General features: G+C 45.7%; 3 protein-coding genes across 4 annotated transcripts; all 3 read right to left on the bottom strand.

The window, feature by feature from the left end:
- Positions 1 to 7,436: 7,436 nt before the first annotated feature.
- Positions 7,437 to 21,661, bottom strand: CDC25A (cell division cycle 25A). Of its 2 annotated transcripts, XM_014067651.2 has the most exons (15): positions 21,449 to 21,661; positions 20,389 to 20,471; positions 19,808 to 19,859; positions 18,883 to 18,919; positions 17,982 to 18,083; positions 16,422 to 16,541; positions 16,036 to 16,170; positions 14,326 to 14,403; positions 13,339 to 13,485; positions 11,366 to 11,440; positions 11,174 to 11,236; positions 10,547 to 10,645; positions 9,261 to 9,391; positions 8,476 to 8,587; positions 7,437 to 7,973 (listed from the first exon to the last, which is right to left on the bottom strand). In XM_014067651.2, the coding sequence occupies exons 1-15, from the start codon at positions 21,547 to 21,549 to the stop codon at positions 7,833 to 7,835; spliced, it is 1,476 nt and encodes a 491-aa protein (XP_013923126.2). In that variant the 5' UTR covers positions 21,550 to 21,661; the 3' UTR covers positions 7,437 to 7,832. The 2 variants fall into 2 exon arrangements, with proteins under 2 accessions (XP_013923126.2, XP_013923134.2); XM_014067659.2 differs by lacking the exon at positions 13,339 to 13,485.
- A 2,638-nt stretch (positions 21,662 to 24,299) lies between these two features.
- Positions 24,300 to 35,510, bottom strand: BPNT2 (3'(2'), 5'-bisphosphate nucleotidase 2). The gene is made up of 5 exons (XM_087712366.1): positions 35,064 to 35,510; positions 32,782 to 32,941; positions 30,755 to 30,850; positions 26,469 to 26,630; positions 24,300 to 25,124 (listed from the first exon to the last, which is right to left on the bottom strand). The coding sequence occupies exons 1-5, from the start codon at positions 35,427 to 35,429 to the stop codon at positions 24,853 to 24,855; spliced, it is 1,056 nt and encodes a 351-aa protein (XP_087568492.1). The 5' UTR covers positions 35,430 to 35,510; the 3' UTR covers positions 24,300 to 24,852.
- A 6,944-nt stretch (positions 35,511 to 42,454) lies between these two features.
- Positions 42,455 to 47,184, bottom strand: GALNT4 (polypeptide N-acetylgalactosaminyltransferase 4). The gene has a single exon (XM_014075526.2). The coding sequence runs from the start codon at positions 47,135 to 47,137 to the stop codon at positions 45,413 to 45,415; it is 1,725 nt and encodes a 574-aa protein (XP_013931001.2). The 5' UTR covers positions 47,138 to 47,184; the 3' UTR covers positions 42,455 to 45,412.
- Between the last annotated feature and the right edge of the window lie 19,942 nt (positions 47,185 to 67,126).

Raw genomic sequence — 67,126 nt, 5'->3', positions numbered from 1 at the left:
TCTGGGAGTGGAAGTCCTCCCCTCTTAAAGCATCCTGGATGGGGGATTCTGGGAGTGGAAGTCCTCCCCTCTTAAAGCCTTCTGGCTGGGGGATTCTGGGAGTGGAAGTCCTCCCCTCTTAAAGCCTTCTGGATGGGGGATTCTGGGAGTGGAAGTCCTCCCCTCTTAAAGCATGCTGGATGGGGGATTCTGGGAGTGGAAGTCCTCCCCTCTTAAAGCATCCTGGATGGGGGATTCTGGGAGTGGAAGTCCTCCCCTCTTAAAGCCTTCTGGCTGGGGGATTCTGGGAGGGGAAGTCCTCCCCTCTTAAAGCATGATGGCTGGGGGATTCTGGGAGTGGAAGTCCTCCCCTCTTAAAGCATCCTGGATGGGGGATTCTGGGAGTGGAAGTCCTCCCCTCTTAAAGCATCCTGGCTGGAGGATTCTGGGAGTGGAAGTCCTCCCCTCTTAAAGCATCCTGGATGGGGGATTCTGGGAGTGGAAGTCCTCCCCTCTTAAAGCCTTCTGGCTGGGGGATTCTGGGAGTGGAAGTCCTCCCCTCTTAAAGCATCCTGGCTGGGGGATTCTGGGAGTGGAAGCCCTACCCTCTTAAAGCATCCTGGATGGGGGATTCTGGGAGTGGAAGTCCTCCCCTCTTAAAGCATTCTGGATGGGGGATTCTGGGAGTGGAAGTCCTCCCCTCTTAAAGCATGCTGGCTGGAGGATTCTGGGAGTGGAAGTCCTCCCCTCTTAAAGCATGCTGGATGGGGGATTCTGGGAGTTGAAGTCCTCCCCTCTTAAAGCATGCTGGATGGGGGATTCTGGGAGTTGAAGTCCTTCCCTCTTAAAGCATCCTGGCTGGGGGATTCTGGGAGTTGGAGTCCATCCCTCTTAAAGCATTCTGGATGGGGGATTCTGGGGAGTGGAAGTCCTTCCCTCTTAAAGCATCCTGGCTGGGGGATTCTGGGAATTGAAGTCCTCCCCTCTTAAAGCATCCTGGATGGGGGATTCTGGGGAGTGGAAGTCCTTCCCTCTTAAAGCATCCTGGCTGGGGGATTCTGGGAGTTGGAGTCCTCCCCTCTTAAAGCATCCTGGATGGGGGATTCTGGGGAGTGGAAGTCCTCCCCTCTTAAAGCATGATGGATGGGGGATTCTGGGAGTGGAAGTCCTTCCCTCTTAAAGCATCCTGGCTGGGGGATTCTGGGAATTGAAGTCCTCCCCTCTTAAAGCATCCTGGATGGGGGATTCTGGGGAGTGGAAGTCCTTCCCTCTTAAAGCATCCTGGCTGGGGGATTCTGGGAGTTGGAGTCCTCCCCTCTTAAAGCATCCTGGATGGGGGATTCTAGGAGTGGAAGTCCTCCCCTCTTAAAGCATGATGGATGGGGGATTCTGGGAGTGGAAGTCCTTCCCTCTTAAAGCATCCTGGCTGGGGGATTCTGGGAGTGGAAGTCCTCCCCTCTTAAAGCATCCTGGCTGGGGGATTCTGGGAGTGGAAGTCCTCCCCTCTTAAAGCATTCTGGATGGGGGATTCTGGGAGTGGAAGTCCTCTCCATGAATGACCTGGTTAATATAGATGGGATCGATTTAGCTTCCTCGCATAGCCTTCCATTGCAAAGTTCCACAAAGCCCTATGCTATTTTTGCTGCCATAATCTAGCAACCTGCTGGCCCTTGTAAAAGGTTAAGAAGGGCTTAAAAGGTCTCCGGGATTTAGAATGAAACCATCTTAGTGAGTTAATTGTGAGGAGACAGCAATTGTCCCCTCATTTTTGGAAACCTGGTTTGTTAACTCCATTGAGATTCCTTGGAGAGAAGTCCTGGCAACTTTCGCAGGATATCAGCTAGGAATTTATCCTAGATCACGAGGATCCAAGCATCTTCTTAGGATGCTCCTAAATCCAGCAGATCTGGTAATATGAGCAGGGGGTTGGACTGGATGGCCTCTGAGGTCCCTTCCAGCTCTATGCTTCTATTGTATTCTGTTCTATTCTCGTTTATATTCTGTTCCCTTTTCTGCTTGGTTCTATTCCCTATTCTATTTTCTATTTTATGGAGTTGTGTTTTCTATTTTGTTCTGTTTTCTAATCTAGTTTAATTTGTTCTTTTTTATTTTCTACTCTATATTCTGTTCTACATTATTCAATTCTCTATTATTCTGTTCTGTTCTATTTTCTATTCTATCTCTTTTCTATTCTTTCTGTTCTTTTCTATTATCTGTTCTCCTGTTTTTAGTTCAATTCTGTCCTGTTTTATTCTATTAACTTTTCTGTTCTGTTCTATATTTTATTTTTCTTTATTCTCTGTTCTGTTCCGTTCCGTTCTCAATTCTGTTCTATTCACTTTTCTGTTCTGCTTTATATTATATTTCATTTCTTCTGTTATCTATTGCATTCTATTCTGTTCCCTGTTCCAGTGATGACTAATCTTTTTGGCATCGTAGGCCAAAGATGCAGGTGCACAAAAGCACACCCACATGCCCGCATTCATAATGTAATGTGCGGGTGACACGCACACACACCCCGCGTGCCCTGACCAGAGGTGGGTTGCTCATGGTTCGGCCCGGATCAGGCGAACCGGTAGTAGTAGCGGCAGGAGGCTCCACCCACCTGTGCAGATGCTTCTGCACATGCGCAGATGTGTAGCGCGTGAGAGAGAAAACATGCAGGAACGCATCCGAACCAGTAGTAAATAAATTGATAACCCACCTCTGGCCCTGACCCCACGCATGCGTGCATGACACCACCCCGTGCCCCACCTCCCACGCATGCACACACGACCCCCACACACACATGCGTGCGCAATCCCTCTGTGCTCACCCGTCCCCCCCCGACCTCACCCACTTTTTGCTTCCAGGTTCGTTCAGGAGGTTCACATGCGCCCCATAAACAGTTGCCAAACATCTGAATTTAGATCATGTGACCATAGATAGGCTGCAGCAGTCATAAATGTGAAAAATGGTCCCTTTTATCAGCACCGTCGGAAAGTTGCAAAATGGGATCATGTGACCTCGGAGCACTGTGACTGTCATAAGTATGAGTCAACGGCGAAGCACCTGAATCCCATGATCAGCTGAATGATGCAGCCATTGGTCGTAAGTCCTATTTTTCAGTACTGTCGTTAAGGTCGCAAAAAGGGGCACAGGATACCGCGATGGTCATAAATATGAATCAATGGCCAATTCTCTGAATTTTGATCCCATGATACGGGGATGCTACAGTGGTCGTAATTGTGAAAAACGCTCCCAATTCCCTTGTAACTTCCAGCGGTTACTAAATGAATTGTTGTAAATCAAGGACTCCCCGCACTTTATAAAAACAATAATCATCTTTAAGGGTTTTCCTTCTGGTGATTCCTTGGACCGTTTTTCTGGAGAAAAAAATATTGTACAATAATTCCTTTTTAAAAAAAAATAATTCCAGCCTTGGATATTACAAGGGGAACAATTTAAAGAGGGAAGAAGCCAATTTTTTTACCGTCAGAAATCCAGTTTTTGTTTATTTTCAACTTCATTTTTCGAACCCCAGGGGCTATTAATTAACAACGGGCCTGCTTAATGTTTTTATAAATAGCTTTGCTATCATTTCTTTTTTCCTGTTTTCCGGTCGCTCTGGGAAGTCCACACGCCCAGGACGCCCGTGCCAAGAAGAGAAACCGAAAGAGGAACGATTCATAGTAGAAAAATTCCAAATATGTCTACTGAAATAATGAGCGAAACATAAAAGGGACATAAAAGGCTTAGCACAGTATATTAATCCATAATCCATAAACAGAGGCGCAAGGGACCTTGGAGGTCATCTACCCCAACCCCCTGCTTGAGGAGACTCTTACCGAATAACAAGAGTTGGAAGGGGCCTTCGGAGGTCATCTAGTCCAACCCCCGCCTCAAGCAAGAGACCCTTCCAAAAATAAGAGGGGGAAGGGAACTTGAAGGTCATCTAGTCCAATCCACTGCTCGAGCAGGACTCTTCAGGAATGACAGGAAAGTACCTTGGAGGTCATCTAATCCACCCCCACCCCACCAGCAGAATAAGATTACTATAAGGGCGAGAGGTTTGCTTCGGGAGAACAGCATAGGGAGGCGCATGGGCTGTGCGCCAGCCAGCCACTTGGGCAAGGCCCCCCGGCAATAATTCTTGGCATAATTCAGAGGGAAGCAGGAAAGGAGGCCCGAGTCTGGCGCCTTTGGTCCCCGGCCCTCCTCCACGCCTCCCAGCTGGAATTGCAGAGCAGGTCTGGCAGGTCAATGGCTCTTTCCAGGGCTGCCTTCCAACACAACCCTCAGATTGTGCAGGCTCTGTGTGTGTGTGTGTTTGTGTGTCAGTGTTTTTGCACCTGTCTTATTTTATCTCATTAGTTATACTCTATTTTGCTATAACTTTATACTATTTTGTTCTTTTTATTATGCTATTTTATTTGATGTATTCTTTATGTTTTATTCTAGTTCATTTCATGCTACTCTTATTTTTTATTCTATTCAGTTTATATTTTTTATTCTATTCCAGTTTATATTTTTTATTCTATTCCAGTTTATATTTTGTTATATTCTTTACTTTATTCTAGTTTATATTTTATTCTATTTTTATAATATGGAATAGAAATATTTAAGATGGAAAGGAGGCCTCCTGTTTAATGAAACCTGTATTTTGAATTTTTCACGATCAGAGCCTTCCTTCGTGACGGACTCACATTTATGACGGTTGTACCACCTTGGGGCCATGTGATCTCCTTTTGCGACCTTCCGATGAACAAGTCAAACCTGATTCACTTAACGTCTGGGTGACTTAAAAGTACTGCACTTCACTTAAAAGGTGAGAAAACTTGTAAAACTTGTGAGCAAACTCACTTAAAATACCTAATTTTTTGTGGCCGAGTCACACGGTAAATCGGGCTTCTCCCATTCACTCTGCTGGATAAAAATCACAAAACAGCCTGTGGCCACAACCGTCATAAATACTTTCAGTAAGTTGCCAAGGATCTGAATTTTTGATCCTGTCAGCACCTGGATGCTGCGACGGTCGTTAAGTGTGTGGAAGAGAGTCACGTTCCTACCATTGTCATAACCTTCAATGGCCACTAAATAATATGTTGTAACTCAAGGGTTACTTGAATTAAAAGTCCGTTTCAATTCCACTTTGAAACAAGACTTACAATAGTTAATTCTAATACAGGAAGTCCTCGAATTACAACCACAATCGAGCCCAACCACGAAAGGGAGTCAATTGCTAAGTGAATTTTCTTCTTTTTCATGACCTTTCTTGCCATAGTTGTTAAGTGAATCCCTGGCAGTTAACCTAGCAAGTCGTTAAAACGAATCAGACCTCCCCGTTGATTTGGCCAGTCAGAAAAATTGCTAAAAGGGGATTGGGCAACGGTCATAAATAAGAGTCAGTAGCCAAGGGTCTGAATTTTGATCACCTGACCAAGGGGAGAGGCCCCAGCGGTCGTTAAGTGTGATTCTGTCACTTTTTTCACTGACACCGTAATGTTGAACGGTCACTAAATGAGGACTGCCTGTACAATACTGTGCATTTGAACATCCTGGGAGTATAAAGTTGTGGATGGGAAGTTTTGAAAATGTGATCAATTCTGGGACAAGGGGATTTTTCTGCAGGAAAAGCGAAGAAAAGAAATGGGTGATTACAAAATTCAAAGTATAAATAAAAATAAATCACATGAAATGAAATAAACGAAATTAAATAAAATGTAAAAAATAGAAAAAAAATAATGAAATGGAATAAAACTTATGTAATTAAATAATTACATAAAATTTAAAATAAAAGGAATGGAATAAATAAAATAATGGAATAAAATGAAATAAAATTTAAAAATTGAATAAAATAAACTTGAAAAGAAATGGAATAAAAAAGTTTAGGTAATAAAGTATATAAAATTTTAAATAAAGGAATGGAATGGAATGATAAAAAAAATAGAATTAGAAAAATTAAAATGAAGTAAAGGAATGCAATAAAATGAACAGAATAAAATGGAATGGGATGAAATAAAATGAAACAAAATTTAAAACAAAATAATGACATAAAATTTAATATAAAACTAACGGAATAAAACGAAACAAAATGGAATACAATAATAAAATAAAATAGAAAAAAAAATAAAGACACGCACATCAAAAATCGTGGGCAATTTATTTGCACAAGAAAATTTCATTTTTTCCTCACCCTTTTCGTCCTTCCCCAACCTTCCTCACCCTCCCTTATTTACAAGACCTTAAAAACTCACTATTTTCCCTCGGTCAGCAGGTGGGGCTGTGCAAAACAGGTCAGAGCCGGCTGAAAATGGCGAAGGACTACATAAACCATACGCACCCCCCCCCCCCCGAGCCCAGGGTTTGGGCCGTTCCAGGGAATGTTTTTTACACAGGAAGCGATGAGCGAGGCTACCTTGAGATCCACAAATGGTCAGTAGACTCAGCTGCTGGCTCTCCAGCGTCCCCAAAACAAACCAGCATTGCTGGCTTAAATAAACCGAGGTAGCGTGTTTTTCTTTTCCTGGGTCTGATGCAGACCTCGAATGCCAAAAGCAGAAAAATGGAAGCTTACACAATGTTACACTTCCTGGAAAAGTTCCTTCACCCGCACCAGCTATTAAGGATTTTTAATACTGACATGGACGCCCAGTTTGCGTAACGCTAAGCCATTATTTAAAACTCCCAGAGCGGGCAGGAGACAAAGACCTGAGTGTGGTTTCTCTGAAATCAGAGGTTGAAGTCAGTTTCTCATTCATTGAAAAAGAATAATCTCGGTTTAAGGTAAACTTGGGATGTGTGCGGACATCTCAAGCCAAGTTTGCTTAACCAGAGTTTGTGACAAACTAAGGTTAACTTGGGGGTTGTCTGAATTAGAGTAGCAACTTCTGGTTTAGCGTTACACAAAAGATGGACACACCCAAAAGCAAGATTTCCAAACTGGTGTTCTGCTTTTCTTAATTAAACAGAGTTTGTGACAAACTAGGGTTAACTTGCACGGGGATCCTAGATTAGCTTAACTGCAATCTGTCTGAATTGTGACTAGAGACTTCTGGTTTAGCATTACACAAAACAGAAGCTAGATTTCCAGGCTAGAATCCTGCTTGGCTTAACCAGTTTATGACAAACTAAACTTAGCTTGTATGTTATATTCACATTGCTTCCAAATTAGCTTAATGATAGTTGGGGCTTGTCTGAATTGTGGTTTAGAGAAGCAACCTCCGGTTTAACATTACATAAAACATGGACAAATACCACCACCACCCACCCAAAAAAAAAGAGCAAGATTCGGCAAGCTAGCATGCCGGCTTATGCTTCCAATGTCGGTTTATGCCAAGGCTTCTTTCGAAATTGTTCAATTACCACTGGAGGGTTTTTTTCCTCTCTTCTTCCTAAGTTGCTTTTTTGGATCCTGGATTAGGAATCTGAACTGTGATTGGAGCTTGTCTGAATGGTGGCTAAGTGACGATTGTGTGTATGTATGTATGTATGTATGTATGTATGTATGTATGTATGTATGTATGTATGTATGTATATATATAATCTCATACATACATATATTCATATATATCTATTGCTTCATCTGACAGCATTTATATATATTAATATAGTTTCATCTGATATATATATATATACACATATATATACATTTGTGTGTGTTTGTGTGTGTGTGTGTGTGTAGGCCCTTTCTACTTTCCCACCTGTGCTATTGAAACACAGGAAAAACCATCCAGGATTCGCGGCTAGAGTGCCTCCCTGTCACACCTGGGACGGCAGTCCTTGTGGCCTCCGTCGGGTCGCGCAGGACGGACCCAACCTCCCCCCCCCCCCGCTTCAAAAAATGTGTCCGTTTCAGACCCCGCCGGCCCCCTTCAGAGCTTCTTCAAGCGGCTGTAGTGTTCGCGTTTGCTCTTCTCGCCCGCCCAGGTCCGGCTCCGGGTGCGAAAGGTGCGCAGGTCCTCCTTGAAGTCCTTGTGGTGCATGGGGCGGTAGCTCTGGGGCTCACAGTAGCTCTAGACGGGAAGGAGAGCGAGAGAGAGGGATTTCGCAGCTGCGTCAAAGCGAACAAGCACAAACAAACCATCGTGGGGTTTTCCCTCCCCTGACGCTGAGGTGGGGCGGTGTAAAGTCACAGCCGATAGAAGAGAAATTATGTGATTGGGGGTTGAGCTAGTGGGATCCTTGGTGCTCTCTGAGCTGGGGGGGGGGATTTTCTTGCAGACGTCTCGTGACCCAGCTAGGGAACTTCATCAGTGTTGGCAGGGAATGGGGTTTGTGGAGATGAGGGTCTCCTGCATGAACAGGGGGCTGGACTAGAAGACCTCCTGTGTCCCTTCAAAGTCTGTGGTTCCCTTCTGAATTGGTGTTGGCAGACCTGGCACTCGCACTCACTCACCCATGTCCAACCAGTGCCACAGCTGGCCTTCCACTGGTTTTTCCCAACCTCAAATGGCCACCTCAGGAATGGTTCGAAGGCCCTCAAGTGTGTGTGTGTGTGTGTGTTGTGGCATTTACCTTGCATTTGAGGAAGAAGTCCTTGTAGCCACCTTTGAGGATGTAGAGCTCTGGGTAGTGCAGGGCAGGATACTGGTTGTCCAGCCGGTCCCTTTCTCTGACAAATCGGCACCTGGGAGGAGGAGGAGGAAGAAGAGGAGGAAGAAAGGAGGAGGGTAAAAGAAGTAGTAGAGGAGGAAGAGATGAGAAGATGGCAAAAAGGTAGAGAAGGGAAGGAGAAAATGATGGAAGAATAGGAGGAATAGGAGGGAGAAACAAAAGGAGGCACAGGAGGAGGAAGAGGAAAACAAGGAGGAAAGGAGTAGAAGAGAAAGAGGAAAAGAGAAGGAAGAAGAGGAAGAATTTGGAGGAAGACAAGGAAGAGGGGGGAGGAGGAAGATGAGGATTTGGTCCCAGGAAGAAGAGGAAGAAGAGGGTTTTGGTCATTAAATGAACTGCTGTATTTACAAAATGTATACAGTCCTCAACTCCCAATTAGCCACCAGCTAATTGGAGAAAAAAAAGAAAAACGTGGAAATTAACACCCCCCTCCCCCAAAATGGGAGGTTCCTCGGTGCTCCGTAGAGCTCGGTCACTTCCTTGCAGACGTCTCATCACCATACTAGGTAACGGCATCAGGCCAGATTGGGAAATCGAGTTGAGGAATGGGAGCAGGAGGGAACGGACCGAATTAAAGACGCAGGAGCCAAATGAATACAGAGAGACCCACCCTTTCCCTTGGCGCATCCAAAGCCCCAAACCAGCAAGTCCAGAAAGCTGGGGAGCATGGTCTTCGAGATACTTACATTCGGGGGGCCCGCTCGGAGGAGAACTCGCAGTGGAACACGACAATGATGCGCTTGTTGCTGGAGGACACCAGGGGTTTTTTCAGCAGAAATTCTTCCACGTCTTGCTCCATTGGAAGGTTGATGGCGCCCTGGAGTGGACAATGAGTAAACCTCGATGAAACCTTGAATAAACCTCAAGTAGAGAGTTGCCTCAAGCACACAAGTCTCTTGGTTTTGCTTCACAACTACACAATCCTCGATGCAAGAGATCCCAGCAACATTGGTTGTGCATTCAACTGTGATGCCGTCCACCTCTCCCACAATTTATCAAACAAGCTTCAAATATCAAAAATTACACAGCTGAAAATAGGCTCGCGGGTGGTCCTCAACTTACGGCAGCAACAGAAGCCGATGTTTCTGTTGCTGAGTGAGACAGTGGAGTGAGTTTGGTCCCATTTTACAACCCTTCAACTACTGAATCCCTGCAGTTGTTTAGTTAGCACAGTTGTTAAGTGAATCTGGCTTCCATATTGAATTTGCTTGTCAGAAGATCGCAAAAGGGGATCGCGGGACACTGGGATACTTGCAAGATCGTCATAAACACGAGTCAAGCTGCCAGTTGTTCAAATTGGGATCGCCCGACTGTGGGGACGTTGTAACGGTCGTTAAGTGGGACACCAGGATACTTGGAAGGGACCATGGAGGTCCTCTAGTCCAACCCCCGTTCAACCCCCTGCCCTAGCAGGAGATCCTTACACAATCATAGAAGGACACAGTTGGAAGGGACCTTGAAGGTCATCTAGTTCAACTCCTTGTTCAAGTAGGAGACCCTTGCAGAATCATACAATCAGAATTGGAAGGGACCTCAAAGGTCATCCAGTCCAACCCCATGCTCAAGCAGGAGGCCCTCTACCATTTCAGGCAGATGGCTCTCCAGTCTTTTCCCAAAAAATCTCCAGTGGTGGAGCATCTGCAAGCCCTTCCAACAGTCTTCCCTGAACCGTCTTGCTCAGCGAACTAAATTAGGGCTCCGTCATGGACATAAATTGAGGACTTGCCTGGATTACTATGGCCAATGACTTCGTTTGGGGCAAAGTAACCAAGCTGGACATTCAAGTCCGTCTTTCTGGGACTTGATGGGCAGAGCAGAACATTTCCATTTCTGCTCTTTTTGGAACAACACAACTTTTACGGATACGGCAACACTTTTGTCACAGCAACCGCTGGATCACAAGAGACATCCCTCCCCCGCCCACTTTGTAAGAGAGGCTGATCCTTGATGAGGGTCCATCTCCCCTCCATACCTTGATGTGACCCCCGTCGTACTCGTAGGGAAACCTGCAATCGATGATCACGCACTGCGTGATGAAGAGGGAGAAGTTGCCGTTCAGGATGGCGACAATCTGAAAAAAGAAAAGAAAAAAAAGACTAAATAAATAAATAAATAAGGATGAGAATTAAGTTTGAGCACTTTGACAAATTGAATTAAACTTAGAACGAAAGAGCTAGAAGGGACCTTGGAGGTCATCTAGTCCAACCCCCTGCCCTAGGCCCTTCCAGACAGGTGTGCTGTCCAGTCTCTTCTTGAAAGCCTCCAGTGATGGGAGCACCCAGAAGTTGTGGTGGCAAGCTGTTCCACGGGTTTGTTGTTCTCACTGTCAAGAAAATTCTCCTTATTTCTAGGTTGAATCTCTCCTTGATCAATTTACTTGTCTGGATGCTTTGGAAAATGGGCTGCCCCCCTCTTCTTTGAGTGACAGCCCCTCAGATATCCAAACACTGCCATCATGCAATTAATTTAAGAAATTCAAGTAATTAGGGAAAATGAATGCAGATGGATATGGGAAATTTCCACTTCTTTTTACGTCCCAGAAAGCTTTCCGTTCCCATCAGAAAAACAGATTCCTGGACTCCCAAGGGAGGTCACGCACCATTTCTGGATTGATGTACTTCAAATCCTGATGTTTGCCATCAACGGTGTGGAAGAGGTAACTCTGCAGAGACATGACAAAAAATGTTGCTTGCAGACAGACAGACAGACAGACATATCACCTGGCGCAGGCTGCGAAGAGAAGCCAGTGATTAACTCGGAGAAGTTGAGGGATTAGAGGAGGAGGAATTACCTTTGAAAAGTCTCCAATGAGGTCCCTCTGGTCCTGATCCAACACGTTGCCTATCTCCAAAGAGGAAGAGGGACTCTACCAGAGGGAAAAATAAGAATAAATAAGAAAATATAATATAAAATATAATAACAATATTAATAATATAAATAACAACAATGAAGTCTGGATAGTAGATGTGGCCGTGCCTGGAGACAGCAGAATAGAAGAAGAACTGGAGAAGATAACAAAACACAAAGACCTACAAATAAAAATAGGACAACTATGTCGAAAGCAAGCAAAGGTAGCACCAATGGTCATAGGAGTCCCAAAACACCTGGAGCACCAGCTGGACACCATGAGTGGCATTGACAAATTTGTCATCAGTCAATTGCAGAAGGCAGCTTCATTTGTAACTGCTTCTAACATGCCACGATATCTGTAATACCATCAAACATTCAGATTTGCCTCTCCCAGGTCCTTGGTAAGGACTCGATAGATAGACAAAACTGCCAAACCCAGATTGAACATCTGGCCATGTGATTAATAATAAGGCTGAAAGCAGAGATCATTTTTAATTGCATTTTATATTATTAAATGTAAGTGCTTTGGAGCGTTATCCATTCACCTTGGGGGGAAAAAAACAAGAGACTGGCAAGAGGAAAAAATAAAAAATTAACTCAAACTAGTTTGGACTCTGGAAGAAGTTAACTGACAACTCCGTCAAACATCCCTGAGAAGGCTATCTTGGCCATTTGGGATCTCCAAAATGTCTTTACAGATTATACACACACACCCCGCCCTTCTACAGCCAGAAGAATAAAAGAAAAATCTGCTCGGGATAAAGGATGTTAAAATGAGCCAGGAAGGAAGGATAAGGAAAAGGCCGGAAGGAAAGAGGTTTCAAGTCTGTCTTGAGCAAGGAATGAAGCACAGGAGGGACCTTGGGTGAGGCTGTCTGTCTGGCTATCCATTTACATCTGTCTATACCTACCTATCTCTACCTATCCATCCATCCCGCTATCTATCTATCTATCTGTCTGTCTTGTCTCTTTCTCTTCCTACCTATCTAGGGACCTTGGGGGTCTTCTAGTCCATCCTCCTGGTCAGACAATAGACCCTTATAGAATCACAGAATAAGAGTTAGAAGTCATCTAGTCCAACCCCCTGCTCCAGCAGGAGAGCCTACAATACAAATTTGAAAGGGACCTTGGAGGTCTTCTAGCCCAACCTCCTGCTCGAGCAGGAATCCCCTATGGCCTGTAGCTATGTTGGTGAACCTATGGCACGTGTGCCCAAAGTGACACGCAGAGCCATGTTGCCTGGCATGGGCGGCGTTGTGCGTTCCCCTTCTGGGTTTGTTGCGCGCATGGCAGCCAGCTGGCCTTTGTGCATGCGGCACTGCTGGAAACTGGGAGAGCTGGCCTTCCCTTTTCCTGCGTGAGCATGGGCGCCTGGCCTGCTGGTCGTCGTACGTAGCTGACACTCGTTGCTGAAAAGGTTCACCCTCACTGGCCCACAGCACGTCCGACAAATGGTTGTCCAATTTCTTCTTTAAAACTTTCTAAAAGGTTTTTAACCTTTTAAACTTCCACCAACTGATTGTTCTCTCTCTCAGTTCTAGGTTGCTTCTCCCTCCCATTAATTTCCATCTGTTGCTTCTTCTTCTCCTGCCTCCCTTTGGAGAATAGCTATTGACTCCCTCTTCCTTGGGGCAGCCCCACAAAAATTGGAAGAGGTTACCATGCCTCCCCTAGTCCTTCTCTTCATAAAACCAGACACCCCCAATTCCTGCAAATGACCTTTTTGTTTTCACACACACACACACACACACACACACACACACACACCAAAGCCCCCTAGTCATCTCTGTTTCTCTTCTCTGGCTGATGCCCCCCCAAATAGACCTTCCCTACAAAGGCTTCTAAGATACGACAAAGCGGGCGTTTTGCAAGAGCGACCGTCCCTGCATCCAGCCCTCCGGCTAATCTACCAACCGTGGCTTCTTCGTCATCTTCCATGTGTGTGTTTCTCCTCCGTTTGCCGAAAGGTGGGACACTCTCTTCTACAGCCTTCTCCGTTCTTTTCACTGTGGCCGTCTTAGCCAGGTTGCGAATGGTGTTGCTCAGTTTTTGCTGCTGGCTCTGGGTGGAAGCCAAAGCGGGGCGGGGGAGCGAGGGGAGGGGGAGGGGAGGTATTACAGATGAGCAGAAGGGACCCAGTTGGCCTTTTATGCCCTATAAGGGATGATGGACACTGTCCCAAGACCAATAATGACCCCAAAATTCAAAAGTGGGGGCTGGTGGGCCGGGGAGAGAAGGGAGAGCAGAGGTCACCTTTTGCAAATACTCAGGATCTCAGTCCCCACAATTAAGATTTAATTGTGGGTACATAAACACACAACACAAAAAGGGAAGATTTGATTACGGATATCAACACACACAGACACACACAGACACACAAAGGGGGAGGTTTAAACAGGGGCTGACAAAAGTTTGAACCCTGCAAAGGAACACAACCAGGACACCCCACACATTGCACCCAACAGAAAACTAGGGGCTTCCCTTCAAACCTCTGCCCATCATCTGAGTGGCAATGTCTTTTCTATTGGCATTAAAGCCTCCTCTTAACTGCCCCAGGCAGAGCAAAAGCAAGCAGAATAAGAGAGCTGGAAGTCACCTGGGAGGTCATCTAGTCCATCCTCCTGATCGAGCAGGAGACCCTTACAGAAGCATAGAATAACAAGGTTGGAAGGGACTTGGGAAGCCATCTAGTCCAAGCCCCCGCTTAAACAGATCATTATGGAATGACAGAATAACAGAGTAGGATGGGACCTGAGAGGTCATGTAGTCCAACCCTCTGCCCAACCAGCACAGCCTTAACAGAAATACCTTAGAATCTGGAGGGAGGGAGAAAAGAGGGGGGTGTTTGCTTTAAAGCAAGCTTCAAAATCCAACTTTCAAGTTCCAAAACCCCAAACTTACATGCAGGTCCTCGCTCTTAGCGACCATCAGAGGAGCGGTCCAAAGGCACGACATATCAGAAGCCGTCTCGTCTTCACTCTGGGGAGAGGAAAAAAAAAGGGGGGGGACATTTATATATTATGAAGCTCCTTAGTTGTTTTTTTCTTGCTGGGAATTCTGAAGGTTTCCAGGTTGGTTTAAAAAAACATCCCAGAAATGGCTTTAGAATTGCAGTTCTATGCAGGTAGTCCTCGACTTACGATGACCATTGAATCCAAAATCTAGGTTGCTAAGGGAGATGGTTGTTGAGTTTTGCCCCATTTCACCAGCTTTCTTGTCACTGTCATTAAGTGAATCTCTGTGGTTCAGTGAAACTGGTTTACCTGTTTGATGACGGATGATCACAAAAGTCAGCTTCCAGACTCTTGAATGGACGTGATCTGATGATGCCACAGTCGTTAAGTGTGAAAAAGGGTCCTATGTCCCTTTTTTTTCACTGCCATTGTTAATTTTGAACGGTCACTAAATGAACCATTGTAATTTGAAAAGTTCCTATTTGCAAAACGGATCCATTTTTATCTGCTGGCAAAGACATTCAAGTTGTGGCAAAAAAATTTTTGGAAACAATGTCAATTAACAAGACAAGTAGGCCTCGACTCCCGACCACAATCGAGCCCAACTTTTCTGTGGCTAAGTGAAACATTTGTCAAGTGAGTCTTGCCCCATTTTACGACCTTCCTTGCCATCGTTAAGTGAATTGTTGCAGTTGTTAGCTTGTTAAGTGAATACGGCTTCCCCATTTGACTAATACTGGTTAGAAGGTCGCCAAAGTGGATTGCCTGACTCCCCAGGACATAGTGACAATCATAAATATGAGACAGTTGCCAAAGGTCTTGATTTGGGTGACATGTCCATGTGACGGTTGTTAAGTGGGAAGAATGAGTCATCCGTTCCTTTTTTTCAATGCCATTGTAACGAATGATCACTAAATGAACTGTATTTATTACATGTAGAGGAAGAGGAAGGAAGATCAGAGGAAGAAGAGGAGGAGGATGTGGATTTGGTCCCAGAAGGAAGAGTAGGAGGAAGAGGGTTCGGTCAGTAAACGGCCTGTTGTAAGTCGAGGACCACTTGTATTTATGAAATGTATCTCTCATCTCACAATTAACAAATGGCATAAAAACAAGGAGAAACCAACATGAAAATTAACAAAAAACCTGCTCTGCAGTTTGGGTGTTTAGATGTCTCATCACCAAACTAGATAATGAAGTCAGGACACATTGGGAAATTGAGTCAAGGAGGAACAGGGGGAGGAGAGGATGGAACGAATTAAAGGCGGCAAAGACATTCAGGTTGCGAAAAACTTACATTTTTGGAAACAATATATCAATAAGAAATATTTGTCTCTTTTGGGAGCGGTGGATAAGTCCCAGCATCGCAAGATGACATTAACAGAAAGAGCCAAACCATTTTCCCATTGCAAGAATTCCAGGGGAACACTCTGGCGATGGAAACTTTTTGTCAAAAGTGACTTCACAGCTATGACAAAGCTTTTTTTCTTAAGTCTCCAAAATTTTGCTCTGGAATTCCTGCTACGTTAAAACGTTGGGCTCTTGTTATTTTTAAAAATAAACATTATCTTTGCAAAACTGCAAGGAAGCCAATTATTCTGAACTCTCCCTTAGCTAGCCACATTGTAATTACCAAGAATTAAACTAGCAGGGCACTTACAGTGTTATCCGGACCATCCATCATCTCTAAAAAGCCATCGTCGTTTTCCGTTTCTGTGATTTGTTGGGACAGCAGGCGTGGGAATAAAGGGGTCGCCATTCCGGTATCATTTTCAATATTTTGACTGCTGGAGACCTAAAGCAAAGGATACTTTCTTTAAAAAATATCCACATATTTATTGTTTATACACATTTAACTGAGATTAAGATTCCAGAAATAAAGACCATTACAGATGGTGAGACATTAATCCCAAGTCTCCTTTTTTTCAGTCCCACTGTAACTTTGAATGGCCATTAAATGACCGGTTGTAAGTCAAGAACAACCTGTAGTTACATATCTCCACCACAACACTAATGGCTGAAGTGCCCATTCTTTCTGGGACATACCTTAAGTACTGTGTTCGAGTCCTCCCTCGCTTCGGAAGGGTCTTTTTCGTCGTCTGGAGAAGAAAGGTGCAGAGAGCCACGAGAGGCAGGGACGGTTGGTTTCTTGAACTCAAAGTGCTCCTTGTGAGAGAAAAAAGGGGACAAAGCACCAATTGTTTTTTTAATGATCCACTTGTGCGCAACAGACAAGGATTTTTTTTCTTATTTATCTCCTTTGATTTGGATGGCAAAATAAAATACAGTTCAAGTTAGGTGTGATAAATGGTTTCGTGAGTGCCATGAAAGACACTTGACAGACTTGAACACAGGGCCCTAACAAAATGAAATTGAAGGGTGGAAAAAAAAAGTAGGGAATGGAATAGAGAGAATGGAATGGAATAGCATAGGACAGGATATTGGAATATAGAATAGAATAGCTTTATTGTCACTTTGAATGTACACTAATTGGCAAACATTTAAAATGAAATTTAGTTGCATACAGCTCTTAAAGGGTCACCACCTCCAATTTTACATTACATAAACATGACAAAGATAAAATAAATAAATACAAAATTATGTATATACCTACATATATTACATGACACAGAGAAAAAGTTAGGATGCACAAGGTTCCACATTTAGGAAAGAAAAACCAAATGCACAGAGATGGGATAGGTGGTACCTGACTCAAAAGGAGGAACTGGGAAAGGGATTTTGGAGTCCTAGTAGGCCAATCACTTAAATAGGAGCCAGCTGTGTGCTGCAGCCAATGAAACAACCAACGGCAGTTCTAGGCTGCATTAACAGAGGGATAGAATCAAAATCACTTGAAGCGCCAATACCACTTTATAATGCCTTGGTAAGACCAAACTTAGAATATTACATCTAGTTTGGTCATTATGATATAAAAAAGATATGGAGACTCTAGAAAGAATGCAGAGAAGAGCAACAAAGAGGATCAGGTGGCTGGAGGCTGAAATATATGGCTGCTGGAATTGTGTTTGCCTAGTTTATTGAAAAGAAGGGCTAGGAGTGACATGATTAGCAATGTTTCAATATTTGAGGAGCTGCCCCAAAGAAGAGGGGAACAACCTATTCTCCAAAGCACCTGAAGGCAGGGGAAGAAGCAATGGGTGGAAACTCATCAAGTAGAGAAGCCACTTAGAACTAAGGAGAAAATTTCCTGACAGTGAGAATAAGTAACCATTGGAACAACTTGCTTCCAGAAGTTGTGAATGCTCCAACACTGGAGGCTTTTAAAAAGGAACTGGACAACCATTTGTCCAGTCTGAAGTAGTGTAGCATTTCCTGCCTGACCAGGGGGGGTTGGACTAGAAGACCTCCAAGGTCCCAACTCTTTTATTCTATCCTCAAAACGGTTCTGAACTGTAAGTCCAACCTGCCAAATTTTAACAGCAAAACTGGTCAGTTCTCAGCAGTGCTTTTCACCGTGAGGAAAGAGTTCTGCTTTTTTGTCACCCAGACAAAAATCCTAAACTAAAAGCCTTGGGGAACAAGTCAACAATCTGGTGCTGAAGATGTGGCTCTCTTTGTCAGAAATCTCTGGAAAACCAAACTCACATTCTCTTTGTTCTCTTCAGGAGGGAGAGGTTGGAAGACGTTACAATCCAGTTGAACCGAGTGGTTCCTCTTCAGCGCAGGGCTGCAACCCAGAAGGCCGTGCTAAATAAAAAATAAAAAAAAAATTGTTTTTTGAGAAAAACAATCCCAGAGTCACGCAGGGGAAGCATAGTTTTTATCGCACACAAACAAAAGACAAATTAAATTGAATGCACTGTATATGATGTGTCGGTGCGGAGATTCGTAGACAAGCGCATGTAACCTTGACTTGAAGCAATGGAGGTGGGATTTAAGAGAGGTGGCACAGTACTTAAGAATGCAGTACTGAAGGCTGCTTCAGCTGATTTCTAGCTGCAGTTCAGCAGTTCAAATCCCACCAGGCTCAAGGTTGACTTAGCCTTCCTTCTTTCCAAGGTGGGTAAAATGAGGACCCAGATTGTTGGGGAACAAGAGGCTGACTCTGTAAACTGCTTAAAGGGCTGTAAAAGCACAATGAAGAGGTATGTATATCTAAGAAGTGCTATTGCTATTTAAAACCAATCAGAGAAATTAATGTTTGAAATTAAAAACAAAAAAGCAGTATATTGCAAATCTGAAATGGTGTGAGGTCTCCAGTCTGAGCAGGGGGTTGGACTACATGACTTCCAATGTCCCTTTCACCTTTGTTATTCTGAACCAACTCAATATTTTTCAGGAACTCTCCATGCCCCCTATTATGCAAAAACCCCTTTTGTGCCCAAATTCCAAGCATTCTAGACCCTGAGAGGCAGATAAAGGGATTTTCCTAAGCCTTATCTACAATACCTGTAATCTCACAGAAGTCTGAGTAATTCAAAATGGCATTTAGAAAAGAGAGAAGTAGTACTGACACAGGAGACCATGGTTCCTCAGCTGAACTTACCGGGAGGGAATGCATTCTTCTCATGGGCAGCCGAAAGCTGCAAGAGAATGCAAAAGACGTGACCTTCAAATAAAGCTAAATCCAACCTCAAAGCCTAACTGCATTGACCAAAAAAATGGGTTAACAATTCTAATCTTTCACTGCCTAATCCAATCAGCAAAACAAGCCTGAAGCTCTCCCAAATCAGAAAGGTGTTCTATTACACCTTGATCTGACCCACAGTATTTGTCATGATAAATATGCAAAACATTTCCTGCTCCAGGCTGATAACAGCTCATTTGTAAAGCCTTATCCTAGCGCATATCTTCCACAAACCACCCAATTCTGCTGAAGGCTTCCTTGTGCATAATAAACCCTTCAGCAAATGTAAAAGAGGCAGGTTTTTAAGGCCACAATTATTTTTTCCCTTTGATGGCAAAATTCCTTGCCTTCATATCCAAGGGACCGTCCAGCAATAAAACTCAAAATTGACCTAAAGGGGAAAAAAATCAAGCTAGAAATAGGGAGGGGTCTTTTTGAGAGCAAGGGTGATCAAGACCTGTGGAACAGCTTGCCAGCAAAAGTTGTGCAGCGTTCCATCCCTGGAGGCTTTGAAGGAGGAGGAGAGAAGGGTTTCTTGCCTGAGCAGGCACTAGAAGACCTCCAAAGTCCCTTTCACCTCTGCTATTCTGTTAACTTATCCTCTTTATTATGGGGAAAGGGCAGGAGGAGGAAAGCCTAACAGGGCCTGGGGGATATCAGTAATAGCAGAATTCCTTTTAAAAGCCACATTCCAGAGTGGATCTCTGAGATATCCTGAGTGACTAAGACTCAGAGCAATGTATTCAAAGCAGATTTTCTACTTAACAAAGGCTCCTTAGCCTCTTCCCTGCTGACCCCAGGTAGTTTTAAGCTAATACAGCACATTAGCATCTTTATCACCTACCTTTCTTCAAGGTCGTTCATGCCAAGCAGGACAGGAGAATCCATGCAGCAACCTGCAGGAGATACATTTTTTTCCCCTCTTGTTTGCATATTACAGCTATTGCACATCTTATATATTGAGGAAAGCAGAATAAATTAACAGCACAGTTTATATCTTCCTTGCATTTTAAAACTATTTGAGGCAAGCAGAATACATTAACAGAACCGGTTAGGTATGCAGGATTAGAAAATCCTAAACCCCTCCACCCTTTCTTTTAACTTAAAAGGCTACGGTTTGAGTATATGGTGCTAGGGAAGAAGATATCTTCCTCCATTACATTTTAGCTGAGGAACACAAGATGGCTTCCTTCTAAGGTCAAATTTGATGATGCGGTTTGAGCTTCATTCATAATTCTAGTGTCAAACCAGTTAAAAATCCTAAATAGAAATGATCCTTTGCTCCATTTGTAGAGAAAGGTACTGGGGAATCCATCCGATCAGGATAAGACTAGGCTCAGAGACCATCATCCACAGCCCATTCTTTTGAAGCAGGGACAGGCCGGAAAACACTCTGCCTTGGGGCCTCAGCACGCAGCCGCAAACCTGAATCGGTAGAATCGGAAGACGACGTCCTCTTCATATTGGCGTTCTTGACTTCCAACATCTGCACGTAGCACTCAGTTGAGCTGCACAAATGCAAAGATGGAGCTGTGATCTCCTGCCTTGTAATAAATAAAATTAAATGGAAATGGGGTGGGGGGGGAATGCTCCTACACAATCAAACAGGGAACGTTCCCCCCCTTCCACCCCCCAAAAAAACCCCACAGAGATCTTATCACTGACAAGAGTGGTTTGGACCGTCTTATGGTGGATTTGCAATATTGGTTTGCAAAGGGTTGAAAATAAGCGACTTTGGTTTAGGATTTCAGGCAACAGTCTGCAAAGCAAGTGTGTGTGTGTGTGTGTGTGTCTGTGTGTACATGCCACACAAAAATATGTATATACTCCGACATATCTACATACTCATGTATATATGCATATGCCTACATACTCATGTCCACAACCCACATATACACACTTATATACACAAATCCACATGTACACAACCTATGCACCCATTTATCCACATATACACACATTCATCGCCACAAATATACATGTATACATACACATATACGCTTGTACACGCACATATAGACATCTCAAGCACACACATACATATTATGCACATATGCGCAAACGTATAAATAATGCGAAATGTCGTTCCCTTCGTCTTCTTTCCTCCGCAACAACAATCCTTATTTATACGTTTGTGTATATGTGCCGAAGGGGGGTGGGATCTGCCTTTCATCCGACCCAACCAAACCTGGCCTACACGCATCGGCCATTTCGGAGGTCGGCCAAAACAGTCCAGCGTGGGGGCTCGACTAGATGCCCTCGACGTTCATCCGCCATTCCACGATAGGGCCATGGGAAATGAGTTGAGGGGGGAAATGTTGGTTCACGGCCTCCTAGGACTACATATCCCAGTCCCGCCGGAGGCTAAGGATGAGGGGAATGCGAATTCCACTACACACACACACCCGCACTCACACAGCGGAAGACGGTTCAAGGCTCCCACCGGTCTCCTCAGGCCAAGAATCGCTCCGCTCAGTCGGCTTACCCTGCAGCGTTGAGGCTTCTCCGGCGGGTGAGGGGACCCTCGGCGTCGCCGAGGAGCAGGCGGCGGCGATGAGAGTGATGGCGGCGGGCGGCGGGCTCCATGAGGTAATTGTCCCTTTCCGGCCACCGTCGACAAAACGAACCGTGTCGCGATAAAACCCGAGTGAGGTGAAGACACCCCCTCCGCGCGCAGCGCCCCTTCTTACCGCTTCGCGCCGGGCCCCGCCCACCAACCGAGCCCGTCCTCCTCCCGCCAAAAGTAGCGCCCGCCAATGGGAAAGCGGCGCCCGCCAATGGGAAAGCGGCCCGCCTATTACGTTAGACGAGGATGCGAGCCAATCAGCTGGAGGATCTTCAGGAAGGGGAACCAACCAGAGACTGAGAAAGACGCTTCCCCTTGTTGCACGACACTCCAGGGAGGAGCTTGGTTGAAAAGGGGAAGAACCGTTCCGGCCAGCCAATAGGAGAGGAGAGGCTATAGATAGGCATATTGAAAAGGGCGTATACAAGACGAGAGAGAGAGAAGCTAGGGAAGGGAGCTGTTTCGGAGAGCCATTGGAAGAGTTGAAACCACGCCCCCTCCCCGAGGCTATAGAGATAGGCAAATTAGAGAGGCTCATCCTGTGAACCCGACTGCAAGCAGGTGATAAGGTTGCGACAGGCAATATGAGATGCGAGTCCATGTTTCCCCCCCACCAGAGATTATAGAGATAGGAAAAAAGTAGAAAGACCCGCTCTTCCGGTTAGGAGTTTTTTAAGGGGAAGCATCTATGTAAGCCTGATATGTGCAGATAGTTTTAGATGTTTATTATTCATATAAGCAAACACACATATATAGTCCTCGACTTATGACTGGAAGTAAGCCCCCAATTTCTGATGCCGAGTGAAAGATTCTTTAAGGGAGGTTTGCCCCGTTTTACAACCATTGTTAAATGATTTGCTGCCATTGATAATCAAATGGTCGTTAAATGAATCTGGCTTGCTGATTGACTTTGCCCGCTGGAAGGTCCAAAACGCTCATCATGTGACCCCCCCCATTGCCGAGTGTTTGAATTTTGATCACGTGACCACAGGATTGCTGCGACTGTCATTAAGTGTGAAAAAAGTCCTCAGTCCATTTTTTTTCCAGTGAAGGTGTAACTTGGAATGGTCACTAAGTGGATTATTGTAATTCAAGAACCTGGCTGGGCCAATCAGCACAAGGGTCTTGGGAGTTGGATGCAATCCTGGAAGATGGTGGGTGGCTTCACTTTTAACCTTCTAAATTTCTTAACTTTTTTTTGTAAAATTGAGATAATTAAAAAAATAAAATTTTAATTTTATATATTTCATATATTTTTTTAAAAAGTAAAATTTAAAAAAAAAGGTAAGTTTTAATTGGTACATTTTAAGTTGCTTTAAACTCTGGTATTTAACCTGGACTTTCATCGATGTATTTACATTTCTTGGGTGTTTAAATTCCTTGTGTGCCTATCACACTTGGCCAATCACCAATAAAGAATACAAGGGGTCCTCGACTTATGACCACAAGAGAGCCCAAATCTTCTGTGGCTGATTGAGACATTTGTTGAGTGACAGTTGTTGATCTTTCTTGCCACAATACTGCCTTTAAGTCACACGGTCGTTAAGTGAATCCGGCTTCCTCTGTTGACTTTTGCTTGTCAGGTCGCAAAGAGAGACTCACAACCCTTGGGGATACGGCAACCATCATAACTACGAGTCCAATGGCGAGCATCTGAATTTTGATCACCATCAGGATATCTACAACGGTCATAACTGTGGAAAACGATTCTAAGTCCCTTTTTCAGGGCCCTCCTAACTTTGGTCACTAAGTGATTGGTCCTAAATTGAGAAATTGAAGATAATTTTATAGGTGCTAATCAAGATTTATGGCCTAGCTCATGCCAATACTATACTGTCACATATATATGGTCTTTTGTTTATATATTTTAAAATATGTTATGAGGATAGGTATAGGTAGATTTGTATGTGTGTACATAATGCAAAGGATCATATCTGTGAGTGTGTGTGTGTGTGTGTATCTTTGCTTCTATCAATATTATGTGTATTTATATATAATTATGTATACCTGCTATATATACATATATACACATATATCCTATTTTTCGGAATATAAAATGCACTCCCCCCCCCCCTTAAAAAGGGTGGAAATTTGGTTAAGTCTTGTACTGGGAATGTAGCTTTTTCAGACCTGAGGTGCTAACTCGTTGGGGAAAAAAAGCTTCATTTTCGGGTTCATTCCAGCTGGGAGAAGCTAACTAAACTAACTAAGATTTGAAGACTGACAGTTCCTGTGGCTAAGTGATTTCTATTCTTTTGGGGATAATCCCTTTAAGGATAATCCCTTTATGGCTGAGTTTTCTCAATGGCAGGCAAGACTGGGCTGGTTTGTTAATTCAGCTTTGTTACATTTTACTAAATGTGAAGTGCTTTTGGCTGAACGCCCAGTCATATTAAGCTTAATTTAATTTAAGGGGGTGTTGGCAAAAAAGTTCATTTTATTATACTATTGGGTTTGTTTGCTTTTCTGGTGTTATGGGAACAGGCATAATCCCCCCCCCCCATTTTGCTCCCCAAAAACTAATGTGTCTTATACTCTGAAAAATACTGTACATATATATCTCAAAGGATCATATATATATTTGTATATATGATCCTTTGCTTATATTTATCTATCTATCTATAGTATATTTAACCAAATGATTTATTTGTTTCACACACACACATGCACACACGCACACACACAGGATCCTTTGCATAAAGAGCTGAACGATCAAAGGCGTGCCTTACATCAGAAGCTCGGGGGGGAAAAAACCTTTCTGGACCACACATGGATTTATCACGGCAATAATATTCAGTAGTTGGGAACCGCAGAGGGCACACCGTTCTTCTCAATGACACATGGGCGAACAAAACAATGTTCTCATAGTAAAAATAATTAAAACCCAGAGAGAGGGAGAGAGGCTGGGGGGAGTAGCCCTCCGCCACATGACGCTGGTTTGCATTTTCAAGTACACTTAAAAGCCGGGTTCCTTCTTGTCATTACTTCAGTTAGGACCCTCCGTCAGGAGGAAATCATATCATATCCCGAAAAAAAAGAAGAAATAATATCCAAGTGCTTCCAGACGTTACAAAGAAATCCAGAGATTTCATTTCAGACAAAGAAGCCATCTCTTGATTTCTCGGTAGCGTTCGGCCAAGAGAATTGTCTCAAAATTTAAAAATGAAAAGGGATAGACTCCGAAGCCCATCCCTCCTACGCTTCGATCATCTTCTCCAAACGCCATGGCAAGATTCCGGTCCTGAAGAAGCCCCCTCACTTTCCATCCTCCTCTTTCACCGGATTCATTTTAACTAGCTCGCACAGGGTTTTATCCCCACCTTTCAATTCCGTGATGTTTTGACAAGGACAGGGAGTTTTTCAACCAGGGCTTGGTGGTTCATCCGGACGCTGGCAATGAGTCCCCCTTCGTTACCGTCCGAGCCCGTGTAGGTGATCTCCTCCCCAGCTAAGGTGGTCATGCGGCCACCGAGGGCCCTCAGCACGGCGTTGCCGGCACAAATGTCCCATTTTTTTATGTAGGTGACGTGGATGTAGACGTCGGCTTTCTCCTGGTGTGCTTCGGACACATCGAGGAGAGATAAAACTTTGTATCCTTGGGGGGGGGGGGGGGGGAGAGAGATATAAAAATAAAAAAAATATTTAAAACTGGAAAGATGGTAGATTTTTGGAGTTTTAGCAATATACAGTTAATTCTCCCCTTACGACAATTCACTTAGTGATGGTTCAAACAGGCCGCATCACTGAAAAAAAAGGACTTAAGACCCTTTTTCACACGACCCTTTTTCACACTTTTGACCATTTCTCACACTTATGACCGTCGCGGTATTCCCAGGGTCATTCGAGTTACATTCAGACACTTTGCACCTGATGCATATTTACGACGGCGGCAGTATCCCAGGGGTCACACGATCCCCTTTTATGATCTTTGGACAGCCAAAGTCATTGGGGAAAAGCCAGATTCGCTTAACGACCGTGCCGCTAACTTTAACAACTGCAGTGATTTGCTTAACAATGGTGGCCGGAAAGGTCGTAGCATAGAGCAAAACTCACTTCATCATTTGAATCATCACAGTTGTTAAGTCAGCACAGCCAAATTGAGTCCTAAATTAATGTAGCTAAGTGAGACATTTGTTAAGGGAATTGTGCCCCATTTTAGCACTTTTCAGTCGTTCAGTGAGTAATCTGGTTGCTAAGTGAATCTAGGCTTCCCCAATGACTTTGCTTATCCCTCTGAATCTTAACCAGGTGAACCCTGGGGATGCTGCGATGGTCGTTAAGTGTGAAAAAGGGCCATCGTAACATTTGACGGTCACTAAACCAAACGGTTGTAAGTTCAGGAGTGCCTGTATCCCGGGATATCCTGGCACCCCCTAGTGGCAAACAGAAGGCGTGATGGACTTAATTCATCTCTCTCAAACTTCAGGAGCTATACAGACAGTTCTCAACATACAACCGCAATTGCACCCAAAATTTCCACTGCTAAGTGAGACATTGCCTGAATGAGTTCTGCTCCATTTGACGGCCCTTCTGGCCCTAGTTGGTAAATGAATCACCGCAGTTATTCCCTAAGTCACATGGTTGTTAAGATAACCTGGTTTCCTCCTTCTCAGAATATCGTTAAGAGGGGACCATGTGACCCAGAGACCGTCACAAACACAGGTTGGTTGCCATGTGTATGAATTTTGATCACATGACCGCAGGGAGGCTGCAATGGTCATCAGTAAGAATAACAGTCCAGTCACTTTTACCAGGGACGTCGTAACTTTCAATGGTCACTAACCGAACTGTTGCAATTTGAGGAACTAATCATAGTCTTTACCGGGCAAACATTTCCAGAGAGAGATTGGGAGTTTTTCCGAAAGTCTCACAAATTTTCTGCCTGCTCACAGACTTGCCACCCGAAATCTGAAGAAAAGAAAAATCTGAATTCACTCACCAGCTCCACCGGCTTTAATGATGGCGGTTTGGTTGCCGAAGCTCTGCCATGCCACCTGCTTAACTTGCCCTTCATGAGATCGCGACACAATGATGGTCGGCGTCCGCTCATTGTAGGAAGAGCGCGGCTGAACGTTGGACCCGCCATTCACCATCGCCCAAGCTGGGGAAAAAAACAGCAAATCACCAGTTGAGGATGTTGATTATCATAGCTTTCAAATGAGGTATATATCTATATCTATCTACATCTACCAATCAATCTATACAACTGTAAATCTATCTATATCATCTAAATATCTATATCTAAATCTCTCTCATCTAACTACCATATCAATATCTCTGTATTATCTAAATATCTCTATATTCAATATTCCTCTATCTATCTATCTATCTATCTATCTATCTATCTATCTATCTATCTATCTATCTATCTATCTATCTATCTATCTATCTACCTATATAATCCTTCATTCATCATCCATCATCCATCCATCCATCCATCCATCCATCATTATCTATCTATCTATCTATCTATCTATCTATCTATCTACCTACCTACCTACCTACCTACCTACCTACCTACCTACCTACCTACCTACCTACCTATCTACATCCATCTCTCTCTCTCTCCATCCATATCTATCTATCTATCTATCTATCTATCTATCTATCTATCTATCTATCTATCTATCTATCTATCTAATCCTTCATTCATCATCCATCATCCATCCATCCATCCATCCATCATTATCTATCTATCTATCTATCTATCTATCTATCTATCTATCTATCTACCTACCTACCTACCTACCTACCTACCTATCTACATCCATCTCTCTCTCTCTCCATCCATATCTATCTATCTATCTATCTATCTATCTATCTATCTATCTATCTATCTATCTATCTATCTAATCCTTCATTCATCATCCATCATCCATCCATCCATCCATCCATCCATCATTATCTATCTATCTATCTATCTATCTATCTACCTACCTACCTACCTACCTACCTACCTACCTACCTACCTACCAACCAACCAACCAACCAACCAACCAACCAACCAACCAACCAACCAACCAACCAACCAACCAACCATATTTATATCTCTATATCTCTATTATCTCAATATCTATCTGTATCTATATACCGTATTTTTCAGAGTATAAGATGCACATTCCCTCCCCCCAACAAAGGGTGAAAATTTGGGTGCATCTTATACACAGATTGTAGCCCTGTACAACCACAAGCCCTCATCCTTTGGCCTCTATCTCCCAGAAATTTACCTCCTTGCAGCAAACTGAGAAAATGGGGCTTACAGAGCAACAATAGGCGATGGCAGTGATGGCGAACCTGTGGCATGTGGAGCCATATTTGGTGGCTGATTTTTCGCCCTTCCAGAGGGCCGTGGAAGGCAGTTTTCGCCTCCGGAGCCTGAGGAGGGCAAAAAACTGCCCTAAGAGGCCAACTGGAAGTTTGTTCCCGAACTTCCGGTTAGGCCATTGGAGCCATTTTTCACCTTCCCCAGGATTCAGGAAAGCCTCCAGAGGCTGGGGAGTGGGAAAAAAGGCCCCAACGGCCCAACCAGAAGTTCGGAAATGATCTGTTTCTGGCTTCCAAGGGGCCTCCAGGGGGCTGGGGGAGTCTGTCTTTGCCATCCCCAGGCTCCAGAGGCTTTATTGAAGCCTGGGGGGCGGGGGAGCAGAAAATGATCCATTTCCGGGCTTTTCGCCCTCACCAGGCTTCAGGAAAGCCTCTTCAGCCTGGGGAGGGGTATTATTGCGGGAATGTGGGAGGGGGGGGCAGGTGCGCAGGCGCAGGTGGGCGGGGAGAATTGAGTAAGCATGTGCGTTATAGCATGCACGGATGCAATTTTGGCACACCGTAAGAAAAAGGTTCACCATCCCTGGGCTATGGCAATCCCTGCAGCCTTAAACAGCTGATCATTGGGAGGCCCATGCTTAAACTGAAATTGAAAGTGAAACTTGCTGTTTGCTGCAAGGAGGCAAATTGCTGGGAGGCAGAGGCAGAAACAAGGTGAGTCTTATACTTCGGAGCATCTTGTACTCCGAAAAATACATGTGTGTGTGTGTATATGTGTACATGTGTTTGTTTGTGTATGGGTGTGTGTATAAAAATCTATCCACCTTATCTATATATCCAATTTCGTTGTATTTAAGTACAATGACAATAAAGATTATACTTATACTTACTTATATCTATATCACATCTACCCACCATATCTCTATATATTATCAAAATATCTATAACTATATCTATCTATAAATCTATATCTAAATCCATCTTGTCTGTCTGTCTGTCTATAAAACCACCCAGCTCAGAGAGCACCAAAAACCACAATGTCATTCTCCTTCTCCTCCTTCCCCCTTCTTACTCTCCTCCCCCTCCTCCACTTCACAAACCCCTCTCCCTTCTAACACTGATAGTGTTACCTAGTTAGGTTATGAAATCTCTGCAACGAAAAAGAACTAAGCTCAGTGACAACAAAAGACCACAGTCCTCCTCTTCCTTTTCCTCCAACCTTCTCATCTCCATGAATCCCCACTTCTAGCACTGGTGATATTCCCTAGTCGGGTCATGAAACGTCTGCAAGAAAACCACCCAGCTCAGAGAGCACCAAGGACCCCACAATCCTCATCCTCCTCTTCTTCCTTTTCCCCCCTCCTCCACCACATCCTCCTCCTTGCAAAATTCACTTCCTTGTAGCACATATTACTTAATCGGGTTACGAAACAGTCTTCCTTGTCCTCCCCTCCTCCTCCTCTCTGCAAACCCACCCTTTCTACCACTGAATATGTTACCTAGTTGGGTCATGAAACACCTGTATCAAGTACAGAGACCACCAAGGATCCTACAGATTTCCTTGTTTGTTCTTTCCTTCCTTCCTTCCTTCCTTCCTTCCTTCCTTCCTTCCTTCCTTCCTTCCTTCCTTCCTTCCCCCCCTTCTTCCTCCTCCTCCCCCAAACTTCATTCCCTTCTAGCACTGATGGTGTTCTCTAGCTGGGTCGTGAAATGTTTGCAAGAAAGCTACCCAGCTCAGGGAGCAAAAACCAGCTCACAGTCTTCCTCCCCCCACTCTGCTCTGCAAACCCCATTCCCTTCTAGCATGAAGGATGTTATCCCTTTGGATCCCAAAACATCTGCCAAGAAAAACCAGCAAGGACCCCCATAGTTCAATCCTAAGGTATACATCTTCTCTTTTGTTACTTAACTAATGGTCTGCACAATATCCAACCGTCTTTAATAAGGCAGAGTCTGGATTATACCCCACTGATTTTTAAGACTCTTTAGAGTAGGGGTCCAGACATCTTGCCAAGGTTCAGAAACCCTGGTTTCGTGCCCCATAACCCCATATAACAATTGAAAAAAACCTTGTTGCGTTGAAACAAAGAAGCCACTTACCATCCCAAGGTGCTTTTTCAGGAGGCCCCTGGACTGTCTTTTATTTTTTTCTTCGAGGACATTTTGTTTCTCATGCAAGAAGCTTCTTCAGTTCTGACAGGATGAGAAAGTGAAACGTCCTCAAATAAAAAACTCTTAAGAAAGGTCCAGTGGCCTCCCGAAAAAAGCACCTTTGGGACAACCATGACCGAGAATCTCTACAGACCTTTAGCTATACAATTTGGGATGAAGACCCTTTGAATGGTGTGGTAGTAGGAATGGGTTTCCCGAGGGGGAAAAATTGCAGACTACAGAAACCATTTGCACTACTCAGGTGACCCTGAGGACACAGAGAAGCCTCCAGGTAGCCTTAGTGACCCTCTAAAACTAGGTTGTCAAACACAAGGCCCGAGGGCTGGATCTGGCCTGTGGGGCTGTCCTGGAAAATGTAAGGGGCTGGCCTGCTTCGGCCCAGTCATACCAATGCGAAGAAGAAACATCAGGCCAGCAGTTTGGGAAATGACATCAAGCTGGCCACGCCCACCCACTCAGCCATGCTCAGTGAGTGATGTCAAGATGGCCATGCCCACCCAGTTGGCCACACCCACCGAATTCGGCACGCCCGCCGTCCTCGTCTCCCAAGGTCAACCACAGCCCTGATGTGGTCCTCTGTGAAATTGAGTTTGACACCCTTGCTCTAAAAGATGCAAATGACCAGCTGTCTGCAAAGAGTATAAATCCTTCCAATGTCCTTTCAGAGCTGAAGAAGCTTCTCAGATGGGAAGCAAAAGGTCTTCCAAAAGAAAAATCCCAAGAAAGTCCAGTTGCCTCCTGAAAAAAGCATCCATGACCGAGAATCTCTACAGCTGGTAAACCACTTACCGGTATATTCAGAAAATGGCTTATGAATGACACCGATGACTGGCTTCCCGTCCACCGCCGCGCACACCATCGTGGTGACATACTGGGAAAGATTCTCTGGGAAATGGGAAAAACACCCACGCATCATGTCCGTGTGAAAATGAAGCAAACATAAACATTTCAGGCAGTCCTCAATTTACTGTGATTCACTTAGTGACCGCTCAAAGTTGCCACGGATCTGATAAAAAGCGATTCAGGACCGGTTTTTCACCCTTATGATGTCTCCATAGTCGTGTGATCAAAATTCAGGCAACTGACTCGCCTTTAATCCAAGGGAGGGGGGAATGTCACGTGATCCACTTTTGCGACCTTCTGACAAGTAATTTGAGTGAACAACCATGTGACTAACTGAACAGCTACAGGAAAGTCCCCATGAATTGTTATTTTAGTATAGTTAAGGCCGTGTGGAATTGACAGATTTTATCATAGATTTTACCTATTATGTATTATTTTACTCTAGAATTTTTAACTGGAGATTCGACAAGGGTTTTTATCTGTTCTGGTCTCTGGTCTAGGACGGTAATGAACAGAATATATATTCACTTAACAACCATGTGACTCACTTCACGAGTGCAGGGATTCACTTAAAAAAATAATCTGGCCAGGGAAGTCAAACAGGGCAAAACTCACTTGGCCGTTATATAGTTTGGTAACAGAGGGCTTTGGAATTTGAATCTCATCTTTTTTCTTTGTTATGATTGATAATCTTCAATGGAAAGAAAGAAAGAAAGAAAGAAAGAAAGAAAGAAAGAAAGAAAGAAAGAAAGAAAGAAAGAAAGAAAGGAAGGAAGGAAGGAAGGAAGGAAGGAAGGAAGGAAGGAAGGAAGGAAGGAAGGAAGGAAGAAGAAGGAAGGAAAGGGAAGGAAGGAAGGAAGGAAGGAAGGAAGGAAGGAAGGAAGGAAGAAAGAAAGAAAGAAAGAAAGAAAGAAAGAAAGAAAGAAAGAAAGAAAGAAATTACTATTTAGAAGGATAGATAGACAGATACTGGTAGATAGATATGGTAAATAGTTAAGTAGCTAGTATTTAGAAGATAAATTATAGAGATAGACAGACAAATAAATAATATCATGGATGGACAGACAGACTGACAAGCAAATATTTAGAAGATAAATTATAGACAGAAAAGTAAATAATATTATAAATGGATGGATGGTTGGATGTAGATACCGTGTTTCCTCGAAAATACAACTGTCCTGAAACTAAAGCCTTGCCACATTTTTCGCATGGGCAAAAATATAAGCCCACCACCAAAAATAAACCCCTTGGACAATCCCCACCCTCCAGCCAGGCAGAGCACCGCTCATTGACACAGCAGTATCCAGAAGGCACCAAGCCGCAGGAGCTGGGGGGGAGAAAGGCGCTCACATTGCTTGCCGCCTTCGGGATACCGCTAGGTTGGGGAGTGGCATTCTGCCTGGCCAGACGGGGGAGTTGCCGGGCGGCTGCTCCCTTGCAAACTGGCTCCTGAGGAGCCGGGCACAACCTCAGGGGCGAAGCAGCCATGAGGTGACCAAGCTCACGAGCAACCGCCTGGCAAACCCCTTCTCCAGCCAGGCAGAGCACTGACCTAGGCGGTATCCCTAATGTGCCAAGCCACGGGAGCTGGGGAGCGGGCAGAGCGCCACGTGGCTTGGCGCCTTAGGGATACCCCCTAGGTCAGTGAATGGTGCTCTGCCCGGCTGGAGAGGGGGTTTGCCGGGCGGTTCCTCGTGAGCTCGGTCACCTCATGGCTGCTTCGCCCCTGAGGCTGTGCCCAGCTCTTCAGGAGCCAGTTCGCAAGGGAGCAGCCGTCCGGCAACCCCAAAACAATAAGCCCTCCCCTATAATAAGCCCAAGGCCATATTTTGTAAGTAAAAAGAAAATAAGATCCTTTCGTTTTTTCAGGGAAACACGGTAGATAGATAGATAATATTTAGATGATAATATTTAGAAGATTAATAGACAGACAGACAAAATATATCTCAGAGTTTGTCTTGAGTCATTGTTACCTGTGTATTCCTGAGTTGCATCCAAGGGATCAATCCATATGGTGACACTCTCGGCTGGAACCAACTTCGGCTGGACTTGCCTCGTGATATCGTCGGGAATGGTGTGGTCCCAGGAGACGACCTCGGGGTCATTTTCGTCCACGTGTTCTTCGCTGTTTATCTGAAGGGAAAGGACGTGTGTACTGTCGTCAAATCAATGGAGGTGCACTTATCCCATTAGAAGATAATAGTTGTGCACCACAGGGCACACAACTATTGTGATGCTCTCTGAGCCTCGAGGTGGGCTTGTGGGCGTTTTACTACCAAAGTAGAGAACAGCATCAATGGTAGAAGGGAGTGAAGTCAGCAAAGGAGGAGGAGGAGGAGGAAGAAGAAGAGGAAGGCTGTGGGGTTTTTGCTATTCTCTGATCTTGGCCGTTACCTAACTGGGGAATGGCATCAGTGCTTCAAGGAAGGAGGAGGAGGATAACTGTAGTTCTTGGTGCTTTCTGAGCTTGATGGTTTTCTTGCAGATGCTTCATGACCCAATTAGATAACGTCATCAGTGCTAAAACAAAAAGTGTGGGTTTGCTCTATTTATATAGCCCCCTCTGGTACTGACAATATTCCCCAGCTGAGCCAAACAAAACATCCAAGCTCACAGAGCACCATCGACCCCACGGTCGTCCTCCTCCTCCTTCTCTCCATTAACCCCGCTTCCTTCTAGCCCTGATGAAGTTCCCCAGTTGGGTCACAAAACGTCTGCAAGGAACAACTGACGGACAAAACTTGGAGATCAATGAGGACTCCACAATCTACAATGCATTTTCTTCTTAACAACGTCCTGGAATATAGCGTCATATAATGTTAACCAAGGAAAGTGCTTTGAAACATGAAACCAATAAGGCTACCCATGGAAATGCTATTTTTGCCCCCAACTAAAACCTTTTACAGGCAGTTCCAAATTCTGTACAAGTAATCCTCGACTTACAACTGCTTGTTTAGTGACAATTCCAAATTACAATGCTAAAAACTGTGACTCAGGAGCATGATTTGTACTTATGACTGTTGCAGCATCAATGCGATCCCATCCTTTCCATTTGGATGCTTGACAGCTGACTCATACTTATGACAGCTGCAGCATCCCAGGGTCACGTCATTCCCTATTTGTGACCTGGTTTGAAATCCAGATTCACTTAACAACTAGTTGACTCATTTAACAACAGGAGATGCTTGATTTACGACAGCTCATTTAGTGGCCATTCCAAATGACAGCTCCCCTGAAAAAAAGAGAGTCACGTGTTCAGCGTTACAATGTTTGCTGCCCGCCCAGAATAGTGACACTGAAATTCAGACACTTGGCCACTGCTTCATACTTATGACTGTTGCTGCATCCAAAGGTCTTTCTGAGAAGCAACGTCAAGGGAGAAGCCAGATTCATTTTAACAATCGCGGCAATTCGCTTAACAACGGTGGCAAGAAAGGTCATTCAATGGGGCTGAGTTCACTTAACCAACGTCTCGCTTCACCGGGGGCTCCATCGCAGTTGTAAGTTGATGACGGCCTGTAGAGTGATTTCTTGAACCAATGTGGCAAGAAAACCCATCAATCAGCAGGAAAGGAATGTCTCGCTTGGCCACAGAAATTGGGGCACATCATTGCCGTTGTAAGTCGAGGATTAGCTGTGTTTTCAGAATGGTCTCTTTTGGGAAACTCATTGGCCAGGTATTGCTTCACTTTGGGACAAAATAAAAGACACTTGACGTTACGGCAATATGTAGAAATGGGCGGGTTACAACAATGTGCAACTTCTGCTTTCTGTTTGCCCCATCCCTACATTTGTGTTGCACAAACCGGTACGTTGTTATGCAAGCTTTTCGACATAAAGTGAGGCCGCACCTTTAATGTTGATTGAAATTCACATCTCCTGTTTCTAATCTGGCAGCCAGCTTGTCCCTGGCACGCCTTGCTGGCTGGGAATCATGGGAGCTGAACCCCCACCCCACTTAAAGCATGTCGGCTGGAGAATACTGGGAATTGTAGTCCACCCAAGCTTCCCCTTGCATGCCTGGCTGGCTGGCTGGGAATCATGGGAGTTGAACTCCACCTGGCTTTTCCTTGCAGGCATAGCTGGTTGGGGAATTCCGGGAATTGCAGTCCAAGCAGCTTTCTCCTTTGCCTGGCTTGGAAAAGCCTGTTCTGCAGGGGCGGCGTCCCCCGCCCTTTTGCCCAACCCCCTGACACCACACACACACACACACACAGAGGGAGGCGGAGGATGGGCTTTGGAGTCCTCCCCTCACCTGCACGTCGGGGAAGGCGGCCTTGAGGAGGAAATACATCTTTCGGTTGGAGAGGAGATCGCCGCTGGTCATCTTCTCCTCGGCCCCCTCGCGGGTCTTGCCTTTAGACCGGGCGTGGAGCGCGTTCCCCTCGCGGACCCGCCGAACCTCGACCCCGCCGCGGACCGCCGCCGCCACCGATGCCGCCAACAACTCCCGCAAGTCCACCAAAGCGCCGACGCCGGCCGGAGCGGGAGGCCCGCCGAAGATAAACGAGGCGAAGCGGCCGGCTAGGAAGCCCGAGTAGAGGTGGTAGAGCACAGCCAGGCCCAGCAAGCAAAAGACGGCCACCCCCAGCGGGGAAAGCCGGATCCCCATCGGCGCCATGGCCGCCTTTTTTTTTTTTACCTCAGAGAGGAGCCATGGCGCCTCAGGGGCGGCGCGGAGCCTGCATTTCCGGCGCGCGTATCAGCGCCCACACGTCACTTCCGCCCCTCTTCCCAACGCCTCTGAGGTTTTTCCCTTTGTGCGCGCGAGGGAGGCGGAGGAAAGCTCAGCACCGGCGCGGGGCCTGCGTTTCCGGCGCGCGCACGCAAAGCCAAAAGCCCTTATTCTCAACGCCGCAGAGTTGGCGCCTGGCAATGACGTCACTCGGGAGCTTCCCCCTCCTTTTCATTGGAACACGACAGGGATAGAAGGGTGATAGAGAGAGCAGGGAGAGAGCGGCCGCGGTGGGAGGTTTGGGTTCGCTTCCAGGGGAAGAAAAACGGAAAACGTTGGCTAGCCGTCGCTTTCCCCAACTGTTCTGACCCTTTCAAAAATAATAATAATAATAATTACTGGCGGAATAAATTTTTGAAAACGGTTGAAAAAGTTGAAGGCCGAGGATAGCATGGGGAAAAAATGTGTGTGTGCGCCTCTATGTTTCTGTGCGTGTGTGTGTATACATACATACATACATACATACATACATACATACATACATATATATATATATATATATATATATATATATATACACGCATACATACATATACACACACATACAGACATGCATGCATATGCACATACCCTGTTTCCCCCAAAATAAGATCTCCCCGGATAATAATCCCTCCCTGAAAATACTGCAACACAGCAGCAGCCATGAGAGGACCACCCCGCCACCTCAAAAGTAATAAGACCTCCCCGAAAATAAGGCCAAGTGTTTATTTCGGGGGTCAAAAGAAAATAAGACACTCTCTTATTTTCGGGAAAACACAGTAGTAGATGTCCTACAAGATCCCTTCCAACTCTGTATGTATGTACACACACGCGCACACACATACATATATATGCACACGCATACATACATGCACATGCATACACACAGAGAGACATTTACAGACCACACATATATGTACAGAGACATAGGCATTCACATATATGTATATGTAGGAGGTAAAGTGATCCTTGCCTCCCTGCCAGAATGGGCTGAAGTAACCCCAATTAGAAGACTTGAGACAGGCTGAATGGAGGGGATGAAGGGTTGAGTCAGAAAGCACAAAGCCACACAGACCCCTATCTAGACTATCTAGACCCCTTCCAGTCAGGCTTCAGACCCGGCTACAGCACAGAAACCGCTTTGGTCGCATTGATGGATGATCTTTGGAGAGCCAGAGATGAAGGACATCCCTCCATCCTGGTCCTCCTTGACCTCTCAGCGGCTTTCGATACCGTCGACCATGGTATCCTTCTGCGACGACTGCGGGAGGTGGGAGTGGGAGGCACCGTGTTACGGTGGTTCTCCTCCTACCTCTCGGACAGGTCGCAGTCGGTGTTAGTGGGGGGGCAGAGATCGTCCCCTAGGCCCCTAAATTATGGGGTGCCTCAGGGGTCGGTCTTATCCCCCCTACTATTTAACATCTACATGAAACCGCTGGGAGAGATCATCCGCAGGCACGGGATCAGATACCATCAATATGCGGACGATACTCAATTGTATCTGTCCGCCCCGTGCCAACTCAATGAAGCGGTGGATGTGGTGAGCCGGGGTCTCGAGGCCGTTATGGACTGGATGAGGGTTAACAAGCTTGTGCTCAACCCGGAAAAGACCGAGTGGCTGTTGTGTTTTCCTCCCAAAGATTTGACCAATATACCATCACTCAGGCTGGGGGGTCAAATTCTATACCCCTCAGAGAGGGTTCGCAACTTGGGAGTCCTCCTGGATCCGCAGCTGTCATTTGACCACCACCTAACGGCTGTGACCAGGGGGGCATTCGCCCAGGTTCGCCTGGTGCGCCAGTTGCGACCCTTCCTGAATCGGGAGGCTCTCACAACAGTCACTCGGGCCCTAGTGATCTCTAGGCTGGAATACTGCAATGTGCTCTACATGGGGCTGCCCTTGAAGAGCATCCGGCGACTTCAGCTAGTGCAGAACGCAGCCGCGCGAGTGATTGCGGGTGCTCCTCGATTCACCCGCATAACACCTATCCTCCGCGAGCTGCGCTGGCTACCTGTCGATCTCCGGATGCGCTTCAAGGTGCTACTAATCACCCATAAAGCCCTTCATGGCAGTGGATCTGGATACTTGAGAGACCGCCTTCTGCCAATTACATCCCTGCGACCAATAAGATCTCATAGGTTAGGCCTCCTCCGTATCCCATCGGCCAGCCAGTGTCGGCTGGCAACTACAAGGAGGAGGGCCTTCTCAGCAGTAGCCCCGGCCCTTTGGAACGAGCTCCCTGTAGAGATCCGTACCCTCTCCACCGTCCAAGCCTTCCGCACAGCCTTGAAGAACTGGCTCGCCCGCCAGGCCTGGGGATAAGGATAGTGACCCCTCCCGAATGATGAATGTATGTTGCTTACCATTTTAGTATTTGTCTCTATTTTGTTGTCTGTATTCCCCCCCTTCCTAGTTTATGTGAGCCGCCCTGAGTCCCCTCAGGGAAAAGGGCGGCCTACAAATTCCAATAAACATAAAACATAAACACAGATTTTCTATTCCACACCTTTCCCCGAGGCGAAGAAGCCTTGACTTCCCCCCCCACCAACCAAGAAACCAAACAGAGACAGCTAGAATACAGAATCTTAATCTAATCAAACAACCCCAGCAGGCATCACAATTTCAAAGGACCCAAACCCAAGGGGTTTAAAAAGCACTCTACTCCCCCTTCTGATCCCTAATTAAATGGTGCCCTCCTTTCCAGCAGCTGGCCTCCAAATTCATTGTCTTTTTCTCAGCTTAGAACTGGACCAAATTTTATTTCCCACATATGCACATTACAAATATACATATACACATATATATATAATATTCCATAATATAATATTCTATAATATAATATAACATAATATTCTATAATATAATATAATATAATATTCTATAATATAATATAATATAATATTCTATAATATAATATAATATAATATAATATTCTATAATATAATATAATATAATATAATATAATATTCTATAATATAATATAATATAATATAATATAATATAATATAATATAATATAATATAATATAATATAATATAATATAATATAATATATTCTAATACACACACACACATATATATATATGAGCCTGTATGTATACATATATGTACATGCATAAATGTGTATATATCTATGCACTGTATCTATGCATCTGTCTGTCTCCATATCCCTCCCTCCCTCCCTCCCTGTCTGTCTGTCTTTTCTCTCTCTCACTATCTCTATATCCATCCCTCCATCTATCTACCAGTATCTCTCTCTGTCTCTCTCTCTCTCTCCCTCTCTCTTCATATCCTTCCATCCTACTCACCATCCATATCTATCTGTCTTTCTGTCTGTCTCTCTCTCTCTCTCCCTCTCTCTCTCTCCCTCTCTCTTCATATCCATCCATCCTACTCACCATCCATATCTATCTGTCTTTCTGTCTGTCTCTCTGTCTCTCCCTCTCTCTTCATATCCATCCATCCTACTCACCATCCATATCTATCTGTCTTTCTGTCTGTCTGTCTGTCTTTCTCTCTCTACCTACCTATCTACCTATCTACCTACCTACCTACCTACCTACCTACATCTATCATCTTACCAACTTACCTACATCTACCTACCTCTATCTATCTATCTATCTATCTATCTATCTATCTATCTATCTATCTATCTATCTATCTATCTATCTACCGATCTATCTCTACCTACCTACCCAGCCATCTACCTACCTACCTAACACCCCCCCCTCTCTATTTATATCTGTGTGTGTGTATGTGTTATGAGAAGCAGTGGTGGGATTCAAAAATTTTTATAACTGATTCTGTGGACATGGCTTGCTGGGTGTGGCAGGGGAAGGATACTGCAAAATCCCCATTTCCTCCTAATCAGCTGGGAAGCGGAGAATAGATGAGGCGTGGCCAGCCAGAGGTGGTATTTGCCGGTTCTCCAAACTACTCAAATTCTCCAGAACTGGTCCGAACCTGCTGAATCCCACCTCTGATGAGAAGTGATAGTGGCCCTATATACAGGTTAATTCTTGATTTACAACAGTTCATTTAATGACCATCTGAACTTACAACAACATCGAAAGGAGGTGACTTCTGACCATTTTTCACATTTAAGGCTGTTGCAGCGTCCCCCTGGTCACGGGGTTTTTGCATTCGGATCCTTGACAACTGGTTCATATTTATGATGGGTTGCGGTGTCCCAAGGTCAAATGATCCCCTTTTGCAATCTACTGACCAGCCAATCAATGGAGAAGCCAGATTCACTTAACAACCAGCTGACTAACTTAAACATTGCAATGAGTCATTAAACAACTGGGGTAGGACAAGTTGTAAAATGGGGGGGGGGGGAAATCACTGAACAAATTTCTCACATAGCCACATAAATGTGGGCTCAATTGTCATGTTGAGTACTTGGATACACACACACATAAGCATACACATACATGAATACACACAAGTATATATACACATGTATACTGTATATACAAGTTATGTATGTGTGTATATGTATATTTAAAAAATATACGTATGTGTGTCTGTGTACATATATCTGTGTGCGTGTATGTATATATGTGAGGGATGCGGTGGCTCAGTGGCTAAAATGCTGAGCTTGTTGATCAGATGGTCGGCAGTTCAGCGGTTCGAATCCCTAGTGCCGCATAATAAGGTGAGCTCCCATGACTTGTCCCAGCTTCTGCCAACCTAGCAGTTCGAAAGCACGTAAAAAATGCAAGTAGAAAAACAGAAACCACCGTGCACCTTCAGCATTGAGCCATGCTGGTCACATGATCCCGGAGAAATCTTCGTACAGTGGAAGACTTCGGCTTTGAAACGGAGATGAGCACTGCCCCCTAGAGTCGGGAACGACTGGCACATATGTGCGAGGGAAACCTTTACCTTTATCTTATGCATATATGTATATTTATATGCGTATATGTGTGTATATGTACAGAGAGAGAGACAGACAGACGTAGAGATAGCTATGGATATAGAATTAGAGATATAGATGTAGATATAGATTAGATGTAAATATATATGGTTATGGATGTAGTTATAGATAATACAGAGTGCCTAATACAAAATGAGAACCCGGAATGCAGAATACACAATGCAGAATAAATACACAATGTATAACGCAGATCCTAGAAGGCAGAACCTAGAATAAATAAGAGTACGGAATGTACAGTAGAACGTAGAATATACAGGGCAGAACGCAGAATGGAGGATAAGAGTGTTGGAAGGCACCTTGGCGTACCACCAGATCTGATCTATGCCAGGCTCCCATCCATTAATAGCGACTGCCAGGTACGTAGCCTAGATATATGCCAACGTGGCATTCAGGAGCTGCAGCCAAGAGTTGAATTCAAGATGCCCAAGCATTGGGGCACTGAAGCCGGAATGCAGAACGGGTTTGAAGCACCAAAGCCAGTTCCTTTTAAGATTCCCTTTCCCCTGTCTCCATCTCCCCCATCAAACCCATCTGGCTAAACCAGTTTGCTAGGACGATTAAAGCTGGCCATTCAGGATCTCTCCAAACCTGTTGGACAAGTGGACATTTGATTAGTGTTGACTTACAGCTGCACCCTCCTTCCAATGTCAACATCTGGCTGCGGACTGGCGTATTAAGAAGGAACGGGAAGCTTTTGTAAGATTGAAATTGCCTTTAGCCAGAGTTATTAGGTGGGCCTTTGCTGGTTAGCTGTAATAAGTGGTCCTGCCTTCAGGTGCTTTGGAGAATAGTTTGACCCCCAAATCTTCTTTGTGGCAACCCCTGAGATATTGGAAGACTGCTATTATGTCTCCCCTGGTCCTTCTTTTCATTAAACTAGACAAACCCAGTTCCTGCAACCGTTCTTAATTATGTTTTATTCTCCAGTCCCCTAATCCTCTTTGTTGCTCTTCTCTGCACTCTTTCCAGTCTCCACATCTTTTTTATATTGTAGTGAACAAAACTGAATACATTATTCCAAGTGCTGCTATCACTTTAATTAATCAATCAGAATAGAGCTAGAAGGGACCTTGGAGGTCCTCTAGTCCAGCCCCCAGCTCAAGCAGAATACCCTATATACTATTTCATATAGAGATGATGATTCAGTCTCTTCTTAAAAAATTCCAGTGATGAAGCACCCATAATTTTGGGAGGCAATTTGGGGTGTGTGTGTCTCATTCTGTATTATACTCTCTTCTGCATTCTGCTTCCAGGGTTCTGCATTGTGTATTAAGCACTCTGTATTTCGCATTCTGCATTTATTCTGCATCCTTTATTATGCACTCTATTCTGTATTCTACATTCTGGATTTATTCTGCATTCTGGATTTTCAATTCTGCGTTCTCTATTCTGCATACTGGGTTCTGCATTCTCTATTCTGCATTCTATTCTGTATTCTACAATCTGTATTTATTCTGCATTCTATATTCTGGGTTCCCTATTCTGCATTCTGTATTTATTTTGTGTTCTAAAGTCTGGATTCTGCATTCTGTATTATGCACTCTATTCCGTATTCTATATTCTGCATTTATTCTGTATTCCTGGGTTCTCTATTCTGGGGTCTGGGTTCTGCATTTGGTGTTACCTTCTCTGTACTGTATTTATTCGGCATTCTGTATTCTGCATTCTCTATTCTATTCTCTGCCTTATGTATTCTGTATTTATCCTGTATTCTGCATTCTGTATTCTAGGTCCCCTCATGAAACCCTCATGGAAATGTACTGTAGGAAACCAGATTTGCTTAATTCACTTAACAACTGCAGTGGTTTGCTTAATATCCATGGCAAGAGAGGTCGTAAAACGGGATGCACACCACTTCATGGCCTTGCTTAGCAATGTAAATTGTGGGTGTGGTTGTGGCCGTAAGTCTAGGACAATTAACCCACATTGTATTAATGAAACAGAGATGTAGGTCCAGAAACATACTGTAAAAACCAACACAACAGACAAAAGATCAGCTTACAACCACAGGTTTAATTGGAATTTTTATTTCTGTCATTTCAAACCACTTATTGCAAAAAATGTACTTGTCAAATCATTCAAGTCCCCTAAAGACAGATCTGGGGGGAAAAATCAGTAGTATCAAGGCCTTACAGTAAAATCAAAATTTTATCTCAGTCAAATCTAATTTTATCAATGTTAAAAGAACACAAGTACCTTGCTTTTTTGCGAGCTATAAAACAATTTAAAAACTCACCAACCATTATTGCTTTCTGAACTTTTACTTACAAACAATGCCGTAGCTAAAATTAAAAAGATTGCCAGTGCAAATTCTCCGCACAAAAAAAAACATTTACAAAATTTTAACAGACACACGTGCCTGCTATTCCGAACAATTATTGCAAATTTGCTGCTGGGGGTCTGTGCTTTTTGAGCACAGCAAAACAACACCTTTTTATTGCATATTTTCCTTGCAATCAACTTTATAAAGCTGGGACATCTTCTATATACTAAATGGATTTAGAACTATGCATAGTTAAAATATTCTATATAGATATAGATATATATATATATATTGGCCCCTCTGGGTTTTCTGCTCAGCAGGCAGAATTTCTCCCAAAATCGATTTTAAACTAGGCACATATACAAGTTTTGCATTTTAAAAATATGGATTTTTTTTTTAAAAAACGTGCGATAAGGCAAACAGGCGAAAGGAATAATTGCATAGCTAACATGGCCGTAATTCACGTGACACCTTCCGCCAGTAGCCAAGGCCACTTGTGAGTTTTCAAGACACAAATTTTGCAAGTTTTAATCCCCACCAACTCAGTGCTAAAGCATCAAAGAATTTTATTGGCATAGCCATAGACAGAAGTGCATAGGACAATCTAGGTAAACCAAGGTATTTTCTTCCCTAATAAATCAGACAATTTGATTGCGATTGTCTCAGGCTATCAAATCCCAAAAGAAAAAACCCAGAAGCTTTTGTAAAAAAAAAGATTAAGAGAAGGAAAGGAGGACCGTTTTGCCCTATCACCAAAAGTTATCCTGAACGAAGTTCCTAAAATTTCACCCCCTTAGGAGAAAATTCAAGCGACTTAATTCTAGAGTTATGTCTTATTTCTGGTGAATAATTGCAAAAATTCTTTACTGTACTCCCAACCCTGCGAGTGAAAACGGATCGAAAATATTCTTTCCTCTCCATCACCTTCACATTAACAAATAATCTTTAAAATATATATATATTTTTAATCAGCACTTGATTTGAAAGCTTCCTTCCATCTCTGTCACCTACGTACTGAAAAATAATATTTAAAAATCTATTTACTAGATTATTAGACTAGAAGACCTCCAAGGTCCCTTACAACTCTGGGACTGTTCTTTCTTCTGCTCTATTGACAGTCTATAAAAAATTTCCTGAACCTCTGACATTGAAGGCTGATGATGACTCATCTATGCTTTTATGGTGATGTTTTGAAATTTTCCTGTTTCTCTTTTAGCCCCGCCAAGATCGAGCTGTGAAATTCCCTTTAGTTTAATATAAAAAATTTAAAAATTTGGCCACCACCCGGATTTGGTTGGCGAGGGCATTTGGATATTTGGCAAATGGAATTAACCATCCAATGTCCTTTTTTTTTAGAGCATTGGTACAAGTTACGAGATTTCAACCTTGGGAACAAACAAGTCCTCACGGGTTACTACCACTCCTTACTCACGGATCTGCCACGTAGCTAAGGAGGACGTAGAACGCCGCCTTAAAACCCCAGCTCAAGATAAGTAACCTTTTCAAAGGAAAGTTTCTAGGCCTCAAGGAAAGCAAAATGTTTATCATAAGGTGTGATGCATGAAGAACCTGGCCACAATTCCCCCCCCCCTCTGCCTTAAAAAGGGATTGATTGTCTAAACAGGCAGAGTTGGTTAATCCCAGGTTTTTTCCACATACAATAATAATAATAATAACTTGCAAACTGGAGCTTTTGAAATTTAGCATTTTCTGACTTTTATCTCATTTAAAACTGGCTTTATTTCTGCCTGCATTCCCAAATCAATTTCACATTGGGATTGATTAGAAATATTAACCAATCTTTTATTGCTTTTTAATTTCCCCTTCCCTCACAGAAGGCCCTAGTTGCGCTCTTATTAAAAATGAGTGTTTAGAATATTTCAGTCTTCCACCAAACATTTGTGTAACCAATTTACACAAACACTAAACTCTCCTTTAACCAATTTAATCATGACACAAATGCTAGCCCAACAATTGGTTACCCAATTTAGACAATCTACCCAGTTTAACCAAACACTAGTGAAATTCTTGTTTAACCCATTTAACTAAACACTAGTTAAATATTTGTTAAACATTAAATCTAACGAGGAGAGAGGTGTGTTGAGCGAAAGAGAGGAATTAAAACTCCGTCCTAAAATAAGGAATTCCCTAATTCCGTAAGTTTCATTTCGGCACATTTGTTAAAGCATAATTCTTTATAGTTTTTCCCAAACTTTTGAGATGCGTGGAGTTCGACTCCCCAGAATTCCCCAGCCAGACACATTGAAGTGGAATCATGGGAAGTTGTTGAAATGGATTTCTGGGAGTTGAAGTCCACACATTTTAAAGTTGCCAAGGTTGGAAAACATCACTTGAAAGCAATGCTTCTGATCCAGCTTCAGAAAAACCTCAACTTTGTAACTTTGCTCATCCTTTAGCAAATCTTAAAAACGGAACAATTATTGTGCTGTCCTTAGTTCCCTCGAATTTAGCCCATTCCCGGGACGGTCCCGAGGATCATAGTCCGTGCAGAATGAACACACTTCAACTTGTGTTCGAAGTGTCGTTGCGTTCTGCCAATCTCTCAGTTTAGGAAAAAAAGGCACTTTTTAACCAACCAATCAAGATTTCATCTGGAAATCTTGACAATTTCAAGAGGCCCAAACTTTAGATTTGCCAGGAATTATGTTTTTAGGCCACGATCCGGGTCTATTTTTCGAACCTCCAGAGCTGGTTTTTATCTGACGGATTACACGTCCTCATGATTACGTCCGCGCGACCCTCTGGTGTACGGTAAGCGCTCAGACATTTGGCGGAGTGTGGGTGGAAGATTGTGCCATCTTCTTTAAAATGCCATATTATGACTTCCGGCACGGGGGACTTATCCTTCGGACAATTTCTCATGCCGACGAAATCCTTCTGCTCTGGCACTTCGGCGCAGAGTTCGGTCACCGAGTTGAAACGGATTTCCAGGTTGGACGTGTATTCGAAGAATTGGTTGCCGCCTTGGCCATGGCATCCGAAAAGGCTCAGGTGAGCCCCCGTGGGATTGTGTTCTGGCGAGTTGTAATCCAAACATTCGGAAGAGATGCCCAGGTTGTGGATGGCACCATGCCAGCCTGGTCGATCCTCCGGGACATGTAAATTGGGGAAGACGGTTTTTAAATACCAGTCGAAATTCTGACATTGCAGACGCTGCCGTAATAGTTTCCGTTCGGCGAGGTCGCCAAAGTTCTCCTTACGCGCCGGAGGATTCCGGTTGTAGAAATGTTCTTTGTAGTGGTCCATCCAGACCTCGGCAGCCCGGGCGGTGTTCTGTAGAAAGTTAGGCCTGGCATACGGGGCCCGTTTCGGAAAGACGTGTCCAACGTGGGAACACGGGTGGATTTCCAAGACACCGCCGCACTGCCAGACACGGAAAGAGAGTTCCAAGTTCTCACCGCCCCAGACGTCCATACCAGTGTCGTATGTGCCAAGGTACTCAAAGTATTTCCTGCTGACGGCAAAGAGGCCGCCGGCCATGGTGGGGGATCGGATGGGATCTACTTTGGACTTCCGGCGCCGCCTCTCGTAGGGAGGAACCACCTGCCACTGAAAGGTGAGCCGCCAGTCGAAGCCACCAATCATGGGCTCGCCGGATTGCATGTAAAACTCGAACGTATTCCAGTCGATGGTGTCGATCACCGGACAGACGACGACGGAATCGTTCTGGGCGATGCGTTCTAGCAAGGGCTCCAGCCATCCAGGGACGCACTCGCAGTGGCAATCCAGGAAGGTGAGGACTTCGCCGGTGGCGAAGGTGGCTCCGATCAGCCGGGCGCGCACCAACCCTTCCCGCTTCTGGGTGCGGATCAGGCGCACCCGGGGCAGGCGGCTGAGGTAGGCCTCCAGCTCACTCTTCAGGTACGCCCGGTCGCTGAGATCGTCCACCAGAATGATCTCCTTCAGCACGACGGCCGGGCTGGTTTCCAAGACGCTGTGCACTGTCCTCAGGAGGGTGGACCAGGCCTCGTTGTAGAAGGCGATGACCACCGAGGTGGTGGGCAGCTGGCGGTAATTGTACGTCTTGGCTTTGCACTCGGACATCCGACCGTCCTGGATGTGACGGTGCAGCGAGATGCGGTCGCTAAGGTAGACGTTGATGGCATAGCGCTCCAGCAAGCGTTCCTCCTGGCGCTTCTGGTCAGCATCCAAGGTCAGGTGAGATGCTTTGCCCCACTCTCCAGGCGCGGAGGGATCCGGAGGGGGTTTGGCCTGGACGGGTTGGGAAAGTTGCTCAGGCAGTAGGGAGGAAAGCACCCCGGTCGTCCCTCTTCTAGCTCGGGCCCCCGTGGGCGACCCGAAAGGAGGCATAGGCAGCTGGAGAGCTAGCAAAGCCACCGCGCTCACCAAACCCAAAATAGCGCAGCCCCGACGGGACAGCCGGGCTCGCATGGCCGAGGAGAAGGAGGAGAAGAGGCGGCCGTAGCAGCGAGGACGATCGCAGGAGGAGGCGGGAGGAGGAGGAGGAGGCACCGCCGCCTCCTCCCCCCCTCCGCCCGCCCAGCCGGGGCGCGCCCGGCTGTTCCATACGCGGGGTTGTGGTGCGCTTCGCTTCGCTTGCATGCGTGCTTATTCCTTGCTGCAGGGCTGCGCTCCGACGGGTTTTGGGGCGCTGGGGAGGGGGAGGACAGGAGGGAGGAGAAGGGGGGCTTGCCTCCCGTCTTCTTTCCAGGAAAACCCTCCCCAGCGCCACCCCTGATGGGAAAAGGGGAGCCAGCCGAAGCCCTGCGGGGACCTCGGGAGAAAAAACGCCGCGAGCCGGGGGGGGGGGGAGAGTGGCGGGTTTCGAGGTTGGTTTTTGGGCTAGTTTCACGGCGACCTGTTCCTTGCCTACCCATCTATCTATTAACCTATCAATCATCTGTCTTTTATTTATTTTCTATATTTACCTATCAATGTTATTTCTACCTATCCACCCACCCACTTATTATTAATCATCTATATTTTCCTATCAATCACCTATTTTATCATCCATCGTTATCTATTATTTATCATCTATTTACCACCTATCAATATATATTTATTATCTGTTACTGTTTTTTTATCATCTATACATTCTTTAGTATCAATCATCTATTTATCGTCTCTCTCTCTATATTTTTTCAGCATCTTCAATTAGCCTTGTTTACACTCACTCCCCCCCCCCGTTCATATATATTCAGAAAGACTGATATGCGTATGTACGCACACACACACACACACATTCAAATATATAAATTTTTGAGAGTGGGTATCAGAATTTCATTGTATAATAATGTGTGCCAATGTGTTCACAAAAAAAATCATCTGTCAATCATCTATTTGTTATCTATCTATCTACTATCTATCACATCCATCTTCTATCTATGTATCTATGTATCTATCTTGTATCTATCACATCCATCCATCCATCCATCCATCTATCTGCTATCACATCCATCTTCTATCTATGTATCTATCTTCTATCTATCACATCCATCCATTCATCTATCCATCCATCCATCCATCCATCCATCTATCTGCTATCACATCCATCTTCTATCTATGTATCTATCTTCTATCTATCACATCCATCCATCCATCCATCTGCTATCACATCCATCTTCTATCTATGTATCTATGTATCTATCTTCTATCTATCACATCCATCCATCCATCCATCTGCTATCACATCCATCTTCTATCTATGTATCTATGTATCTATCTTGTATCTATCACATCCATCCATCCATCCATCTGCTATCACATCCATCTTCTATCTATGTATCTATGTATCTATCTTGTATCTATCACATCCATCCATCCATCCATCCATCCATCTGCTATCACATCCATCTTCTATCTATGTATCTATCTTCTATCTATCACATCCATCCATCCATCCATCCATCCATCCATCCATCCATCCATCTATCTGCTATCACATCCATCTTCTATGTATCTATCTTCTATCTATCACATCCATCCATCCATCCATCCATCCATCCATCTATCTGCTATCACATCCATCTTCTATCTACCTACCTACCTAGCTTCTATCATATCCATCCATCCATCCATCCATCCATCCATCCATCCATCTTTACTTATCATCTATCTACCTTGCATCATCTATCAATCATCCATCTACTAATTTAGATTTAAATATAGACCCTGCCCCCACTGACTCTCCAAATGACTCCAGGCTGTGTAGAAATATAATTTACAATTTGTAAATTTAATATTTATAAATATAATTTACAGAAGACTGTTTCCCTGGAGAAGGGCAGCAGCTATGGCTGCCTGGGGAATTATGGGACTTGGTCCACATGTGAGAAGAACAGAATAATAGAACGACGAGTGTCCCAAACCATCCAAGTTACGATCAGAGGGAGGGGCTTACCAAGGTAAATTAGTCCAGATGCTGGGTCTCTAAACTTGGCAACGTGAAGACTTGTGGAATGGAATAGGAGAGGAGAAGGGAAGAATATAGAATAGAAAGAATAGAATATGGAATAGAATTGAAAACAGAACAATATGGAATGAAATGGAATGGAGTGGAATAGAATAGACCAGAACAAAAAATAGAATAGAGTGGAGTGGGATAGAATAGAATAGAATAGAAGACTGGAATCCTAGTGGACAACCATTTAAATAGGAGCCAGCCGTGTGCAGCAGCTGCCAAAAAAGCCAACACAGTTCTAGGCTACATAAACAGAGGGAGAGAATCAAGATCACGTGAAGGGTTAATACCACTTTATAAGGCCTTGGTAAGGCCACACTTGGGATATTTGCATTCAGTTTTGGTCCCCACGATGTAGAAAAGATGTGGAGACTCTAGAAAGAGTGCAGAGAAGAGCAAGAAAGAGGATGAGGGGACTGGAGGTTGAAACATATGAAGAATGGTTGCAGGAATTGGGTATGTCTAATGAAAAGAAGGACTAGGGGAGACATGATAGCAGTCTTCCAATATCTCAGGGGTTGCCACAAAGAAGAGGCAGTCAAAACTATTCTCCAAAGCACCTGAGGGCAGAACAAGAAGCAATGGGTGGAAACTAATCCAGGAGAGAAGCAACTTAGAACTGAGGAGGAATTTCCTGACAGTGAGAATAATGAATCAGTGGAACAGAAGTTGCCTCTAGAAGTTGTAAATACCCCAACACTGGAAGTCTTTAAGAAGATGCTGGATATCCACTTGTCTGAAACGGTATAGGGTTTCCTGCCTAGGCAGGGGGTTGGACTAGAAGACCTCTGAGGTCCCTTCCAACTCTACTATTGTATTAAATAGAATAGAAAGAATTATGGAATATGGAATATAATTGAAAAGATTAGACCAGAATAGGATATGGAAGAATAGAATAAGAATTGGAAATAGAAGGGAAGAGAACAGAACCTTGGAGGTCTTCTAGTCCAGCCTCCTCCTCAAGCAGAAACTTCAACACCCCAAATTCCTCAGCCAGCCATGATAAGATTATTTACAAATTTGGCTTCTGGAGTAGATGGTAAAGGTGAAGCCTAAGCTGAGTGCAAATTTAGTCACTGGGAATTTGCCGAAAAGAATCCCCCCCCCCCCTGCAAAATGTATTCAAAGGTGGGACAATTTCGATGAAATCACATCTAAAACTAATGTGGCTTTATTTCTGGAACTGTGGCCTTGAGGGGTACTGCTAGTCCTTTATTTACAACATTCATCTAGTGACGGTTCCAAGTTACAACGGCACTTGACTTAGGACAGTTGTTCACCCTTAACGACCGTTGCAGCATCTCCACGCTCCCTGGAGCAAAATTCAAATGCTTGGGAACTCTCTCATATTTACGACGGTCACCTCATCCTGGGAGGGGTGTGTGTGTGTGTCACGTGATCCCCTTTTGCGACCTTCTGATGGCGAGATTCACTTAACAATTGAGAGTAAATTGCCTAACAACGGTGGCCTTATTAAAAGGGGCCAGATTCACTCCGGCGATGTTTCACTTAGCAACTGAAATATCGGGCTCCGCTGCGGTCGTACGCTGAGGACTAGCCGGGTTCGAGTCTAAAACAGGGAAGGTTTCCAAAGATGCCTGCGAACCTTCAAGGCAGTCCAAAAAAAAACAAAAAACAAAAAACACAAATATTGTAGCTGAAAAGATGACAGACCCGCAATATATGAGGAAATATATTTGTGTGTGTTCAAATTGCAGGGGAAATTAAATACCTTCCTTCCCGGATCTGAGGATTAAGCCAAAGATGGACTAGAACAGTGTTTCTCAACCTTGGCAACTTGAAGATGTCCGGACTTCAACTCCCAGAATTCCCCAGCCAGCATTCGCTGGCTGGAGAATTCTGGGAGTTGAAGTCTGGACATCTTCAAGTTGCTAAGGTTGAGAAACACTGGAATAAGATACACACACACACACACACGCACATGTAAAGCATACCAGGAAGTGTTTTGTTTGGATTTATGCCCTTATGAGGAAATATATTTGTGTGTGTGTGTGTGTGTACACATACATACATATATAAAGATAGATGGACAGACAGACCGATATACAACCAAGCTCAGAGAGTCCTCCTCACCTGTTGTAGCATAAGTGTAGGCATGCATAGCTACGCTGGAACACGTATACAACAGCAGTAATCATTTACCATAAGACCAGAAGTCACAAACTGTTAACTCTCAGCACTAAGTAGGTCAGAGGTCACAACTGGTTAACTCTCAGCATTAACTAGGGGTCAAAAGTTTGAATGCTGACTCTGCAGTATTCACTAGGGGGTCAGAAGTTTGCATGCTAGGTAAAAGATTTATTTGCTGACTATGGGCATTCTTTAGGTTCAGAGGTCTACATGGAAGTAAATGAGTTACCATATACCATAGACTTGTACAACTATGATTGGTTCCACATAGGCCATGTTTGGGCCTCCTCCGAATTCCATCCGCCAGTCAATGTCGACTGGCGACTACGCGGAGGAGAGCCTTTTCTGTAGCAGCTCCGACCCTGTGGAACGACCTCCCCGTCGAGATTCGCACCCTCACCACCGTACAGACCTTCCGCACAGCCCTCAAGAACTGGCTATCCCGTCAGGCGTGGGGATAAGTTCCTAATTCGCCCCACCCGAGTGTTGAGTGTTGAATGCAAGTTGTGTTTTTATTGTCTTATTTTATTCACCTACTGTTTTTGTTTTTGTATTTGCACCACCCCCCCTTTTTGATTGTAAGCCGCCCTGAATCACCTCAGGGAAAAGAGCGGCCTATAAATTCCAATAAAATACTAAAAAAAAAAAAAAAACACCATGTGACTCCACCCTTTCCTTGTGTATGCTCAATAAAAGAGGCCTCCGGACTCTGTTCCGGGTCGTCTCATCCCGAGAGAAGACTCGTGTCCGTGTCTTCCTTCATCATTGGCCTCATGGGCGCCCCGCGGAGAAATCGCACTCACCCTCTTCCTCTTCCTCTGCAGAACCACCCCTCCCTTCTAGCACTGAAGTTGTTCCCGCGAGCTGCACTGGCTGCCTATTGGTCTTCGGATACGCTTCAAGGCGCTAGTCGTCACTTATAAAGCCCTTCATGGTATTGGACCTGGGTACTTGAGAGACCGCCTGCTGCCAATTACTTCCAATAGACCGATCAGATCCCACAGATTAGGCCGCCTCCAAATTCCATCTACCGGCCAATGCCGACTGGCGACTACCCGGAGGAGAGCCTTCTCTGTGGCTGCTCCGACCCTCTGGAACGAACTCCCCGTGGAGATTCGAACCCTCGCCACCCTCCAGGCCTTCCGCAAAGCCCTTAAAACCTGGCTGTTCCGACAGGCCTGGGGCTAAAGAGCTTCTGCCCCCCTCCTCGAATGGTATGGTTGTTGTGTGTTTTAAATTGTGTATTGTTATGTTTCGTCTTTTTATCTCCTGTCTGTACCCCTTTCCCTGACTGAATTGTGAGCCGCCCTGAGTCCCCTTCGGGGAAAAGGGCGGCATATAAATGAAATAAATCCAATCCAATCCTAGTTGGGTCACGAAACGTCTTCAAGAAACCTACCCAGCTCAGAGAGCACCGAATCTTACATTTCACAGTGGGAAAGTCCCGGCAATTGGATCTGTCCCGGTTTGGCGTTTGTTTTCCCTCCACGTTCTTGCCTAGGGCCAAACTGACGGATTTATTCGCAACCCGTGGCTCATGACTAAGGTGACCAGATTTTCAGATTGGTAAAGAGGGACACCATTTTTATATACATCCTCTCTCTCTCTATCCATCCATCTGTCTGTCTATCTGCCTGCCTATCTAGTTATGGTATCCCTCTCCCTCTTTCTCCCTCTTTCCCCCTCTTTCTCCATCCATCTATCTGCTTGCCTACCTATCTCTCTCTCTCTTTCTCTCTATCCATCCGTCTATCTGCCTGCCTATCTGTCTATCTAGTTATGGTCTCTCTCTCTCTCTCTCTCCCTCTCCCTCCCTCATCTCATTATCATCTATCTCAGTGTTTCTCCACCTTTTTTTTTTAATTATTTTTTTTGTTTTTTTTTTGTTACATAGACGACACATACCCACAACAATAAAAACAAAACAAAAACAAAAAAAGCCATCATCACATAGAGCATGTCGTTTGGTTACAAGTGTTTTAACATTTATCATTCTTATACATTTATTATTTCATTTAATAGGTTATAATATACAGTTTGGGTTGCTTTGTTTACCACCCCTTCCTCCTGTTATAACACCACCTTATTTTCCCTTTCTTTTCTCCCTCCCTCCCTTCTCTACTTTCTTCCTTCCTGCTCTCCTTTCCCTTCCTTCTTCCTGTACCTTTCTCCTACTCCTGCTCTTCCTCTTCCCCTTCCTACCCTCTCTCCTCCTCTTTCTCTCCTTTCCATCCTCCTCTCCTTACCTCTTTCTTTCCACCCTCTCTCCCTTCTCTACTTTCTTCCTTCCTCCTCTCCTTCCCCTTCCTTCTTCCCTTACCTCTCCTTTGCTCCTGATCTTCCTCTTTCCCTTCCTACCCTCTCTCCTTCCTTTTCTCTCCCTTCCATCCTCCTTTCCTTTCCCTTTCCTTTCTCCCTCCCTTCTCTACTTTCCTCCTTCCTCCTCTCCTTCCCCTTCCTTCTTCCCTTACCTTTCTCCTACTGCTCTTCCTCTTCCCCTTTCTACCCTCTCTCCCCCTCTTTCTCTCCTTTCCATCCTCCTCTCCTTACCTCTTTCTTTTTTCCCTCATCTTCCTTTCATTCTCTCCTCCTTTCTCCCTTTCTCCCAACTCCCTTTCTGGGAGTTGAAGTCCACACACTTTCAAGTCTCCAAGGTGGAGAAAGACTGATCTATCTAATTAATATAATTATTTCTCCCTCTCTTTTTCACTCTCTCTCCAGCGCACACACGCAAATGCATAGGGCAGCCCACCTCACACACAGGTAACTCCGGGCGGCTTACGGAAAGAGGACAGCCGACCACTCACCCACGCGGGGGGGAGGGGCAGGATTTCGCCAAGAAAAGTTAACTTTCCTGCGAAAGGGGCCGGCAGCCTCTCAGCTCTTCCCGGCCGGGGAGACCTCCTTCCACTTCCACTCCTGCGACCCTCCTCCCGCCTCCTCGGAGCTTCAAGCAAGCTAACTGGGAAGGCCGGGGAAGAAGAAGAAGCGGCGGCGCGAGGTCAGTGGTCCTTGGGGGCGCGGCAGAACCCCGGCCAAAGCGCCCCTTTCCCTCCTCGGCTGCCATTGCTGCTGCTGAGGGTGGAAGGGGAGGAGGAGGAGGAGGAGGAGGAGGAAGATAAAGTGGTGGTGTGGTCCCTGCAGCCGCCGAGGCGGGAAAGGTGCGCTTTGACAGGGCTTCCACAGCGCTGCGGCGGCTGTTTCACTAACCCCGCGCAGGTTACTAATTCCCACCGGTTACTCACCAGTGAAGCTGAAGCAGCAAAACAAAGCAAACGGCCGCGAAATGAAATGGAGACTCCTGCGACTCACGCGGCATGCTAAGCGGACTCCAGCCAATCAGTGAGCTGGCTGGGATGGAAAACTTCCCGTGCGTGCTTAAAGTTTTCCATCCCAGCCAGCTCACTGATTGGCTGGAGTCCAGGCCAATCAGTGAGTGGCAGGCTGGGCTGGCTTAGATTTTTAGAAATAGATGGGGAAATAACGAGCGAGCTAGCGACAGCTGATGGGCGGGGGAGCCAGCGAGCGCCAAAATAAAGCGGGGTTTTTTGAGAAGCGGGCGGGACGCGGGAAAAATGATGAAAATACATGCCTGTCCCGCCAAATGCAGGACATCTGGTCACCCTACTTTTGTGATATGGCAATCCCCAAATTTATCTGAGTTGTTGATGAAGGCCAAATTAAATTTAAAGACAAGGATGAATGTCCAAATTATTGTTTGTATCGTTGATATGCAGTTTTGTCTCTGATGGAAGAGAATATTTGTAGATCAAGGAACTGTGGATCCAGGGCAGGGGTAGATTCCTGCCAGTTCTAACCTCTTCTATAGAAGAGATTCCACAAATCTACAGTGCCATTTAGAACCGGTTCCAGCTCCCTCCCCCGCCGCACATCATCAAATGAAGAGCGAGAAGAGGAATTCTGGGAGTTGAAGTCCACAAGTCTTAAAGCTGTGAAGTTTGAGTGCCCCGGGGTTTTTTTCCCCTAAAAGGTTGAAGGGGGAAGGGTCTTGTAACTTGACAGCTTTAAGACTTGCACACTTCACTGCCAGGGTTCCTGAGCCAACATGACTGGAGGAGGAATTCTGGGAGTTGAAGTCCACAAGTCTTAAAGCTGTCAAGTTTGAACACTCCTAAGGTTTTTTTTCTAAAGGGTTAGGGGTGTAGGGGTCTTGTAACTTGACAGCTTTAAGATTTGCGTGCTTTCAATGCCAGTTTCTGAGTCAACATTTTAGTTGCTAAGCAAGAGCTTTGTTAAGTGAGTTTCACCATTTTACAAGGTGGCCATGCCCACCCAGTCACATGACTGCCAAGCCATCCCCCCCCACTCGGTCACTTGGCTGGCAAGCCACTCCCACAAAGCAGGCTACACCTACAGAAGAGGTTCTAAAATTTTTTGAAACCCACCATTGGTCCAGGGTGTTGTCTGAGTTTGATTGTTTTTATTAGGTAACATTTAAGTAATAAACCAGGTAATATAATCAGTGCCAAAAGGGAGTGAGTGAGGGTGGTTGGTTCTCATGTTACCTACTAATGGCTTGCCCTGTCAATGTGGGTGGGTGTGATCTTGGTGGTTCCTTGATTAGATTGTTGTTTACTGTTACCATGTTTGTCTGACTTGGTAGTTTCTTGATTGGGGTATGGTTTACTTCTTGATTGTTGGTTCTAGTGTTAATCTAGTGTTATTCTCTGCTTACTGGGTATTGATTGCTAGTGAAGAGGTGTTTCGTTCTTTTGGCTTTTAGTGGTATCTTTTGTAGATGTATTTTGCAAATGATTGTGTTGTAATTGTAGATGTTTATCTATATGTAAATGTTGATGGTCGATTTGTCTGTGCTTTGTCTGTCCTTATGTGTATACCTTATTACATTATCAGTGGATGGTGATTGGACATTTAAATGTTCTTGGAACTTTTTTTTTTTTAAAGCAAAGGGTATCTGATAACTTTCTGGCATTTGCCCTTAAATGCGGCTTTTTCACGCTCCTGATGGGCCGCTCATGCTTGTAGCCGAATGAGAAGAAAGACACCGGACAAATCCTTCTTGAGATGAAGCTTGGACCCGAGCGATGCCCGGGGGGCTTCTTTTATTAGTTCCAAACAAAGAGAAGGTGTATACAAATTACATCAAAAGGCACATGACTAAATAATCCAATAATAATATTGCAGCGTGGCAAAAGGCTTCGTCTCTGGGCAAAAGAGGAGAGGTGGATGAAAAGGGAGGCTGCTTCGTCCCTGGGCAGGAGAAGAGAGATAGATGAGAGGGGAGGGAGGCGGAGGAATAGGGAGGGGGGAGTGGAGGGAGGCGAGCAGCTCGCATTCCTGCATTTCTTTGAAGTGCTGGCTAACTGCTAGATAAGAGGCTGGTACAGAGGAGCACACTAATTAATAGGAAAACTTACATATTGCTAATAAGAATGTTTTTGTTCATCTCATGGTAGCATCCATCTCTGGGCCTGTGTTTTCAGGCAGCCATAACCGCCCTATACACAGAACTGGTAATGGATCTCAACATCTCCTCATTTTTGTTTTAAAATGAGGAGGAGGAAAACAAACATATCAAAATGCAGATTCTTCATCATCATTGGTTATAGCAAACACCTCTTTACAAACAGATTGTTGTCCAGCTCATGCTCGTCCTCAGCGTCCAGAAGGGATTTACTTTCGTTGATAAGAGCGTCCTTCCTAGCTGAGGAAAAAAGGCCTTTGCATAGCTGAAAAAGGGAGGGCAGGCATTGAATACAGCAGCAAAGTGAAACAAGCACTACTATGATACACATAACGGAGGAAAAAATGCTTCTTAACCAGGAGCCATCCGGTAGCCAGGACCACAGACCATCCCACCAGGCTGGCAGGACGTCTTCTCGAATCTGGGAAGCCAACTCCTTTAAGGAACTGATCTGATGCTTAACCAATTGAGAGGTGTCTGACAGGTTAAAACAACACATGTTTTTGACAGATTCACAGCAATAGCAATAGCAGTTAGACTTATATACCGCTTATAGGGCTTTCAGCCTCTCTAAGCGGTTTACAGAGTCAGCATATTGCCCCCAACAACAATTCGGGTCCTCATTTTACCCACCTCGGAAGGATGGAAGGCTAAGTCAACCCTGAGCCGGTGGGATTTGAACCGCTGAACTGCAGAACTGCAGTCAGCTGAAGTAGCCTGCAGTGCTGCATTTAACCACTGAGCCACCTCGGCTCTGAGCCACCTCGGCTCTCACAGCCTAGATGATGTACCAGTAACAGAAAATCAATGGCAGCACGATTGTCTAAGACAGCATGTCTGATCGCTGCCTGTTCCTGATTCAAGGCAGCTATGGCTGCTGATGTGATGTTTATAGTTTTTGCAAGCGAACAGGCAATGCGATGGGCTGTCCTGTGGTTATGCATTGCTAATGCCGGAACACCAACTATAGAGATAGCAAGGGAAAGATATTCAGCCTCGTTAAAAAGATTAATTGAGCTGTCACATGTTTCATCAAGGACTACCGACGACCTCCGTGGTCGTGGAGTGAGGTCCTGTTTGGTTGGTAGAACTGCAGTAAGACGACTCAGACAGCAACGTGTATCTGATAGATTAGCAGGTATGTAATTAAAAGTTTTTTGACCACATGTGAAAAACCAACCAGCAGGAAGCAGAATGTGAGCCCAATTGTAGGAAATGTTCTCGTAGGTGGAACAGTTGGCAGGAAAGATTCCCGTGGGCATACAGGATTGTGTGAGAGAAGCAGTACAATTTTGAATGCGTGCACATGTAACGTTGGGTCCACTAGCTACAAAGGGTGTGGTGAGAGACATGGCATCAGCTGGGAGCCGTCTTGTGACAGGGCCCCACACCATAGAGTCGCCGTAATTAACTTCCTCTCTTTTTTTAAACATTGCCAGCTGGGTGTCTTTTAAAATAACAGAAAGAGGCGTGCAAACTGGTATTAAACAATTCCTTAATAACATGTTCATGTCCACAGCTTCGCTTAGGCAAAAATTGGATACGTTTGCCTGTTCTGCCAAACGCATCCACAGGTTGTATGTCATTCGAGTGTGCAGACCGTGAGAAGCAGCTGACCTTTTCACCCTGTGTGTGAGAGATCTAGTAGGCACATGCAATGGTTCCTGTAACTTGTAAGAGGCACGATGGGAAATTTCACAGCGTATTAAAAACACAAGCAATACTAAAACTATGCCACACAATGAAAAAATAATGATATGAGAAAGTTCTAAAACAGAAGGGTTTCATACACTCCTGCCACCGTGACAGGGGATAACCTGGAGGTCTTCTTCGAAATAAGGGACATCCTTCTGGTGGCGAATACGGTGGAGGGTGTCCTTCCCCGTTTTCCTGGTCGGGGCAGGAAACAGCCTCTGTGGTCTCATATGGTGGAGGGTGTCCAGGCCTGTTGTCCAGGTCAGGCCAGGAGGCAACCTCCACAAGCTGTGCCTCATTTGGGGGCTGACGGACGATCGCCATCTCTGGAAGTGTGTGGTGGTGATTTAGGAAGAAAAGATCTTACGTGTCTTCCCAGCACCCAGAGCACCTTGTCTTTTAGTTGGATTGCTGCGTAGCCCCTTCCCCAGGTAATCAGGTCAGCAGGTCCTCGCCACATCAGGTCAGGCAAGCAGCGATAGTAGACAGGTGGACGGGGGGGGGGGGGTCTGCAGTAGGTGGAGCTGCAAAATGGCGAGTCGCTGCTGAGGATGGTGGGCTGCCGGTAGGATTTAAGAAATTCAGGGTATAAAGGCAGAGATTAAGCGTGTCTTGCACTGCTGGGAGGCCAGGGGGCTTTTTTCCCCTATTGCCAATATATCTGTCCAGGGCATGTTTTAATGTCTGGTTGGCGCGCTCAGCCAACGCCTGACCCTGGCTGTTATAAGGGATGCCAAATTTATGCACAATGCCCCATTGGTTACAAAAGGCAGCAAAGGCTGCACTTGTGTAAGCAGGGCCATTGTCTGTTTTTAATTCTTTGGGGCGTCCCAGCGATGCAAAGGTCCGAATACAATGATTAATAACATGTTTTGTGGCTTCGCCCCTTTGGGGGGGTGCCATAATGTAGCCTGAATACGTATCAATGGAAACATGTAAATATTTCCAAGGGGCAAATGGAGGATATTGGGTAACATCCATTTGCCAAATCTGGCAACACTCTGTCCCCCCTGGGGTTTACCCCCATAGGGAGAGAGCTTGCTTGCTGGCTACAGGAAGGGCACTGCTGAACAATAGCAGAAGCCTCATTTGCAGTAATGCCAAATTGTTTCATGAGCGCTTTCTTGTTTTGATGAAAATAGGAATGACTCTCCCATGGAGTGGGAGCTGTCAAAGTTAAAAGAGAAGAAGAGTTGGTGGCAGCCGCTGCTGCAGTGCCGGCCACATCATTGCCTTCCTGGAGAGGCCCAGGGAAGGGCTGATGGCTTCGAATGTGGGAAACATGAAAAAATTGGGTACGGGCAGAAATTAACTTCTGCAAAGATAAAAAGAGCGAGAGTAATTGTGGTTCCAATGAGGGAGAAAGATAGGCCTCATAAATTGATTTCACAATCTGAGTTACATAGAGGCTATCCAAAATCAAGTTAAAGGGTGTATTTGGAAAAGTTGAAAAAGCCAAAATAGAGGCAGCAAGCTCCGCACACTGAGCGGAAGTCTGGCGGGAGGGGGGTAATTTTTGTGCACCATCGACCATTCTCCTGCCAGGCACAAGCACCATAGGTTTTGCTTCCATCAGCAAAAATAGTTATGGCCTGAGGAAGTGGGAGAGGGGAATATGGAGTGTGCCATTGCAGGGGAACAGTTTTCAAAAGAGCCAATCTAGGGTCGGGAGGTGCATGGCAAGAAATCTCACCTGGCCAGTCAGCAAGTGCGAATTGAAGGTTTTCCGAGTTAGCAAATAAAGTCTCCCAAATTGATAAAGAACAAGGGACAAAAATCGTGGAGGGTTCAATTCCGGCCAACAACTTTGTTCTGACACGGGCTTTTGTAATTAGAGCTGCAAAAAGTGCAGGTTTCTGAGAAATTGTGGGTTTTGGGGTGTGAGACAAATGTACCCATTCAATAATTAATAATTTTGAAGTTTTTTGCACCACGGCTCCTGTTGGGAGCCCAAGAGTGTTACATATAATGAAAGCTAAGGGGGTGTTATCCTGAAGACGATCCACCCAAATTTGAGCAAGGGCCTCATTTACCTCTTTTAAAACTTGCTGATGTGTAATTTAATAACATCTGCAGGGTTTTTGCCCATTGTTAATGCAGAAAACAACGGAGCCAATTGAGGTGTTGTGAGCCCCATATATGGGCGTGCCCAGTTAATGGAGCCCAAATATTGCTGTAACTGTACTAATGTGGGAGTGTGTGGCAAGTCCAATTTTGGCATTGCAGGTGCAGCATGAGAAGCCAAAAGCTTATGACCCAGGTACAAAAAAGGTTGTGCTGTTTGAATCTTTTCTGGAGCTATGTGTAGGCCATTTTTATGGAGAAGGTTAGTCAGAAAAGGTAATGTTGCTAAAACCGTACCTGGGGGCCCACATGCCGCTACCAAGATATCATCCATATAGTGGTAAATTAAAAAGTGAGGGTGTGCCGTCTGATACGGCTGCAAAGTTTTATCTACAAAATATTGACACATGGAGGGGCTGTTGAGCATTCCCTGAGGCAGGACTGTCCATTGAAAGCGAGAAGCAGGTTTAGAATTGTTAAATTCCGGGACAGTAAAAGCAAACAGTTTGCGATCTTTTTCATGGAGTGGTATAGAAAAAAAGGCATCTTTTAAATCAATGATCATGAGATCGCATTCTTGGGGAATCAAATTTGGATTGGGGAGGCCGCACTGCAGCGCTCCCATGGGTTGAAGAATTTTATTAACAGCGCGCAAATCATGCAAAAACGCCATTTACCAGATTTCTTTTTTATGACAAACACAGGGGTGTTATAGGGGCTGAAGGATATCTCTTTCCTCTTCCTCTCTTCTCTCTCTGTCGCTCTCATACTCTTTCTCTTTGTCTCTCTTCACTTTCTTTTTCCCTCTACTCCCCAACCTGTCCCCATACTTATCTTCAATTAATCATGTTTGCAATAATTTACCTACTTTCCTAAATAGGTGCAGTTCCCTTACTGGATCCCTCGCTCACTCAAACACACACACACACACACACACACACACACACACACACACACCATGCACGCACAAAAGCATTTTTCTCCATTCCAATTCAGATCCTATAAATCAATTGCTCTGTGAAACATCTGTGAAAAAGAGTCTGGTGCTCAGGCATGAAAATGTCATCAAAGCAACAGAAAAGAAATCAGAAGAGTCAGTAAGAAAAGGAGTAGCAAGAACTCCTTGAGACATGAAATCACGATGAGGAAAGACTAAGAGAGGCATCGTGGGGGTAATGGAATAGAGGTAGCCGGGATCACCGGAAGAAAATAGGAAGAGCCAGGCATTGGAGCATCTATAGGTTCACTTGCCAAGAGATTGAAATAAGGAGGGAGATAGGAGACATGCATAGCAGCCTCAGCCTTTTGTGTGGGGCTGGCTGAATGCCCCAGGATTAGTTTCCCGACAGTGAGTCAGGTTGGAAAGCAGGCAGAAGCGTCCTCTAAAGGGATGTAATGCTGAGGAGCTTCAGGGGCTGTGGGTGACAGAGGCATGCATACAAGGGAAGATGAAGCCTTGGACTCAAAGTGTGACTTTAGTGAAGCGGTTTCCAAATATGGCAGGGGGGGGTCCAGTCCCCCCATCATGGCCTTTTCATGAACTTTTAAGCATTCCATGACGATCTGCCAAGTGGAAAGTATTTTCGGATGGAAATACTTCCCTAATTTTTCCCAAATGGCTGTTCGAATTGAATACCTTCTCAGGATATGTGGGACAATTTTGGTAAATGTACCTGAGAAGGTTAGTAAGATCTTTTTTTGAAGGGATGGGGAGAAAGTTCCCATTGTTTTTTAAGATTAATATTGAGGATTTGGCCAATTCTCTAAGGTCGAAAAGGTGTGCAACCCAGGGTTTAGAGAATTCTGCCCCCATTACTCACGATTCTGGAAGGATGTGTCAGCTCCATTAATTAACTAGGAAAGAAAGACCACCGGACTCCATGTGTGGAAAATCAAGTGTACTTTTACTAATTAAGAATGGTTAAAAGGCAAAGCGTACTCTGATTAATTAGGCGCAAAAGCAATTGATATATAGAATAGCCCATTCCCCACCACTTGGCATCATAGTCCCAGTCCAATCATAAGTCTTCCAAGGGTCAGGTGTGAGATAACTTCAAAACGCATCACGAAGATGGAATGTCAGTGCCGTTAGTCCTGGCGGGAAACACCCACGCATGCGTAGTCTAATCAGCCGGAACATTCCTCCAGCACAATGAGTAACCCCTCCCAAATACCATGCCCTCCCTCCCCGTTTCATGGCAGCTGAAGCGATAGGAAAGCAGAAGCTGACATCATGCTCCGTCTGCACTAGGTATCCGACACGCGCCAACGGCACCATACCAGCCCGCGGCCAATGGCCTGGCTGAGAGAGCCGTAAGGTCGGCAAAAGAGGGCCTAGCCAGGTTACACCCCCCTCCGTGGGCACAACGGCTTCGCACATATTTGTTGGCTCAACATACGACGCCAAACCAAACAACCGGGAAAAGCCCAGCTGAGTTACTAATGGGCCGCAGATTAAGGACAACTCTGGACAGGATGAACCCTGCTTTCTCCCCTACAACCCCAAATGTCCAACACTCTCCTACAAATTTTCTGGTGGGTGAGGGGGGGTATGCCCAAAATTATGCAGGGGAGCCCAAGTGGTTAGCCGGGATAGTGACCAAGATAACCGGGCCCTGCTCTTACAGGGTTCTGCTGGCTGACGGAAGACTATGGAGGCACCATGCGAACCAGCTGCGGCGCCGGGCACCGGCCTTCCAGGCAGCAGCAACTGACGGGGCCAACCCTGGAAACCCCCAACAGCCGCCAGGGTCCACTGGCTCCGGAGTCACCCGACAACCTCAACCCGGTCAACAAGTTCCACAAGAAACACAGCCAGGACTTGCTCGCCGAGGGGCTGATCAACCTGTCCAGCCACATCACGTCGTGGCTCTGCCAACTACGCCCGACCTCGCAGACCGAACACTCCACCCATTACACTACACTTACCTCGGCCCATTCCAATAGGCTGCAGGGTCGGTCCAGCCTCTCAGATGCGTCACCGCAACCAGGCATCATCTTCGTCGTCGGAAGCCGCGCCCGCACTGAGGAGATCCCAGCGCGTGCGCAGACAGCCCGCGTATCTGAGAGACTACACATGCGCCATCTGGGGGGAAGGAGTGTTGAGTCCTCCCGTGCCTGCTAACGGGCGGGGCTGGAGCAGCCGGGAGATGATTGGCTGCGGCGCACCCGCCAGCTGGAGAAAGACGCGGCGGGCGTCTATTGGCTGACCAACTGACAGCTCTCGTATATAAAGATTATACCATTGCCTTTATAGTAATTGGGATTTACAATATTGGAGCAGCTGGCACGTTTCTGATTATAGTGGACGCCCTGTCAAAGTGGGTCGAAATTTTCCAAATGACAGTAACCACAGCAGCCGCCACTGTGCAAGTACTAAAATCCCTATTTACAACACACGGCTTACCAGACGTCATCGTATCTGATAACGGGCCCCAGTTCCAGTCGTCCACCTTCCTAACATTCTTAGCTGCACTAGGCATCGGACACGCGCCAACGGCACCATACCACCCCGCGGCCAATGGCCTGGCTGAGAGAGCCGTAAGGTCGGCAAAAGAGGGCCTAGCCAGGTTACACCCCCCTCCGTGGGCACAACGCTTCGCACATATTTGTTGGCTCAACATACGACGCCAAACCAAACAACCGGGAAAAGCCCAGCTGAGTTACTAATGGGCCGCAGATTAAGGACAACTCTGGACAGGATGCACCCTGCTTTCTCCCCTACAACCCCAAAAGTCCAACACTCTCCTAGAAATTTTCTGGTGGGTGAGGGGGTGTATGCCCAAAATTATGCAGGGGAGCCCAAGTGGTTAGCCGGGATAGTGACCAAGATAACCGGGCCCTGCTCTTACAGGGTTCTGCTGGCCGACGGAAGACTATGGAGGCGCCATGCGAACCACCTGCGGCGCCGGGCACCGGCCTTCCAGGCAGCAGCAACTGACGGGGCCAACCCTGGCAACCCCCAACAGCCGCCAGGGTCCACTGGCTCCGGAGTCACCCGACAACCTCAACCCGGTCAACAAGTTCCACAAGAAACACAGCCAGGCATTGCTCGCCGAGGGGCTGATCAACCTGCCCAGCCACGTCACGCCGTGGCTCTGCCAACTACGCTTGACCTCGCAGACCGAACACTCCACCCATTACACTACACTTACCTCGGCCCATTCCAATACGCTCCAGGGTCGGTCCAGCCTCTCAGATGCGTCACCGCAACCAGGCATCATCTTCGTCGTCGGAAGCCGCGCCCGCACTGAGGAGATCCCAGCGCGTGCACAGACAGCCCGCGTATCTGAGAGGCTACACATGCGCCATCTGGGGGGAAGGAGTGTTGAGTCCTCCCGTGCCTGCTAACGGGCGGGGCCGGAGCAGCCGGGAGCTGATTGGCTGCGGCGCACCCGCCAGCTGGAGAAAGACGCGGCGGGCGTCTATTGGCTGGCCAACTGACAGCTCTCATATATAAAGATTATACCATTGCCTTTATAGTAATTGGGATTTACAATATTGGAGCAGCTGGCACGTTTCTGATTATAGTGGACGCCCTGTCAAAGTGGGTCGAAATTTTCCAAATGACAGTAACCACAGCGGCCGCCACTGTGCAAGTACTAAAATCCCTATTTACAACACACGGCTTACCAGACGTCATCGTATCCGATAACGGGCCCCAGTTCCAGTCGTCCACCTTCCTAACATTCTTAGCTGCACTAGGCATCGGACACGTGCCAACGGCACCATACCACCCCGCGGCCAATGGCCTGGCTGAGAGAGCCGTAAGGTCGGCAAAAGAGGGCCTAGCCAGGTTACACCCCCCTCCGTGGGCACAACGGCTTCGCACATATTTGTTGGCTCAACATACGACGCCAAACCAAACAACCGGGAAAAGCCCAGCTGAGTTACTAATGGGCCGCAGATTAAGGACAACTCTGGACAGGATGCACCCTGCTTTCTCCCCTACAACCCCAAATGTCCAACACTCTCCTAGAAATTTTCTGGTGGGTGAGGGGGTGTATGCCCAAAATTATGCAGGGGAGCCCAAGTGGTTAGCCGGGATAGTGACCAAGATAACCGGGCCCTGCTCTTACAGGGTTCTGCTGGCCGACGGAAGACTATGGAGGCGCCATGCGAACCAGCTGCGGCGCCGGGCACCGGCCTTCCAGGCAGCAGCAACTGACGGGGCCAACCCTGGAAACCCCCAACAGCCGCCAGGGTCCACTGGCTCCGGAGTCACCCGACAACCTCAACCCGGTCAACAAGTTCCACAAGAAACACAGAAAGGCATTGCTCGCCGAGGGGCTGATCAACCTGCCCAGCCACGTCACGCCGTGGCTCTGCCAACTACGCTTGACCTCGCAGACCGAACACTCCACCCATTACACTACACTTACCTCGGCCCATTCCAATACGCTCCAGGGTCGGTCCAGCCTCTCAGATGCGTCACCACAACCAGGCATCATCTTCGTCGTCGGAAGCCGCGCCCGCACTGAGGAGATCCCAGCGCGTGCACAGACAGCCCGCGTATCTGAGAGACTACACATGCGCCATCTGGGGGGAAGGAGTGTTGAGTCCTCCCGTGCCTGCTAACGGGCGGGGCCGGAGCAGCCGGGAGCTGATTGGCTGCGGCGCACCCGCCAGCTGGAGAAAGACGCGGCGGGCGTCTATTGGCTGGCCAACTGACAGCTCTCGTATATAAAGATTATACCATTGCCTTTATAGTAATTGGGATTTACAATATTGGAGCAGCTGGCACGTTTCTGATTATAGTGGACGCCCTGTCAAAGTGGGTCGAAATTTTCCAAATGACAGTAACCACAGCGGCCGCCACTGTGCAAGTACTAAAATCCCTATTTACAACACACGGCTTACCAGACGTCATCGTATCTGATAACGGGCCCCAGTTCCAGTCGTCCACCTTCCTAACATTCTTAGCTGCACTAGGCATCCGACACGCGCCAACGGCACCATACCACCCCGCGGCCAATGGCCTGGCTGAGAGAGCCGTAAGGTCGGCAAAAGAGGGCCTAGCCAGGTTACACCCCCTCCGTGGGCACAACGGCTTCGCACATATTTGTTGGCTCAACATACGACGCCAAACCAAACAACCGGGAAAAGCCCAGCTGAGTTACTAATGGGCCGCAGATTAAGGACAACTCTGGACAGGATGCACCCTGCTTTCTCCCCTACAACCCCAAAAGTCCAACACTCTCCTAGAAATTTTCTGGTGGGTGAGGGGGTGTATGCCCAATATTATGCAGGGGAGCCCAAGTGGTTAGCCGGGATAGTGACCGAGATAACCGGGCCTTGCTCTTACAGGGTTCTGCTGGCCGACGGAAGACTATGGAGGCGCCATGCGAACCAGCTGCGGTGCCGGGCACCGGCCTTCCAGGCAGCAGCAACTGACGGGGCCAACCCTGGCAACCCCCAACAGCCGCCAGGATCCACTGGCTCCGGAGTCACCTGACAACCTCAACCCGGTCAACAAGTTCCAGAAGAAACACAGCCAGGACTTGCTCGCCGAGGGGCTGATCAACCTGCCCAGCCACGTCACGCCGTGGCTCTGCCAACTACGCTTGACCTCGCAGACCAAACACTCCACCCATTACACTACACT

Source organism: Thamnophis sirtalis, unplaced genomic scaffold (genome assembly GCF_051295495.1).
Source record: "Thamnophis sirtalis isolate CommonGarterSnake01/CBP01778 unplaced genomic scaffold, rThaSir2_p1.2 scaffold_4, whole genome shotgun sequence".
Lineage (NCBI taxonomy): Eukaryota > Metazoa > Chordata > Lepidosauria > Squamata > Natricidae > Thamnophis > Thamnophis sirtalis.
Note: the sequence above shows the minus strand (reverse complement) of the source record. Positions and strands in the feature narration are given on the sequence as shown.

What these genes read in the sequence shown, in the direction of transcription:
- BPNT2 (XM_087712366.1), bottom strand. Translation starts at nt 35,429, where the DNA reads ATGGCGCCGATGGGGATCCGGCTTTCCCCGCTGGGGGTGGCCGTCTTT. An exon ending in GCCATTTTCTGAATATACCG is followed by an intron (nt 26,631 to 30,754) that starts GTAAGTGGTTTA and finishes TTTTTTCCCCAG; the next exon opens with CTTGGGCGATGGTGAATGGC. An exon ending in CATTAAAGCCGGTGGAGCTG is followed by an intron (nt 25,125 to 26,468) that starts GTGAGTGAATTC and finishes CCCCCCCCCAAG; the next exon opens with GATACAAAGTTTTATCTCTC.
- GALNT4 (XM_014075526.2), bottom strand. Translation starts at nt 47,137, where the DNA reads ATGCGAGCCCGGCTGTCCCGTCGGGGCTGCGCTATTTTGGGTTTGGTG.
- CDC25A (XM_014067651.2), bottom strand. Translation starts at nt 21,549, where the DNA reads ATGGAGCCCGCCGCCCGCCGCCATCACTCTCATCGCCGCCGCCTGCTC. An exon ending in TTCCGATTCTACCGATTCAG is followed by an intron (nt 19,860 to 20,388) that starts GTTTGCGGCTGC and finishes TATCTCCTGCAG; the next exon opens with GTTGCTGCATGGATTCTCCT. An exon ending in CTAAGAGCGAGGACCTGCAT is followed by an intron (nt 13,486 to 14,325) that starts GTAAGTTTGGGG and finishes GCTTCCACCCAG; the next exon opens with AGCCAGCAGCAAAAACTGAG.